This window comes from Hyaena hyaena, unplaced genomic scaffold (genome assembly GCF_003009895.1).
Source record: "Hyaena hyaena isolate Hyena2069 unplaced genomic scaffold, ASM300989v1 scaffold_75, whole genome shotgun sequence".
NCBI classification, from domain to species: Eukaryota; Metazoa; Chordata; class Mammalia; order Carnivora; family Hyaenidae; genus Hyaena; species Hyaena hyaena.
In genome coordinates this window covers 1,914,046-1,986,134 of record NW_024080707.1, presented here as the reverse complement: position 1 = coordinate 1,986,134, position 72,089 = coordinate 1,914,046, and the positions used below count along the sequence as shown (strand labels likewise).

Below are 72,089 nucleotides of genomic sequence, written 5' to 3'. Positions count from 1 at the left end.
CTTCAAAATTCATTGTTGGTGGGAACACAAAAATGGCTGAGCTGCTTTGGAAAACAGCTGGAAGTTCCTCAAGATTAAAATTTTTTTAATGTTTATTTTAAACATAAAATTTTTAATGTGTATTTTTTTTTTTTGAGAGAGAATGCACACAAGGGGAGGGACAGAGAGAGAGGGAGAGAGAGGGAGACACAGTACAGAGCCCGATGCAAGGCTTTAATTCAAGAACTGCAAGCTCACAACGTGAACTGAGGTTGGCTGCTTAACTGACTGAGCTACCAAGGCACCCCCAAAATGTAAACATAGAGTTACCATGTGATTTAGCAACTCCACTACTAGGTATATATACATGACTGAGAGAGATGAAACATATATTCACACAAAAATTTGTATATCAGTGCTCATAGCAGGAAACAACCCAAGTGTCCATCAACTAACGAATGAGTAAACAAAATATGGTATATCCCTACAATAAATATTACCTGGCAATAAAAAGGAATGAAGTAGTGACACAAAACTACAACATAGTTGAACTCTGAAAGCACGCATAGTGAAAGAAGCCATATACAAAAAGTCTTATCGTACAAGTCCATTTACATGAAATATCCAGAGTAGGCAAATCCATACCAACAGAAGGTAGATTAGTTGATGGCCAGGGGGAGGGAGGGGAAAGGGGCAATGACTACTAACGGGTGCACAATTTCTTTATGGGGTAATGAAAATGTTCTCAAATTAGGCAGTGGTGATGTGATGGTTGCAGGATGCTATAAATATACTAAAAACCACTGGAACCACTGGTCTCTATGCTTTATAATGACAAGTGCTATCATATATATTATATAGATTTATGCCAGTCACTCCTCATCCAGTTACATGGAAGCCCCAACTCCTGATCATTCCTCAAAGTCCTATGCCAACCTTTGCAGCCTCCCCTTCTACCATCTCCTCTTTACTCACAGTGCTCCACAAACACTTGCCTCCTCTCCTCCAGGAAAAGCTCACTCCTACTCTAGGGTCTCTCCACATGCCCTTTCCTCTGCCCCCAAATCTTCACACACCCGGTTCCTACCCTTACTCAGAGCTCAGCTTAAACACCATCTAAGAGAAGCCGCCTCCAACCTCACAGTTTAAAGCGGCCTTCCCAGTCACTCTCCATCACTGCACTATCATATTTTGGGGGGAATACTTATATAGCATATAAGGCCTAACGCATAAGGTATACAAGGTTACCGTGATTATTTTTCCCTTGTTTATAGCACATCTCCCCTCCTGCCATAACAGGCTATCAAAACATTTGTTGAACTAAACGGACACTAGTGAATTTGCTATTCAGACGGTTAGACACTATAAGATGTTACAAAATAGATCACCTTACAGGCAGATGATCATGAATGCCATATTAGAGATACAGATGGGTATAAGAGGAATTTCAGAGAAAAATTATATATACCTGCAACAGTTGTAGAGAACGTCACGAAAGCAATGAGACTGAAAATAGACCTTGAGAGATTAAGTGTGAAAGGCGTTCCAGGAGAAAGGCGCACCTGAACAATGCCCTCCCCACCTCGTCCATGACCTCACAACACTTCACCCACACACATCCTACCATGACTCATGGGAACATAATGTGAAACCTAGAACTTGAACCCGAGATGGTGCGTGCCTCAAGGGTACTTCTGCATGCCTCCTCACATCTAACACAAGCATAGAAACATCTGCCAAATGACTAACGAAATAGCAGGCTCAGGTATTATTCCAGAAGTCTTACCATTACAATGGAAGGCAATTTCTACCTCCTCACAGTTGCGTAAAGTTTCTATTTTAGACCTTTTGGGGTTCTTTACTGGGGAGGGAGGAGGAAGTAAGCATTTCCTTAGATTTTTTTTTTAAATGTTTCAGGAACAGAACAATAAAACACATACATCTAGACTACCCTTGAATCTGCTGACCCTCAATGTACTTGTAGAGAGCTGAGCTGCAATGATCCCCTGGCCACCCACTGTTCCAGTGGCCTGTTTATAAGACAAGACATGGCTATTTCACTAGGTGCTGGAGCACTTGGATGGTGGCATGATATGATGGGAAGTCTAACCCTACCTAGGGAGTCCCAAGTTTGACTACTAGCTTCTCTACCTTACCAGCTACTTGACCTAAGGCAAGTAACATGATCTAAGGCCATTTCTTCTTTTGTAAAACGATGTAGTAAAACCGCTGTGTAGATTTGTGTGTAGACTAGAGAATATGACACATACATCAGCCAGTGCAGGGCTTCACACATGCCTGACCCAGTGCAAATGTTAGTCATGATGACCAAGTTGCGAGAATTATAAAGTGCCAAAGTCACAGGTTGCTGATCAACAAGAAAGTGCTGAAGAACAGAAAATAATTGATTTCTAGCTTCTTGGGAATTTGATGACCAGGAGTGACTTTGCATTATTTCAATATCAACAGTCACTCTGGCTAAATAAGGGATGCTTGCTGCCAGATCTGTCGTTTAACTATTACCAAGAATTCTTGGAACTTGGACATGGGACTGTTAAAATATAACATCAGCCATCTAATTGTGTCTCATGAAACTGTATCAATCAGACCTTTTGTACCATGTCTTAAAGGCCAACTTGAGAACTAAACATTAAGATGAGGGAGGTGAGGGAAGGCCAACTTGAGAATTAAACATTAAGATGAGGGAGGTGAGGGAGGCACAGAGTAATTCAAAGCCACTACTACCTGCTCATGCTTTAAATTTCTTTTAACGTTTATTTTTGAGAGAGAGAGAGACAGACAGAGTGTGAGTGACAGAGGGGCAGAGAGAGAGGGAGACACAGAATCTGAAGCAGGCTCCAGGCTCTGAGCTGTCAGCATAGAGCTGAAGGCGGGGCTTGAACCACAAACTGTGAGATCACAACCTTAGCTGAAGTCAGAGGTTTAAATGACTGAGCCACCCAGGTGCCCCATACCTGCTCATGCTTTAAAAAACAATCTAGTTTGCTAAAAGAGCTGAGCTGCCTGACCCACTGTAAAAGAATACTGCCTAAAACTTTACAAGAAAAACAGAATTTCCTAGTCCTTAAATCTTATTACAACATGGATTACACAGATTGCTTAAGAGCAGAGTAGCCTAATTCCATGTAATTTACTTGGTAGATTTTAAAGGAAATAGGCAATTAGATATGTCCTTTATAATGGGTAGATTTGTAGCTAACAGTCTGGTACACAATTTATGAGCTTCACGATCAGGTGCCATCACTTGAATTCTAGGAAGCTTGGAGCAGAAGTGTAGAAGCTTCATAAATTATGATGCTAATATATTTGTGTGTATCTTAAAGATAAGCGCCAAGTAATGAAAACTGGAAAAGGTGATATGCAGCAGGTTTAACAACCCTTTCCTTTAATAATATAATAAGAGATGAATAAAGGCTAAAATGGTAATACACAGGTGTGATCAAGCCATAAGAGCAATGATCTCTTGTGGACCCCAAACGAGCTCTGAAAGGAGTTCCAGTTATGCGGTGGCAACGACCATCCTATCTCCTCACCTGGCAGCTAGACTCATCTGTCAAAACTAAGCCTGAGAATCATCTCTAGAAAGCCTTCTGTAATCTCACCCCCTTCTCAATGCTAGGTCAGCCATACTTCCCCATATCCCAGGGGACCTACACATACATATCTATTACCTTATCCTTGTTTGCCTGCCTCAACCTCCTTCAGGAAATAGACCTCCTGTCACTCCTTTGTATCCCACAGGCCAACACTGCTCAGCACTTACATATTTGCTGAAAGACATAGTTACTAGGACATTCAAGGCAGCATGCTTTGTATACCAAAGGGCAGTAAATAACCTAAATTCCATCAACAGAAGGTTAGTGAGATCAGCAGTTCTCCAAGTGTGGTCCAAGGACCCCAAGGGTCCACGAACATCCTTCCAGGGGTCTGTGAATTCGCCCTTTCTCTAAATACATGTCTGTGTGAAGCCAAATATTCTTTCTGTACTTTAACCAAAACAACATAGCACACAAACTGAATGAAGAACCAGTTAGAAGAATCCAGCTTTCTTTTACAAATCAAGACACTGAAGAGATTTTCAAATAGGTAAAAACAACACTATTCTTCTCAGATTTTGTTTTTGAAACTAGTTATTTTTCATAGAAAAATGTTATGTTAATATGAAATGGATTTATTGTTATGTTTAATGAATTCACAAACATTCAAAAATTTCCTAGTTTTAACTTCTAATAAAATTAGTAGCTAGAAGTATATTCCATCTAAAAGACTCTACTGGGGTGCATGGGTGCCTGACTCGGTTAAGGACCCAACTCTTGATTTCGGCTCAGGTCCTGATCTCACAGTTTGTGAGATCTTAGAATGAGCCCAGTGTTAGGCTGTGCTGACAGCATGGAGCCTGCTTGGAATTCTCTCTCCTCTCCCTCTGAGCAAGGGTGCTCTCTCAAAATAAATACATAAACTTAAAAAAAAAAAAAAAAGCTGTATGGAGTGCTCAGTGAGTTTTGGTTTTGTTTTGTTTTCTGCAGAGAGTGAGGGAGGGGCAGAGAGAGAGAAAGAGAGAGAATCTTCATCCTCTGCTGAACATAGAGCCTGAGGCAGGGCTTGATCTCATGACCCTGGGATCATGACCTGAGCCTAATCAAGAGTCAGATGCTCAATGGACTGAGCCATCCAGACTCCCTTCAAGGAGTTTTACTTTTTTTTTAAGTTTATTTACTTATTTTTGAGAGAGAAAATGTGAGTATGAGTGGGGGAAGATGCAGAGAGAGGGAGAGAAAGAAGACTAGGCTCCACACTGTCAGCACAGTGCCAAACTCGGGGTTCAATCTCAGGAACTATGAGGTCATGACCTAAGCCAAAATCAAGAGTCAGATGCTTGACCAACTGAGCCACCCAGGTCCCCCTCAATGAGTTTTAAATGTGAGACCAAAATGTCTGAGAATGTCTGATTAGAAAAACTATGGTACAGCTGTACAATAAGGGTGTGTGTCTGGGGCACCTGGGAGGCTCAACTGGTTAAGCGTCGGTCTCTTGATTTCTGCTCAGATCATGATCTCATGGTGTGTGAGATCAAGCCCCACATCAGGCTCTGTACTGAGAGTGTAGAGCCTGCTTGGGATCGTGACTCTCTCCCTCTCTCTCTGCCCCTCTCCCACTCCTGTTCTCTCTTAAAGAATAAATAAACTTAAAAAAAAAAAAAAAAGAGTATGTGGCCAGTTTTCAAAAAGAGTAACATAGATTGATATCTGCTAATAGAAACCAATGTCTAAACAATACTAAGTCTAACGAAAGATATGAAAAACAAAATATATATTTGTACTTTTTAAAAAAGAGGCTACTGCTATCTATGTATATGCTATATACATGTATGCATAAATTTTCTGGATGAACACTCAAGAAAAGTAACTAGTAGGCATCCTGGTAGAGTGTAACTGGGGAACCATGAGTCAAGGAGGGGAGAGACACTTTCCACACCATTCCTAGTGTATTTAGTTTGAAAATTTTACCATCTGTACATATTACCTTTTCAAAAAATCAAAAGTGGGATAAAAATTATATTGAAATAGTACAGGGGCATTAAACTCATATTAAAGAACAGGCTATAATGACACTAAAAATTATTAAATTATATGTTGTGCAATAAAGCAAGTAATTTTGAAAATAGTAATACAAAGTTTATTCTTGAAATTCAGTCTGGAAGGATATACCATTTATAAAAAGTATTAACAGGGGCGCCTGGGTGGCTCAGTCGATTAAGCTTCCGATTTCAGCTCAAGTCATGATCTCATGGTTCGTGGGTTCGAGTCCCGCATAGGGCTCTGTGCTGACAGCCAGCTCAGAGCCTGTAGCCTGTTGCAGATTCTGTGTCTCCCTCTCTCTCTGACCCTCCCTTGCTCATGCTGTGTCTCTCTCTCTCTCTCAGAAATAAATAAAACATAAAAAAAATTTTTTTTTAAGTATTAACAGTATTTTCTCTTTCCAGTTAGTGGGATCACAAGTGTTTGTCTTATTTATTTTTCTTGGATTTTTAAACCTTTGATAACTTACACATACTATTTTTATAACCAGGAAAACAAGAAGAGTTTAAATACATATGTATCAATGTATGTGTACCCATGTCTATACTTAAATATTTAGTAAGCCAAAAACTACATGAGTAAATTAGGATCTATTATCTACTTTTCTACCAAAATCTTGATTAGACATTTATAAGCTAAGTTTAATTTTTTTTAAGTACGCTCCACGTCCAATGTGGGACTTGAACTCCTGACCCTGAGATGAAGAGTCACATGCTCTACTGACTGAACTAGCCAAGCACTCCTGCAAGCTAAGTTTAAAATTCTTTTCTTCTACAGTATAAAACCTACAGATTCAGTCATTTTTCTTTTTTTTTTTACAGTTTATTTATTTTTGAGTGAGAGAGTCGGAGCACAAACGGGGGAGGGACAGAGGGAGAGGGAGACACAGAATCTAAAGCAGGTTCCAGACTCTGAGCTGTCAGCACAGAGCCCAATGCGGGGCTCCAACTCACCAGCAGTGAGATCATGACCTGAGCACAAGTCGGACGCTTAACCAACTGAGCCACCCAGGAGCCCCTAGTCATTTGATTTCTAGTAATCTATGCCAAGGAAAATATATTTGCTGAATGATTTACATGCAAAGACGTTCATAAAAGCATATTAAACAGCAAATAACCCAAATGGTCCACACCAGATTGGTTAGGAACACTCCAGTTCAACCTTAAGGTACATTCACCCAAGTGCTAAGTCCAAAATCCTAGGACTGATCTCGGGGCTGCTTTCTCTCCATCACCTCCCACCACCAACTCATTCTGTCCTAAAGGCTTCGCCTTTATTTGCATCCTAAAGCCCTTCATTTCTCTCTGCCTTCACAACTAACTCCCAATCCAAGCCCTGGTCCACTCTCTTCATCCACACTGGTCTTCCTGGTATCACTCTAGCTTAACTGGAAACTTCACACAACATCCCAAAGTTCAACTTTTAGAAAGTAAATCCATTCATGTCATTATCTTATTTAAAACACTTCAATAGCTGTTTAGTGCCCTTTACATAAAACCTAATCCAATTCATATTTTCCAAATTCTCCACAAGGTATAACTGTAAACTAGGCTAGAAAAAGCTCCTTTTAAAAAATTACCACACTGGGGGGAACTTGGGTGGTTCAGTTGTATGAGCATCTGACTTCGGCTCAGGTCACGATCTTGCAGTTCATAAGGTTAGCCCCACATTGGGCTCTATGCTGTCAGAACAGAATAGGCTTCAGATCCTGTCCCCCTCTCTCTGCTCCTCCCCTGTGTATACTCTCTCAAAAATAAATAAAAAATAACTACACTGGGGGCACCTGGGAGGCTCAGTCGGTTGAGTGTCCGACTCAGGTCATGATCTCATGGTTCGCCAGTTTGAGTCCCTGTGGGGCTCTATGGTGACAGCGCAGAGCCTGCTTGGGATTCTCTCTCCCTCTCTCTCTCTGTGCCTTCCCCACCCATGCTAGCTCACTCTCTTTCTCTCACAAAATCAATAAATAAACTTAAAAAAAAAGACCACACTGGAAGACTGCTTAGATTCAGCTGTTCATTTAGTCCTGTTGGGGGACACCTTATTCAAGTCACAAATTGTGCTTTCAACACCCATAAAAACCCTCAAAGAAACCAGGCACTGTAAAGTGGACCTGTGGAATCGAGAGATCCCCTAATCTGGTCAGACCCCTGACCTGGGCTATACCCCAAGTCTTACTGAGCTAGAAAAAAAACTAGAACATAGCATATTCCACAAATCCTATGATATTCTATAGAACAACTATTTAGAGTTGTTTCAGATACCTCGTTGAACTCTGTGAAGTCTCTAGATACAATCTACTCAGAAGCTTTCACTCTTACATAAGATACACATTTATACTTAACAAATGCAAAAAGAAAACCCTGAGCCCTCTGAACTAGGTCACCTTTTCAGAGAAAAGAGGCTCAGGCCATAGTCTAATTTGAAATGCTGGTCCCATCTGCAAACCCCAGCAAAAGCTGCAGTTAATATTAATTAAGAGCAGAAAGACGTTTGTTCTTGAACATCGTTTCACCCAATCAAGTCCAGGATGCTTCCAAATGGAAATCTGCCAATTTTCTTGTACTTGAGATTGCAGATCCAGTACAGAATAATGTGGTTTTTTAAAATGCCACTATCTGTCCAACCCTTAAGATAAGATTCTCACATCCTTTCAGAGGGAGTTTCAATCACCATCACTCAACAAATGGAGACTAGTATCTCCCATAAACTTCCAAAGTTTTAATAGAACTCACTACTAAGTACCAGCAGTGTGTGTGCACACACACTCATACACATACACAGAAAAGCTAATATTCCTTATGACAGAATGTAGGACCCACCTCCTGGCAATCTATGAAAACTCTCCCTTCTATTTACTCATGCAATGCACTAAAGAAAATGAGAACCAAAGATTTGGGTGTGAGTCTTCAAAGTCTCTGATTAAGTCTCAGCCTGCATTGCTTCAGGCAGATCAGACAAAGCCAATGGGTGACAGCTATCATGAGATTAATCTCAGATCCACAGCAGGCACAAACTTTTACCATAAATCAAAGCTAAACAGAATGGACTCAACTGCTTGAGACTATCTGACTCCTGGATAGTAGACAGACTGTAACCCAAAGACCTGTTGAGCTCTTTCTCTGCCCTATCCCCCTCTTCAGTGGGACGTGGAACATGGTGAGGGTTGAAGGGACAACAAGGGGCACATGATTATCTCAAATACTGCTACAGCGCCTGGTACCTAGAACACTGACACATAGCAGGTACTTGGTAAATACCTACTGGATGATTCAGACAGACATTTGCTGTAATGCATTATAACTGTATGTGAGAGCAGCAACAGAATCAACAAAGCCATGTGCAAAGGAAAGAAATGAATTCTGCCAGGGCAGGTGAGGGAAGACTGCCCAGAAGCAATGAGTAGCCCTTCCCTGGAAGAGCATTTTTTCAGTAGGCAGAGGCTGCAGGAAAGCCATGTGGACGGGAGTATGCCGGAATCAAGGCTGGAGCAGATGGCCGGAGCTACTTTCCAACTCAAATTCCTACCAAGGTTTTATTTCCTGGGGTTCTGTCATGCTTCCTCATCTCCTTCAAACTTTCAACTATAAAGGTATACATACAAAGGAGCTGTATGGCTTCTCTATCAGGAGATTAGCTAATGGCAAACAACAGGTAACAGAAAAATACCGTGGAATGTTTTCTTGCTTACAAGGCAATGAGATTGTAAAACTCTTAGAAACTTCTGCTAGAAAAATAATCCAAGAACACCCTCCAGGTCCACTAGAAACAAGCCACTTTCAAAATAAATTGCTGTCCTTCATTTTTCTTCTTTCCTTGATAAGCAGTTTTTAAATTGGTGTATGAAAACACTACTTGGTTCCCAACAGAAAAAGATCTAAACATTTTGTAGTCACAACATTCTATAGAGAGAAACACTGGGAGAAAATGAAGCCACGTGAAAGATAACAGAAACTAAAATCCAAAACGCAAAGAAAGAAAAAAAAAAAAAGTGAGAATAAGGGAAAACAGCAAGTGGAAAGTTTTCAAAACCTCTAAGAAAGTTCTGAAGTAAGCCACTTCCTATCACATTCTCTTTAAAAATGGAAAGGGCACTAATCCAGTCTGGGATGGACAGGGTGAGGTCTCTCATGCCAGAAGGAACCGAGCCCCCAAGTCAGGTAGAGGGAATGCTAAGAAATGGGCTCAGTGCCACAGAATCATTTCCTCCCCTGACCAAGTCTCTGGCTCCCTACCACGGAGAAGCCAGAGCCAATCACAAAACCCTCCGGCTGAGAGCCAGCCTTCCCTCTCACACTGCTCTTCCCCCAAACTGCATTCCAAAACAAAAAGAATAAAATGCATTGAAATGTGGTATTAAAATTAAAATAGACCCAACTGAGGCAAGAGAGAATTCAAGGTGCAGCCTGGTACACAGAACTTTTCCTTCTGAAAGATGGGGGTGAGGGGGTGAGCCTTCTTGGAAAATCAAAATAAAAGCTTGCTTTTGCAATCTTCTCAAGAGATAAAGAATAAAATTGCCTTTGAGATATTTCTTAATTCCTAGGTTTTATGTTGTTTTTCAGCACAGTCCTCTGCCCACCTCTTGACACTAATCTGTGCTTCTGTAATTAAGATCCCTGGATAATTAGCCCACGGATGGGTATTAACCACCCTGGACACCGCTGAGCACAGTACCAAAGCTCCCCGTTTGCAATTATCAAGTTTTCATAAGGGAGTTGCTCATTATGAGATTATGCATCCCAGAAAGGTTATGAACTAGCAGCACAACGGCAACCTCTCGCCCTTCAATGCCAATTCATCAGGAACTGGGGTGGACGTGGGGTGGAAGGAGAGGGGTGAAGGGCCCTGAAAGACTAAGCGATCAGGCGATTTACATCCCCAAATTCACGATGCCAGCCAAAGGAGGCATTCTCAAGAAGCCATTTCCAGGGAAGCTGGATTCAAAATGTAATTTCTCAGATCGAGTCTTCTACTACGTAGTCTCCCTAACGGCCAGGCCCCGGCTTGGGAAGGAGGGGTGTTAGTGGTGAGAGTTTACCTTAGAAGGCGGCAGCGGACAGACAGGCCTTTCAAAGCCACCAGGGCTCTGCCCGGAGGCCCAGGGTGACGCGGAGGGGCAGGAACAGTGCGCGGCTGGCAGCCCCGCGGCGCCACAGGTTCCCCGGAGCGCGGCGGGACCGGACTCCCACAGGTGGGCGGCGAGAGCGGGGGACGCCCCAGCTCCCCGGGGACGCGGGGGGGAGGTGTGGGCTGGGAGGGCTTATCCTTAAGGAAGCAGGGCGAGAGGGAAGCTCGGGGTTTTCAGCTGTCTGCTTCTCACTCCCTCAGCTGGGTGGTTACAGGCTTTTCCCCCAATGCAAGTGGAGCCCAGGCGACGAGAGGAGCAGCGTACGCCTTCCACCCTCCTCCCTGCGAGCCTCGGCACCCTCCTGGGGCGCGGTTAAGCCGCACCACGGCGGGCCACCATTTACATGCTCCCAGGCACGTAGGAGCCTGCACGACCACATGCGGGCGGGGGAAGGGCGCCCGGGGACCGAGGAGACCCGACCCAACCCGATCCCGCTACGGCTCACCCCAACCCCTCGCCCCCGCACCCCTCACCCGTGTTGGCTTTGATGTTCTCCCGCAAGAAGTGGCCACTGGAGAGATGCTGGAGACCAAAGCTCTGAGCGATCCTCTGGCACACGGTGCCCTTGCCCGAGCCGGGCGGCCCAAGGATGACCGCGCGCAGGAGTTTGGAAGCCATTGCCTTCGGCAGGCAGGGAGGGGGCGGCCAAACGGACAACCCGGACAGCGGCCTCGGAGAAGCCCGGGGAACTTTATGGCTTCTGCTTCTGCCTCTGACACTCTCCGCTCGCGCGGGGACTCGCCGGGCGCCCCTGCAGGGGGAAGGAGTGACTTTTGAGACAACCCCTCCCTTCAGCCCCTCGCCGGGGCCGGCTCGAAGGCGGAGAAAGGCGCCACGCTACCCATCCCCGCCCTCCTCACCCCCACGCCGCGATTCAGTACAAGTCCGAGTCCCCGCCCCTGCCGGGGTCGGCCTCGGGGGCTCCGAGGGCGGCCCGGCCAGGCCCACCTCTATTCCTTCCTCTTTCGTTTCCCACGCGGCGTTCGAGGAAGGGGCCGGGCGGCCTGGCATCCCCGCGCCAGTCTACACCGAGGGGGAAGCCGGGAGGGGCGGCGACTCCAAGCGCGCCCCCCGTCGCCGCACGAGCCGGGCGGCCTGGGGACGGAGCCCCTGCCCCGGCCCTCGCACGTGGGCCGCGCTGAGTCTGCGCCGCGGCCCCTCCCCAGCGGCTGTCAATCCCCGGGAGTCGCCACGGCCCCCGCCGCCCGTGCGGACCGCCCAGAGCCCACCTCCGCCGGGGGCGGACCGATGCGCTCCCCGCTGCAACGCGCCCGAGTCCGGCGCCTCTCCACCCCAAGGAGTCAAACACACACCTCGACTGGGACGCGGGGCTCCGAGAGGATTCCAGCCCGGATCCCGCTGGGCGGCGCCGCCTCCGCCCGCCCCCACTCCGAGCCCTAGCCGGCCGCGCGGGACTCGCGCCTTACGTAAGCCGGGGAGACCGGCTCCTAGCTAGCTGCCGGCCGGCGCCCCCTCCCCTTCCCGCCGCGCGGCTCCCACCCCGCCCTCCCAGCCCACGTGCTCCCCACCACCCAGTGGGGGCTGCAGGGGGCGTCGGGTCTCAGACCCACCTCTTGCACTCGCCTGGGGAGCGCATTTACTGTTAAGGGGAAGGAAAAATACAACTTGTTGAGCGCCTACTGTGCGTCAAGTTCAGGGCTAGGTGGTTTCCTTCTGCAACAACCAATTCACGGATGAGGAAAGGAGGCTTGGCGTATCGCCGTTCATTCAACAAATGTTTGTTGACCTCCCACCATGTTCCAGACACTGTTTTAGGCGCCTGGAATATAGCTGTGAATCAAAGAAGTGGAATCTTGCCCAGAGTGCAGCGTGAGTTTTGAACCCTCATCTGCCTGGCTCCAAAGCCCAGGATCCGTGGGAAAGAAGGAAGGAGGGGATGAGCATTCACCTGGGCTCAGGTTTTTAGAGCCTACTAATTTCAGGATTTCAAGGCCCAGGATGTTGGCACTACAATTAACAATTCACCTAGTCCCAAGGGTACTATCTCCTCCCTCCCTTCCCCTGCATATCCCAATCTATAGTCTTTTAAATCTGCTTCTACTCCCGACACGGCCCTCATTTCCCACTGGGACTAGTATGATAACTACCAGCCCAGCCCGTGTAAGCTCCTGGCTTCCGCCAGTCTATCCTCAGTGCAACCGCCAGAGATACTGCTAAAGCACAAATCAATTTCTATTATTTCCTCACCTTGCATAAAAATCATCCCTTCAGGATAAAAAAAAAATCTTCCAAAGGGACGCACAGGTGCCTTCCAAAAACCTTTGCAAATTCCCCTCCCCCCTTCTCTTTCTACAGGCCTCCCGCCTTTCGGGAAATCAGTGCAGGATTTTGAGCACAACTACCCATGGCTCACAGACTGGGAGGGAGAGCGTGGAGAAGAGCCTCCTCTAGAGTTCTGGAGGCACTGTTTGTATTGGGGGGCTGGGTGAGGAGGAGCGTGGCAGAGTATTCCTTTCTGGCCTCTCCCTAGCACCTTCAACCCTTCTCCCTACCGTCTCCATAGACAGACAGCAGCCAGACAATGCCTCGCCTCTGACTTCCTGGGAGCACACCCAGGCCACCAGCGTTTGTTCCATAGGCTCATCCCCTTGTCTAAAATATCTCGGAGTCTGCTATAGACATCAGGAGGTTTTTACACTGGGCCCCTTCAACCCTTCACCTGGGAACAAAGAGAAGAGTTTGTGGGGACGTGGGGGTGACCTAAATCTCTCTTCCCCCCATATGCTGCATAATATATAGCAGATACTTTGCAGTCCTCCTCAGACGTGAGCACACATCAGAATCACTCAGAGGGCTTGTTAGAATATATTGCTGAACTGCTTCCCCAGTTTCTGAATCTGTGGGTCTGAGATGGGCATTTCTGACAAGTTCCCAGATAACGCTGAGGCTGCGGGTCTGGAGATCAGCACTGGAAAAGTGTGATTTCCCCACTCTGAAAACCAATGGTCTACTGCATTGAGCACTGAGACATGGGAGATGTGTGGCCTCTTAATTCCTCTGCCTGCTATGGGACCTTTGGCCCTTAACCTCTTTTTTTTTCTAAAATGAGATTAGATTTAGTACTCCCAAAGATTCCTTTGTATCTGTCAAGCATTGATTGTGTGAGTTCCCACAGGAAATAGTCTTTAGCCCTTACAAACTGGATAAACTTCCCTATCACCAAGTTCTTTTGCCTGATTTTGAAATGTCTTAACCAACATCACCTTATAAATGTCATGGAGCAGTATTAGCTACTCATGCATTTAGTGCTTTAGGCATTTAGGAGATTATATTATGAAACAGAAGGAGTTGTGACATAGGTAAACTCAACAGAGAACCAGCTGAGAATAGAACCTAGCGTTTCACAAAAGAGCCCTCCACAAACTGTCCCCATGCACAGCTGATTCAGGGACCCACAGCTCAGCTGCTGATTAGAAGCAGTAGAACTGGAAGAAATGAGTTTTAGAGTCAAACACCCCTGGGATTAAATTGCAACAGCACCATTCACTAACTCTGCAAGTCTCTTGATCATTGTGAGCCTTGATTTGCTGATCTGTAAAAGGGAGCTAATTCTTACCTCTTACGCCTGTGGGGAGGCTGAAATGAACTAATATAGGATTTAGCACAGTGCTGGGCATATAATAAGTACTCAGTAGTGAACATCATCACTATTATTAACCTTGGGACAAGTATTTAGCTTCTCTGATCTCAGTTCCCAAATTGTGAGGAATAAATGAACTAATGTGACCAAGTATTTAGCAGACTTCCTGGACCTTGGAAGATAATCTATAAATGGCAGCCATTCTTTTCACACATACATTCCTATTGTCAACTTCTTCCTATTTCCTTTGCCTAAGGTTTTAAATCTGTTTGTTATTTACCATAGTGTACAAAAGAATATACTTCTCTATGTCTGTCTCCCCAGAGACAAACTGTAAACTCACTCTGAGAGGAAGTCCAAATTTTATTCATCTTTCTATCCTCGAAAATATACAGCACTTTGCCTGTAATAAACCCTCTGTCAATGCTGGCACACCTCTCTCTCCCTCTTAACACACTCGATCTCAAACCCTGGCACAGAGCTCTCTGCAACTTCACTGGACAGTAATACGAAGTCTACATTTGATCACATTTTACATATTCCTTCCTCAGATTCTCTGATCTAGACTGCAGTGCCCTTGTTTAGTAAACATGAGTCATTTCCATATTACTTTCACAGTTTTGCTATAACCTTGTACCACCTTGGTTCTTATCTGCTCATCATGTTTCTTTATATCGACTCAATTTGTTTAAATAATTTATTTTAAAAAACGGAATATAACTCACTAACTATAAATAAAAGGACACACTAAAATAATATGAGGAAAATAAGGCTACCAAATTCTAGCTGGGATCTACTGTCTTCCTGTTGAGTTTCTGAACTTAGTCCTTATTAAAAAAACAAACAAACAAACAAACAAACAAAGGGGGGGTTGTTTACCAAGTCATAGAGAGGTGTTTAAGACATACAGCATCTAAATGAAACTTTGTTTACATGTAATCACATAGCTCAAAATAGAATTAGAGAATACTAGAAAGAATACTTAATATTCAGTTTAATAGCATCTGAAGCTGGATCTGTGTGCCACCTAGAATCATCTCTAGTCTCATGTCACATTATCTTTTGCATAATCAAGGGTGCATGTCACATACTCTAATGTACTTAGAAGCATACCTTTGAGGGATGCCTGGGTGGCTCAATCAGTTAAGCGTCCAACTTCGGCTCTCAATCTCACCATTCGTAACTTTGAGCCCTATGTCGGACTCTCTGCTGTCAGCACAGAACCTGCACAGAGCCTGCTTCAGATGCCTCTGCCTCTCGCCTGCTCTCTCTCCCTCTCTCAGAAATAAACATTAGGGGCGCCTGGGTGGCTCAGTCGGTTAAGTGTCCAACTTCGGCTCAGATCATGATCTCATGGTTTGTGGGTTTGAGCCCAGCGTCGGGCTCTGTGCTGACAGCTAGCTCAGAGCCTGGAGCCTGTTTCAGATTCTGTATCTCTCTCTCTCTCTGACCCTCCCCTGCTCACACTGTCTCTCTCTGTCTCTCTTAGAAATAAATAAAACATTTTAAAATTAAAAAAAAAGAAAGAAATATTAAAAAATAATTTTTTAAAAGGGTACCTTTGAAATATAACTCACCAGGACTTTTCAAATGATGCAATCACCCCAGCCACAATTCACAGATAAGATACCGAACCCACTTCAAAAAGTAGATTCCCCATTTCCCTGCTGTTCTTCTAGCTATTACTTCTTAATCACTATCTTTCTAAACCATTTCAGGCTTACTTCCGTTGTATTTGTTTGAGACTATAGGCTCCTTGAACACAGTGGCTTCATCCTATTCCTCCACATAGCTAGGTATAGAGACCAGACAGGAAGAGCAAATAGTATTGCACAACTGACTCACTGCTGAATGAATGAGTACATAAAGTAATTTCTCTTTGCCCTCTGTGAGCCTTCTCTGAACAGACAGAAGAAAGGCTAGTTACTTGGACATGTCAAGATTCAGAAAAAAAAAGCTAGAAAATAATGGGAAGAAGGGATAAGATATCAGTCCCTGTATGCTTGCTGCCTTCTCCCTGCAGCCACTCATTAAATACTCAAGAAGCCAAAAGTTTGTATTGAGAGAATATATGGTGAAGAAAAGAATAGCATGGCATTATCTGTGACTATAGTGAATCCTTACAAGTGAAAGAATCATCCCCAAATTTTACTAGCTCACATGCTCATTAACCTATAACATCTGAACAGTTACTGAAGAGAGGCAGCAGCATTTATTCTACAAGCTCGTTCTTTTGGTCACACACACACCCATGCACATGCATGCACACACGTTCCCAAGGCAAGTGGTTAAAAAAGAAACTGGGATGAATGAAATCAACATTCTTCCAATTTACCTGGCATGACCCATTATTCTCCATGGGCAACGGACTATTTACCAGTCATTCCTGGGTTGCCTGGGTGACTCAGTCAGTTAAGTGTCCCATGTTGGCTCAGGTCAGGATCTCGCAGTCCATGAGTTCAAGCCCTGCATCCAGCTCTGTGCTGACAGCTCAGAGCCTATAGCCTGCTTCAGATTCTGTGTATCCCTCTCTCTGCCCCTCCCCTGCTCACACTCTGTCTCTCTGTCTCTCTCTCTCAAAAATAAACATTTAAAAAAAAATCACTCTGAAATAACAGTCCATAACAGAGGTCGTCTCTCAAGAGATGAAGATGTTACCATCTTTGGTCTTTCCACGGTGAAATCCTAGAAAGCAAAGTAACCATCAGTTATACTCTACCCTCCAAATATAATGATACAGTAAATAGTGTCTCACTCAGAACTTTGCTCTGATTTATACATTTGGTAGTGGGCAGGGGCAAGCCTGTGTCAATCCTCTCTTCACTCCACCTTCCTCGCTACTATCAAAGCTTAGTTCCTTCTAGAACCTGCCTTGAGCTTAATAGGCCGAGTCTGGAGATGAAATGCCTTTGGGTGTGTCTTTCCTGTGTGATAAATTAACTGCCAGAGGGAATGCCTGTCCTTCCTGCTCCAACAGAACTGAATACTGAGTTTATCTTGCCAAGGCAGGGTGAGTAAAGGGAATCCCACTTGTGGGAGCCTTTTAACTGTGATCTTCTGATAACGGCAATAAAGACTATATATATTATATGTTATATTAATTCTTACAACAGTCCTATGTCATAGATGTCCTATTATTGGGTGTCCATTTTATAGACCTTAAAACTGAAGCAAGAGATCTGGTAACTTGCCTGAGGTCCTATAGCCATAAGTGGAAGATTAAGGACATAAGTCAAGCATCCTGACTCCAAAGCCCATACTCTTTAATCACTGTGCAATGCTGATTCAGAGATCTCTGGAGTAACAAAGTTATCTTTTTATTTTACAGATAAAGAAATTGAGACACTTTAAGGTTAAGTAATTCATCCTTCAGTGTCATGAGTCAGTAAGTGGCAGAAGTGGGATTTGAACCCAGGTATCAGGGTCAAACCACATAACCACTACACCCTGCTCAGTCTCCCTAGTACTTGAGTGAAGAGAGTCCGAGGAGTCTGTCACCAGGGTTCTGCACAAGATTTGTGGTCTATAGAGAAATACTAACAAAGACAAAGTCACTCATGTCCTGACTGGCTTGGTTTTTGCAAGAGCCAGATTGAACAACCAGATACCTATGAAAGGCTCTTTCCACCAGGACTTCCCTCTCAGGAATCTCCTCAGGTTTTAACGGACACCTTCCCTTCCTGAACCTGCCAATTCATCTGTCAGCATCCTTGCTGCCAACTTGTTGCCAAATCGTTGCTGTGTCCCAGGTTTTGGTCTTGCTGCCAGACCCATTTGACCTGACACTTGGCTCACTGTTGACCTGGTTCTCAAATGGCATTCTCACTTTGTTCTCCACCACGACTGCAGGCCAGCTTGCCAACTCCAGTGTCAAGTTCCAGCTGTCCTCCCCTGCCACTACCACTCCTCTCTAACATACGTACCGGTCAGTCCCGAACATGGCTCCCGGATCCCCAACCCAGATCATAGACCTCACTTGTCTGAGAAGTCACTATGGACAAGTCGTTCTGAGAGATAAACCAAAAAGGTAGAAAGGGAGTATAATTTAAAAGGTGTGTCTTGGGGCACCTGGGTGGCTCAGTCGGTTAAGCATCCGACTTCGGCTCAGGTCATGATCTCACGGCTCATGAGTTTGAGCCCCACATAGAGCTCTGTGCTGACAGCTCAGAGCCTGGAGCCCGTATGGATTCTGTGCCTCCTTCTCTCTCTGCCCCTCTCCCACTCGCACTCTGTCTCTCTCTCAAAATAAGTGAATGTTAAAAAAACAATTTTTAATGTACCTTGATTTTTAAAAAGACTACAAATACTTCAGGGTCATGATTTCATGCTTGTCTCTCTCTCAAAAATAAATACTAAAATAATAATAATAATAAATAAAAAGTGTGTCTTATTGGAGAGTTGCACAGAAGACCCAGAGGTGAAACAAAGGTCAGAAATATGATGACCAGTCGTAAGAGTCTGATCAAATAGATAAGGGTTTCCAAGTGACTTATAAGTATAGAAAGACAATTTAGCACAAGGGTTAAGAGGATGGACTCTAAAGGCAGATTGACAAATTCAGTCTTTGGCTCAACCACTTAATCAGATGTGTGACTGTAGCAGTTCCTTAATCTGTGCTTCATTTTTTTCCACCTGAAAAATGCAAATAGTTGTAGTTTCGATCGGGTAAGGTTGCTGTGTATACATGAGTTAGTATATGCAAAGGCTTGGAGCAACGCTTAGCATGGGGTAAGCATTATATAAGTTTCATTATTATTCTTTCTTCAACTCCGCAAAGCACAATGTGCTTCATGGCACTAAAGCCAGGTTCTTGGAAGAATTAAGCCATGCGAGACAAACTTATTCTACTACCAGGGCTGTCTTCTCAGGACCCTCACATTATTTGTGTGTGTAATTTGTCTTCACCTAGACTTTCATATATTAGAAAACAGCGGTCTTGGGGTACCTGGGTGGCTCAGTCAGTTAAGCATCTGACTTTGGCTCAGGTCAGAATCTCTTGGCTCATGAATTCGATCCCCATATCGGACTCTCTGCTGTCAACACAGAGCCCACCTCTGACCCTCTGTCAGCCCCTCCCCCCTTCTCTCTCTCAAAACTAAATAAAAACATTTTTTAAAAAAAAGAAAGAAAACACCTACCTTGTCCCGTCCAAAGCTTTTCTTCTTTATGCTAAATATTCTGAATTACTCAGCCTTTCCCTAAGTAATATGGTATTCTACTAGTGAGTAACACACCAGTGTGTCTTTTGCTGCTTAAGTAAGGAAAACTAGAAAATCTTCCTATTCATCCTCAAAAGATTTATAGATAGGTAACATATGGAAAGAATTTTTCCTCCTTAATGGAATAGAATAATAACAAGAATAACTAATATATATTGAATATTGCTATGCCTTCTACTAGATCTCATTTTGAACTACACAAATTTCTGGGAGTTCAAATGATTCACAGAGGATCCCCAAACAGGGTGATACGGGACTTTCCTTATAGTTGATTATATTTCTGTCCGTGAAATGTTCTGATTTCCCTTCATGAAATAGCCCTCCCCATCCTGTTATCTCAGGAGTGACCACATGACATACTTTGAAATGAAAGCAGAAACTTTAAAGCCGGGGTTCCTATTGTCCCTTTCTATTTTGTCACAATGGCCAGCAAATGGCTTAGGACCCACAGTAAAGATGACCTCACCTCCCTACAAAAGACTGAACCATCATGGACATGTAACATGAGGAAACAATAAATCTTTATTGTTGTAGGCCACCAAGATTTTTTTTGATGTTTATTTATATATTTTTGAGTGAGAGAGAGAGTGCACTGAGTACAGGGGAGGGGCCTATGGAGAGGGAGAGAGAGGATCCCAAGCAGGCTCCATGCTATCAGGGCAGAGGACAATGCAGGGCTCGATCTCACCACCGCAAGATCATGACATGAGCAGAAATCAAGAATCCTAGACATCAGACTTAGTCCCAGGCACCCCTGAAGGCAGCAAGATTTTTGTGGTCTGTCACATTATAAGCTAGCCTATCTTGACTTTTACATTCTCAGCCTAGTATGCTGAATGTTGTACAGAAGTCTTTACTGATTATACTCCCATAATGTGATTCAGAATCCCTTCATACACTGGGTATTATTTGAATGAACATGTTCCTTCTAAGGTGACATACATAGCAACACATAAGACATTCTTAGGGGCACCTGGGTGGCTCAGTCAGTTAAGCGTCTGACTTCAACTCAGCTCATGATCTCTCAGTTCATGGGTTCAAGCCCCATGTCAGGCTTTGTGCTGACAGCTTGGAGCCTGGAGCCTGCTTCAGATTCTGTGTCTCCCTCTCTCTCTGGCCCTTTCCCACTCATGCTCTGTCTCTCTCTGTCTCTCAAAGAATAAATAAATATTATTTAAATTTTTTAAAAAGACATTCCTGATGTAGTCTGATAAGCAATCTCTTGTTCTGAACGCTATATTTCTTCTGTAGCAGGATACTGTATTTTTATTTTTTCTTTTGGCTTTCTTGAGATATAACAGACATAAAGCACCATGTAAGTTTAAGTACATAGAACAATGACTTGACTTACATATATTGTAAGATGATTACCACAGTAAGTTTAGCTAATATCTGTCATTTCATATAGTAGAAAAAAATGTACTTTTCCCTGTGATGAGAACAGTTAGGATCATTATCTTGGCAATTTTCAAATATACCACATAGCAGTATTAATTATACAGCAGGATGACATTTTTCCATATTTCAACCCATGATCCTTCTCCCTCTTCATGTAACGACTAAGGAATTTTATGCCCATCGCCTTAGAAAGAAATAGTGTAGTAGAAAACAGAAGCCAAAGCCAAGAGTCTTTTCTTAGCCTTGGGTTTTGGGCTAAGCCTCCAGAAGTGGAAAACATGCTTGTGCGTATATAATACAATTGATTTGGGAGTCTGCAAATGGCTGAAGGCTTCCTACCCCCCATAATCTTGGACTAGGAGAAATCTCCCGGGCTGGAGAGAGGGGAGAGTCAGAGGAACATTTAAGTGGAAATGATTCCTTGGGCAAAAAAACAGGACATGCACATCTGTTTACTCCCCAGGACTGAGTCTCAGCATGGAGGATGAAAGCAGACAGGCTGGAAAAATCCAAATTCAGGAAGGGTTTATATCCCCCTTCCCAGGCAGGACCCCTAGAAGGGGCAAGATGCCAAAGTGAAGTGTATCACAGACAAGATGGTCTACAACCAGGTCTTATTTGGCAAGCACAGAATTTTAAAATAGTTTGCTTTTGAGTGACTTTGAGTCGAGCATACCCTCTCTAGGTTCTTCCATCCTTACTCCCTATTATCTTACACCTGGTCTACTTTACTGACTTGCCTCTAAAGGCGTTTGAGTTTAAAATCCCTGACGAGGCAGATAGACATGGAAAATAATCTCACATGTACCTCAGCAGAGTAATTCCATGTACTCAAGGGAGTGGCATGAAAAGGAGAGAAAGAGAGAAAGGTCCCTTTTGATTGAAAACCAGATGTAAACAATGGTGTCTCAGTGAATGTTGATGTGGATGGGTGATAACCAGACCAAGGTGCTTCCTCAAAGTTATGGCACTTCCAAATCTCCACTCTCCACCAAAATTGGGGCAAAGCATAGGGACACTGAATTGACTGAAATGAATTTTTTACCACCTATCAAAACTGATATTTTGAGTTGGACATTGTGGTTGGTTCCCTAGAATCTGTTCCTTCTCTCTCACTGAATACCACCAAAGAAGCTTGAGGAATTGACCTTGACTCCAGTGATGCATCTCATTGGTACAAGAGTATTTCAACTACCCTTTGCTATTAATTAATTCAAGAATGGATAAGTGACCCAAATCTGACCAATTATGCAGAAGCAATTGCATGGAAGTTTCTAGGAAGGTTCACAGTAACCAATGGTTATCACTCACCTTTTTTTCACACAAGATGTCTTTGTAGCCCAATTAATTTTGACAGCAGCCCTACAGTCATGAGGGAGACTAACATTAGTTTGATGTCAACAGCGTGGATGGCAGAACAGAAAGATGAAAAGAACTTGGTCCTTGATGGCATAATTTAGCTTCTGAACTAATCCCGAATTCATTCCTACTTTTGGACTTCCTCTTATATTAGCCAACAAATTCTATATTATTTACACTAACTACTTCCTGTAGTGAAGGCAAGGTAGGCTAACATAAGCTCAAAATAAATATTAATTTTAGTCACAGAAAACTTTTAAAGTTACAATTTATCACATTGTGGTGGAAAGACTATAATTCTTCTTGCTAAAATTTCATATAATCTAAAATTGAAATTGTTGCCTTTTTGGCACACCCAGTAATTATGACTTCATACTGACCTAAAACTCTGAAGATGTTTTTCATAATTGTTCATGGATAACCACTGAAAACTACACAGTTCCTACTCTCTAATTCTACCTCATTCATTAATTTAATATTATTTATTGAAGTGCCTATTGCATTCCAGGCACGAAATCAGCTCTGATAACACAACAGTACTTAAAAGAGTCCCTATTTTTATTGACTTACAGAGTATCAGATACAAGGAATTCAGGTTCAGAAGTTGTTTAATTACTTTGAGACAGAGAGAGAGAGTGCATGCATGCTAGTTGGGGAGGGGCAGAGAGAGGGAGAGAGAGAATCCCAGGCAGGCTTGAACTCATGAACCATGAGATCATGACCTGAGCCTAAGTCAGATGCTTAACTGAGCCACCCAGGTGCCCCAGGTTTAGCAGTTGTTTAGATGTCTCTGTCAGGAACCATTTAAATGAAAGAAAGAGGGGCACCTGGGTGGCTCAGTCAGTTAAGCATCCGATTCTTGATCTCAGCTGAGATTTTGATCTCAGGGTTGTTAGTTCAAGTCCCATGCTAGGCTACACGCTGGGCATGGCTTGTTCTCATAGACAAACAAACCAATAAATGAATCATATTTGCAGATGAACGAGAGTTCAACAGGACATCTCCAAAAACAAACTAGTCAAATGGAGTCCAGGTTGAGTTAGTTGTGGAGTCAAAATCTCAAAGGAATTTTAATTGGGAGCATCCTAAGAATGACTTGTCTCATGCTGTAGTCAAGGCTTTTCTTAAACTGGCTCCAGAAAACATCATTGTCTTTTCTTCCTTAACATAAGTATATACAAATAAGCCAGGTTTCACTTTATTCATTCAACAAACATTACTGAGTTCCTACTATATTCCAGGATACAGATGTGTGAAGTTAAGGATACAGACTTGAACAGGGTTCCAGCCTTTAATAAACTTTAAGTTTAATGAAGGAGTCAGACATATAACAATAAAACAAATCAGAACCAAAAAATTTGAAAGAATGGACTCTAGTGTCAAAGGACCTTAATTGGAAACCACGGTTTACCATTTACAAGCTGGTTGATTTGGATCCATTGGTTAATCTTAATGCCTTCATATCTACAAGAGGAATAATAATAATAATACCTATTTCATAAGGTTTCTTGGTGATTAAATGTTTTCTGTAAAAACATTTATCAAGCATATAGTAAGCACTCAATAAATACTATCACTACTATTCATTCAACACTATGATTTAAGCACTGGTCTAGATGTTTGTGATACATCAATGAATAAAAAACTAAATCTCTGTCCTTGTGCAGCTTACATGACTATTTTCATGGAAAGTAATAAACAAAGGTGTGTATGATGAAAGCTCACCATTGTATTCCTGTAACCTAGTTTTCTTAGCTTGGGATTCTCCCAGATCCTGAGAAAATGAATTGGATACAAGCAGTTTCTTTGAGAGGTCATCCTTGAAATCATGGGGAGGGAGAGGATAAGTGAAAAAGGAAAGGATGGAAAGCAACAGAAGAAAAAGGGAAATCACTTAAGTCTGTCTGAGAGAGACAAGGGAGTCTACCCAGCAAGACTAATAATTCTTGAGGTTAGGTTTGGAGGATGCATCAGCTTAGGGATTAAAAGCACAAAAGTGTATCCCAGGCGGAGAAAATGACATCAAGGACATGGGTTATAGAGGGAGAAAAAGACCCAGAATTATTAGAGTTAAGGGAATAAAGGAGTAAGGATAGAAAAGGCAAGAAAGATGGCTGGAGTCAATCACAGAAGACTTCTATATGGTCCTAATGAGTTAGATTTTATTTTTAGAGAATGGAAAACCACTGAGTTATACAAGTACAAGAGTGACATAATTGATTTTGAATTTTAGGAAGATAAATTTGTCCTGCTTGCAGACACCCCAGCAGAACGGATTGAGTCTAATGTCAGGCAAACTAATTAAGAAGATGTTAACAATATTCTAGGAGACACAGAGGCTGGGGAGATAGAAGCGATGAAGCTAAGAATTACTAAGAAATAGCATAAATTGGTCAGATATAAGGGAAGAGAGAGAAGTAAGGTTGCTGCTCAGGTTTTATGACTTTTATGGCTAAGGGCAAGTGGCATCCCTCACTGAGGCAGGAAACACAGGAGGAGGTGAAACGCGTAAGGGGTGAGGGTTTCTCTTCACATATATTTTATCAAGAGTCTTTGAACCTTCATGCCCCAGTATCTCCCAAAATAATTTTGAAACATGTAACCCCAACACATTTTGACAGCAACTATTAAAATTGTACATCATGAATACAAAAGTGGCAAGAGGTATAATTTCCAGCCATAAGACTGAAATTTAAATTTTTTTTAATGTTTTATTTATTTCTAGGAGAGAGAGAGAGAGAGAGACAGCGTGAGCAGGGGAGGGTCAGAGAGAGAGGGAATCACAGACTCTGAAACAGGCTCCAGGCTCTGAGCTGGCAGTCAGCACAGAGCCCGACGCGGGACTCGAACCCACGAACCGCGAGATCATGACCTAAACGAAAGTCGGACGCTTAACCGACTAAGCCACCCAGGCGCCCCAAGACTGATATTTTAAAATAAAGTTTATATCACTCTCTTAAATGTATTTGAAGGGTAAATACTGTAGTAAATCAATAGCCACCATCATCCTCTTGAAAATTATGTGAACAAGGTCTTCTACTCAATTTTTTACACCAATTCTTTTGCACCTCAAACCAACATGTCCATCCCACTTTCACAATTTTATTGCGAAGTAATAATTTTCATTTTTGGAAGTCTTTTCTCAATTATCTTAAAATATTTGGCAATAGAAATACCTATACAGATGGAAATTAATTTTTATAATTTCCTGTGATCTTAAACTCTATTTTAAAGACCTTGATTGGGGCGCCTGAATTCAGCTCAGATCATGATCTCACAGTTCATGGGTTCAAGCTCTGCATTGACAGCTCAGAGCCTGGAGCCTGCTTCGGATTCTGTGTCTCCCTCTCTCTCTGTCCCTCCCTTGCTTGTATGCTTTCTCTCTCTCTCTCAAAAATAAATACATAAATATTTAAAAAAATAAAGAACTCAATTATAGGAATTAAGCTGTCAAAATTACATACACTACTAATCAGAATGACTAATGCATTACTAATTTTGATCAAAATTATGAAATAAAAACATTTTATTATAAATGTTTCTTTTACTAAAATAAATAATTTTGAAAACAATAGTTCATATAAACGTTATTGCTAGACTGAGACAGTAAGTAGTCAGCATTAATTTTGCCCTATTTTCCATTTTTATAGATATAAGTGTTGGGAAAACTTTTTCACAAAAATCAGAGTATGGGAATTGAAGTTTTGCTGCAGCAATATCATTCACTTATTTGAACTCTTTCTAAGTTATATTCCAAAAACCACAGAGTGATGTCATTAATATGCATTTTTTGGGAGTGTCTGGTGGCTCAGTCAGTTAAGCATCTGACTTAGGCTCAGGTCATGAACTCTGTGAGTATGATCCCTGCAACAGGCTCTGTGCTGACAGCTCAGAGCCTGGAGCCTGCTTCAGATTCTGTATCTCCCTCTCTCTCTGCCCCACTCCCAATTGTGCTCTGTTTGTGTCTCTGTCTCTCAAAAATAAATAAGCACTCAAAACACTTTTTGTCATCCCTATCAAAATAATACCAGCATTCTTCACAGAGCTAAAACAAACAGTCCTAAAATTTGTATGAAACCACAGAAGATCCCAAATAGCCAAAGCAATCTTGAAAAAGAAAACCAAAGCTGGAGGCATCACAATCCCGGACTTCAAGCTGTATTTCAAAGCTGTAATCATCAAGACAGTATGGTACTGACACAAAAACAGATACTCAGATCAACAGAACAGAATAGAGAACCCAGAAATGGACCCACAAACGTATGGCTAACTAATCTTTGAAAAAGCAGGAAAGAATATCCAGTAAAGACAGTCTCTTCAGCAAATGGTGCTGGGAAAACTGGACAGCAACATGCAGAAAAATGAACCTGGACCATACACAAAAATAAACTCAAAATGGATGAAGACCTAGATGTAAGACAAGAAGCCATCACAATCCCAGAGGAGAAAGCAGGCAAAAACCTTTGACGTCAGCTGCAGCAACTTCTTACTCAACACATCTCCAGAGGCAAGGGAAACAAAAGCAAAAATGAACTATTGGTACCTCATCAAAATAAAAAGCTGCACAGCAAAGGAAACTAAAAGGCAAGCTGTGAAATGGGAGAAGGTATCTGCAATGACATACCAGATAAAGGGTTAGTATACAAAATCTACAAAGAACCTATCAAACTCAACATCCAAAAAACTACTCCAGTGAGGAAATGGGCAAAAGACATGAATAGACACTTCTCCAAAGAAGACATCCAGATGACCAACAGACACATGAAACGATGCTCCACATCACTCATCATCAGGGAAATACAAATCAAAATCACAATGAGATACCACCTCACATCCATCAGATATTAACAACTCAGGCAACAACTGATGTTGACGAGGATGTGGAGAAAGAGGAGCCCTTCTGCACTGCTCGTGGGGATGCAAACTGGGGCAGCCATTCTGGAAAACAGTATGGAGGTTCCTCAGGAAATTAAAAATAGAACTACCCTATGACTCAGCAATTGCACTACTAGGTATTTATCCAAGGGATATAGGGTGCTGTTTCAAAGGGGCACATGCACCCTAATGTTTATAGCAGCACTATCGACAATAGCTAAAGTATAGAAAGAGTTCAAATGTCCATGGACGGATGAATGGATAAAGAAGATGGGGTACATGTATACAATGGAGTCTGACTTGTCAGTCAAAAAGAATGAAATCTTGCCATTTGCAACTATGTGGATGGAACTAGAGGGTATTATGCTAAGTGAAATTAGTCAGAGAAAGACACATATGACTTCACTCATATGAGGAATTTAAGGTACAAAACAGATGAACATAAGGGAAGGGAAGCAAAATGAGTATAAAAACAGGGAGGGGACAAAACATAAGAGACTCTTAAATATAGAGAACAAGCAGAGGGTTGCTGGAGGGGTTGTGGGAGGGCGGATGGGCTAAATGGGTAAGGGGGGTTAAGGAATCTACTCCTGAAACCATTGTTGCATTATATGCTAACTAACTTGGATATAAATCAAAAAATAAATTAATTAAAAATACATAAATTTAAAACATTTTAATGAATTTTTTATTCATCTGTTAGCAGAAACTTGATTTCCCCTCAATTCTGTTGCAAGCAAAAAATTAGAAAGCACCCGACTTGCAAAAGTATTTGTCACTCAGTCATAAGACCCATTCACTTTCTGAATTTCTGAAAAGTTTATCAAAAAGCCTTTCTCAAGAATTATCAAATGATGACTAAAATCGTATCTGTTACTTTTCCTTCTAGAGGCATTTTGATTAACCTGACATGTATAGAAAAGATTAGAAAATGAAGATACTATTAATTTCATAATACCTTAACTAATAAAAAATTTGACAAGGAATTCTCTCTTAAATCATGTGATTTAAGTATATTTTTTTCAGAAAGCCTTGGTGCAGTATTTTTAGCTCATTTGATTTATGGAAAACACCCAACTACCACCTAACTAGCAAAGTCACTCTTCACTGTCAAACCAACCGGCCAAATCAGATTTTTTCTGTCACAAAAGATCTGACTACATGTCTTCTATTCAAATAAACATGTTAAGACACATCCCCATGACAACCAGCTCACTTCTGAATTCAAAGAGAGGAGAGAACCTTGCTGAGAATTTGTTCCTGAATGAAATAAAGTACATTAAGTGCCATTCCGTTTAATATATTTTTAAATCAATATGCCCCCCTCTTTTGTTTATTTGTTGTCACAAGATTCTTAGCCAGAAGTATAGAGTTCGTGACAAAAAGAGGAAGGAAAGGCTGAGGTTAAGCAAAAATTGTCATCCTGCCCTACTTGTTCTACAGTGGAACTGGATTCAAAATATCCCGGGGCACCTGGGTGGCTCGGTCAGGTAAGCCTGCAAGTCTTGGTTTTGGCTCAGGTCATGATCTCATGGTTTCATGGGTTGAAGCCCGGGTCAGGCTCTGTGCTCATAACTCGGAGCCTGCTTAGGATTCCCTCTCTCCCTCTTCTCTCTCTCTCTCTCTCCCCTTCCCCGCTCCCCACCCAGGCTGTCTCTGTCTCTCAAGTAAATAAACTTAAAAAAAAAAAATCACAACGTGCCTCCTTTCATTCTTTTACAAGATGTGGATAAGTCAAGAGAAAACACAAGCCCTACTTTGATGGCACACTGTCTGGATTGAAAGAGTTTAGCCCACCCAGTACTTTGAATGGTCTCTGTGGAGCCCTGGGGGGGTTTTACAACCAGTGTAAGGTATAAGATAAGATGGGGCCAAGTAAACCCTTTTATTTTATCAAAGGAGATAAGGGGGATTATGAAAGGGAGTTGAGAAAGGAAAACAAACATAAAGTGTCAACACTCAGCATTTCCTCCGAGAAATCCCTTCTAGCAGAATTCCATAAGGAAATCAAGATCTAGAAACTGGTCTCTCTCTCTCTCTCTCTCTTTTTTTTTTAATTTTTAAAAATGTTTTATTTATTTCAGAGAGAGAGAGAGAGAGATACAGCGTGAGCAGGGGAGGGTCAGAGAGAGAGGGAGACACAGAATCCAAGACAGGCTCCAGGCTCTGTGCTGGCTGTCAGCACAGAGCCAGAGGCCGACGCTGGGCTCAAATCTACAGAACAGCGAGATCATGACCTGAACCTAAGTCGGACGCTTAACTGACTGAGCCACCCAGGCGCCCCACAGAAACTGGTCTCAAAATTATCTGAGCCACCATATCACTTGCAAAGTCTCTGTATCTGTCTTTAAAAATCATTTGATTTCTACCATTTCTACCATTTGATCCTCACAATGGCTCTGTGAGTTTGGTACTTAAAACTGCTATTAATGTGACTCTCATTTAACAATGAGGAATCCAAGGTACAAAGACACCACACCGGTTACCCAAGGTAAAACTTGAACCCAGGTGAATTGACATCCTGGGCTCCTTCAGCAAAGCCCTCTGTTTCTTCTCCAGCCAAGACGAACATACTGCCCCAGGACCATTTCCCTTTCTACCTGGAAGGCCTCTGCTTCCTCATAGAATTCTGGACTAAATATCACTCAGGTTTTTACCAATTTCTCAATGAGACTCAATTAGCATGTTTTATTTGTGGCTTAAGCTAATTTTTTTCAACAACTTATAAAGAAAAATTTGAGCCACCTGGGTGGTTCAGTTGGTTAACTTTGGCTCAGGTCATGATCTTTGGTTCATGGGTTCAAGCCCTGAGTTGGCTCTGTGCTGATAGCTCTGAGCCTGGAGCCTGCTTCAGATCTATGTCTTCCTCTCTCTCTGCCCCTGCCCCCGCTCCCCCCCCAAAGCAAATAAACATTTAAAAAAAATTTTTTTTAAAGAGTGGAGAGTGACAAAGATATCAGCTCCCCTACTTAAAAAAAAAAAAAAGAATGAAAAGGAAAAATTTGAGGGGTACCTGGGTGGCTCAGTCAGTTAAGCATCTGACTCTTGATTTCAGCCAGCATAGTGGGATTGAGCCCCCGGTTAGTTTCCACACTGGAGGCAGAACCTGCTTAGGAATCTCTCCTTCTGCCTCTGCGCCTACATTACTTGCATGCACTCTTTCTCTCCTCAAAAAAATTTAAAAGAGAGAGAGAAGGAAAGAAAGAAAGAGAAAAAAGAAAAAAACCTTTGAAATGTATCTAAATTGAAGAAAATGTTTTATACCCACCTATGTACCCATTGCCTGGATTCTACTATTAATTTCACCATACCTGCCAAGTCTTATCTCTTTTTAATCTTTGGCAGCCTGCATTTCCCCCTTCTGTAAAATAGGAAAGTACCATAGTGCCTTCATCCAAGCTGCTTTCAAAGGGTATACTTTCTGATCCACAGAAAACTATAAATTTCCTCATCTCTACCGGTTCAGGTCATTCATTTAGTCCTGTGGTACCAAACCTGGAAGTACATCAGAATCACCTGGGGAGTTTTTAAAGCAAGCCCATGCACTGGCCCAATCCCTTGTTGGAATCTCTGGAAGTAGACACAGATTTTAGCCTTCAATTAGTCAACAAGTAACTAATGAGTAGCCTTCTGTGTTGGGCACCTTTGCAGGCATCCAAGTGGATAAGGGAAGTCCCTGCCCTCACAGAGCTCCGCTTTCTTGACTCACCACAGAATTCCTTCCTCCACAGGGGTGTTCAGGCCCCTTCCATCTAAGTTTCCTTCCCTCTCAGATTTCCAGAATGCGTTTCAGGCCCCAGAGTTTTCTTCCCACGTGGCCCTTAGAGTCAGTTAATCATTTCCTTCTCAGGAGTCCTACTGCCAGTGTTTCATATCATTATCATAGGCTGTAGCGCTTTGTGCTAGGAGTTCTGGTTTTTTTTTTTAATGTTTTATTTATTTCTAGGAGAGAGAGAGAGAGACAGCATGAACAGGGGAGGGTCAGAGAGAGAGGGAGTCACAGACTGAAACAGGCTCCAGGCTCTGAGCTGGCAGTCAGCACAGAGCCCGACGCGGGGCTCGAACCCACGAACCGCGAGATCATGACCCAAGTGAAAGTCGGACGCTTAACCGACTAAGCCACCCAGGCGCCCCTAGGAGTTCTGGTTTTAGGGGTGGGGCTCTACTAACTGAAGAGTCAGAGACTGTAGCAATTGACCTGGGATCCTCGTCATGCATAAAAGTGCCTGGAACACAGCACTGTTGTAAAATGTAAAACAAATAAATGACCGGCTGAAACTATATTGACTATAAGGCAATCCCAGCCTCTATGCAATGTGCGTTTCCTCAGTCTCATTCTGAGTTCCTTCCAGATGACTTGTTTGATGGATCGCGGGATGCTGTATTTTACCCAAAGGGACAGAAGCTAGACTTTGCAGCCAATGGACCTGAGATGATGAAGAGCTCAGGAGGCTTACACATTGTGTTCTTGGATTTTTCTGAAATCTCCAATTGGAAACTCTAAAATTCCTTCGACCACCAATAGAATCCTGTAGCAGGGAATGTCCCAGGGAAGACATGTCATGAAAGAGTCCACTCTGCTTGACAGATACTGTGAAGGCTTTGAAGTCAAATGGAACAGAGACAAAGTCTCCCCTCCACTGCTGCTATCTGACTTAGGTGGTTTACCTAACCTTTCTGAACCTCAGTTTCTTTACCTGTAAAATACAAATATTCTCTCCCCTTTGTCCACATCAAGACTACAAGCTTTATGAAGAATAACATTAATAGCTAACATCTGCGGAGTGCTTACCATGTGCCAAGCACGTTGCTAACTCTGTTACAATTCAATACGCAGATCTTTCAGGGTACTATTATCCCTGTTTTGCAGAGCATGAAACAGAGACATATTAAGTGAGATGTCAATGATTATACAGCGAGCAAAGAGCAGATTCAAATCCAGACAATCTGGCCCAGGGAGCTCACTCTTATCCATGTCTTAGGGCCCTTGTTTACCTTATTCACCCTGTATCTCTAAGTCCTAGAATAGCAACTGATACGCAGGTGCTAAAAATAACTTTTGAATGAGTCAATCAATACCTTCCTGCAGCACTGATATGAGGAGGAAAGAAGTAACATTTACTGAGTACCTACCTACCATGTTTCAGGCTCTTTTATGTGTGTTATCTGGCCTAATCCTCCGTAGGAAGTATGTGCTATTATGAAATCCATTTTAACATCAGCACACCCAGAGGAGGAAACTGAAATGGGAGAGGAAAAGTCACTAGTCCAAGGACACACCACTGACAGACAGACTTTAAAACTTCTCACTTGGAAAGCCCCTGCTCTTTTCCCTCTACCTGTGGCCTTTCTATGTTTTTGCTCACCTTGTATCTTTTATGTTGACAGCTAGAATTTTTTATTTTTTATTATTAGCTGAAGTAATTGGAAAGGCTATAATTTCCTGGGTATTACAAATATTGACATTTTTTTAAAAATGGCCTCACCTTTAAGGGGTTACTTAAAAATTCCTTAACTTGGGGGCACCTGGGTGGCTTAGTCGGCATCTGACTTCAGCTCAGGTCACGATCACACGGTTCATCGGTTCAAGTCCCGTGTCAAACTCTGTGTTGACAGCTCAAAACCTGGAGTCTGCTTCTGATTCTGTGTCTTCCTCTCTCTCTGCCCCTCCCCTTTTCATGCTCTGTCTCTCTCTCCCTCTGTCAACAATAAATAAATATTTAAGACAATTTTAATTCCTTAATTTTTTATTCCTCTACCATAGGCACAATTTACAAATCAGGGCAATATGCATGATGCAATTTTAAAAACAGGAAAATCTATGACATATAAAAGACCTTAGGAATATACATCTTATTGACCCGCAGTGTGTTAAATCATTAATCGCACTTTTTGCAAACTGTGGCTATGACAGGTCTGATAAAAAGTTTCTTATTTAAGGGGCTATTAAGTTTAAGTTTCCCATCTAAGTAACTTTTCTGGCTATGGCTGGTCATCCTTACTTTTGTGGCAGATTTTTGTAGTTCCTGTAATGCATTTGGGACAATGGACTCAAAGTAACTTGTAACTTTCCTGACAACTCCTTATGCTCTCTCTCCCTAAGAACCATAGCCCCTTTCTGCAAAGTTTTTAGAATCTTCTACTACCATATCCACCACTTCTACCACCATATCCATAACCACCACCCTAGGGACGGCTTGAACTTCTTCACCAAATGTCCCCCTTCACTGGCCCATCATTTAATTGCTGTTGTCCACTATAATTTTCAAAATCATTAGAGTTCCCACCACCACCATGGTTATCACTGCCAAAATTTTCTCCTTCATTGTAACCATTATGTCCTCCGCCACTGCCACCATATCTTTTACCTTGGTTTGCTCATCCTGGTTCATCACCGCCTTAACTACTATAACCAGGACAATATCTATCATAATTGCCGCCATCACCTCCAAATACACTGTATACCTATTATGTCATCATAACTATCTGTGCTGCCACCAGCTCCATCACCATAGCCCCAGCTTCCACCAAAGTTACCGCCATGGGCAAAGTGCCCTCCACCATTGCAGAAGTTCCTCATAATACATAAAGTTTCCAGATCTCCCCCGTGACCTCTTTGTGATCCAGCAGATTGTACTTGCTTTTTGGAAAGAGCCTTTTTCACTTCACAAATAAGTCCATTAATAGTGTAATATTTCTGAACAACAATTTTATCAACTATGTAATCAATTGCAAAAGGAAATCCTCTTTTTTTCTACTCCACTTGTCTTCCATAACTTCTGTGGTTTCAGCCTTACTAAAGTTTTCAAAGTAGTCTCTCAAAATTATATTCTTCTGTATCTTCTTTTTTTTTTTTTTAATTTATGTATTTTGAAGGGGGGTAGAGAGAGAGAGAACCAGCAGTGGAGGGGTGGGAGTGGGGGTCAAAGGATCCAAGACAGGCTCTGAGCTGACAGCAGAGAGCCCAATGTGAGGCTCAAACTCATGAACCATGAGATCATGACCTGGGCCAAAGTTGGACACTTGACCAACTGACCCAGGCACCACTCTTCTGTATCTTCTTTAATACCACCAACAAAAATTTTTCTTCACTGTTAGATGGGCACCAGTCTTTGGGGAATCCTCCCTAGAAACAATCTCTTTGGTTCCACTACACGCCCATCAACCTGGTCTAGACACAGTGCAGCATTCAACTCTCCAGTATAAGAGTAAGTCATAAAACCAAAGTCCACGGTACATTTTGGTTGAAGGTCTCATCAAACAATGTACCCATGTGACTCATTGCTCAAAATGTTCTCATTAACTATTACCTCTGGTTTCAAACCTTCTACCACCAGTAGAGAGTTTTCTCAACTCCTCTGGTTCCTTATCCTCTGGTGGCTGCTGGAATCTGGGTGGGGATAGAGATTTTATCTCCATTTTTATTTTAAATGTTTATTTATTTTTGAGAGAGAGAGAGCATGCAAGAGGGGAAAGGACAGAGAGAGGAGGACAGAGGGTCCAAAGCAGGCTCTGCACTGACAGCAGTGAGCCTGATGCAGGGCTCAAACCCATGAACCACAATACCATGACCTGAGCCAAAGTCGGATGCTCAATTGCCTGAGCCATCGAGCCACCCTGGGTTTACTTCCATTTTGAGACCAGACTGGCATCTTACAACTTGGGTTCAATCTGGGACTGAGAGAAAGAGCTGCATCACTTTTTAAGATATATCCAGTGGAGTTTAAAATTAAAACTAAGTTCATATCCACATTGTCTATTTTAAAGACACGAACAGGTCTATAATGAATGGCAATTTTCCCTTTTCTTTTGGGACTCCTATTTCTCCTTCAGTTCTTTAAAATTGTTTTCTATGGTGATTTACTTTATGTAGGAGAGCTATTTGTTGATCATCTTTGCACATACCTCTTTTAAAAATACATACATTGATCAAAGCTCCTGGGTGGCTCAGTCAGTTCAGCCATCTGACTCTTGATTTTGGTTCAGGTCATGATCTCACGGTTGGTAGGTGTCGGTCTCTCTGCTTGGGATTCTGTCTCCTCACTCTCTGATCTTCCCTCTGCTCACCCTCTCTCTCAAAAAAAAAAAATAAACTTAAAAAAATATGTATATTGAAATTTTGAATATTGAAATGTGTATATTGAAATTTTGAATATTGAAATTAATTAAAAGCAAATCTTATTGGAAATCCATTTCTCAATGAGCTGGTTGTGCTTTGTTTTTGTTTTGGGAGTTTTTGTTTTGTTTTGTTTTGTTTTTTGGCTTTTCAATTCATTGTATTAATATAAACGATTGTCAGGATGAAGAAGGCTGCACTTGAATTCTATTCTTGGTTTTTGTTTTTATGGATGTGCGAACTGAGAAACATGTTTATGTAATTAAGTAGATGGGAAAGGAAGGTGTTTTGATATAGCAATGTCACTCAGCTTTTTGAACTACTTCTGAGCTGCATGTCAAGAAACACAGTTACATGTCATCAAAACTAATTTTAATGATCTGTCAACTATCAGCTTGATTAGGTTTTCCTTCAGTTTTGTTTTAAAAAAAATCAGAAACCATCTGGCTTGAAAAAGGAATTGATACCCAGCCATTAGAGCCTTTCAGGTCCCAATATGTTCACTGATATTTTGAATGGCCTCTTGGATGTTTTTACAAATATCCTGAGAGTAATGTGCCCCCTCCAAATTGACATGAGTGGGATGCACACCATTTTTTTGTTGAACTGGGTAGAGGACTAGTGGTGAAGAGCTGTGTGGGAAAAGAGGTTACTTTCTTAGGCACATTAATTTGGGACCAGCATGTGACAGTTCAGGATCTGAAAATTGATTTCCTTTTATTTTGAGGGGTGGAGGAGAGGGGCAGAGAGAAAGGGAGCAAGAATCTCAGGCAGTCTCCATGCTTAGCATGGAGCCCAGTGTGGGGCTCAATCCCCTGACCTGAGTCTAAATCAAGAGTCAGATTTTCAACTGACTGAGGCACCCAGATGCCCCTGAAAACTTTTCTTTCTTTTTTCTTTCCCTTCCTTCCTTCCTTCCTTCCTTCTTTCCTTCCTTCCTTCCTTCCCTTTTCTTTCCTTCCTTCCTTCCTTCCTTCCTTCCTTCCTTCTTTCTTTCTTTCAAATTGATTTCTTTAAAACTATCCATGCCTATGCCCCCCTTGAAAGTTCTTCTGTCTTGAAAGGTACACATACCCTGCAAATCCATTTTCTCCTTATACCTGGAGTTTCAGAAGTAGAAATAATAGATGTTTAGTGTATAAAGTATAACCTCTTGTTATTATTATTATTTTTAAAATAATCTAATTTATTCAGAGCATTGAGGAATTGGAAGCTGGAGCTAGATCCATGCAGTGGGGAGGACCAGACCCTGGGAGAATGAATGCAAATGCAGATTCAGAAGGAAGACATTAGGTCTGGCCATAAAAATAGTGTCCACAAGAATGAACAAAAGTAGAGACACAGTCAAAACTAGACAGACAAAAAATATCAGGACAAAAAGGCAGATGTCCCAGTGGGTGAGGAGAAAATAAAGAATGAGATTCTGGAGTGATGTTACTCAATTTTGGAACGGTTTACTAAAGACACCGTGAATGTGAAATAAAATCTTAATCAGAAGACTGGAATTTGAGTCACATCTCTGCAACCTACTTACTAACTGCATAAACTAACTTTAACTACCCACCCCCAGTTTTCTGGAAGGCAAAATGGCACATCGTGCATAGTTGTAGTTTGGATTAAATAAAATGGCAGCATAGCTCCTGGCATACAATAAGTGCTCAATAAATGGTAGCCCTCTGAATAGAACTACCCATGTCTCCCACACTCACCTTTATATCGTTCTTCTTTTTCTTGCTGGAGGAGAAGTCCTTCCACCCACACAAAGTGAATTGGTCCACCACTGCTCTGAATCTCATCCTCTCAATTTTCTCCTCTTTTGTATTGTATTTTCCACTTCTCCCTCACTGCTCTTTCCCATTCTGATTATTTATATCAGCTCAAGTCTTTCATATCTTGAGCTCTCTCTCCTCCCCTTCTAGAAAGAATTGTGTTCCCCCCATAATTCCTTTTCTTTATCTGTTATTCATGCCTTAGCCATAGCAGTCTGACTTCTGCCTAACTACCCACTGAAATTCTTATCAAGATGACCATAGAGTCACTTAACTCTCTCAACCATGTATATTGAAGGCCTACTCTGTACCAGACACTGGGAGTGCAGCCATAGACAAATCAAAATCACTGTATTTATAGACTTCCCTTCTAGTAGGGTTGACAATTAATTAAAAATATATAATGACAGGGGCGCCTGGGTGGCTTAGTCAGTTAAGCGTCTGACTTTCGCTTAGGTCATGATCTCATGGTTCGTGGGTTCGAGCCCCGCGTCGGGCTCTGTGCTGACTGCCAGCTCAGAGCCTGGAGCCTGTTTCAGTCTGTGACTCCCTCTCTCTCTGACCCTCCCCTGCTCACTCTCTCTCTCTAGAAATAAATAAAAAAAAAAATATATATATATATATATAATGACAAGTAGAGAGAGGGCCATGATGAGAAATTCTCATGGATAAGGGGCTAGAAAGAGATTGGGGTGCTATTTTACATAAAGTGGTCAAGGAAGTCCTCTTTGAGAAGATGACATTTGAGCAGAGATCCGACCAAAATTAGGGTAGAAGACATACAAATATCTGGGGGATAAGAGGAATTCAGGAAGAGGGAATAGCAAGCATAAAGATCTCAAAACAAATAGCCATTTTGGGGGGGGGGTAGGGAATGGACTACTTAAACCCAATCAAAGGGCATTTATCTATATTAACCTTATGTGACTCTGCAACATTTACTAGCTGTTGACCACCTCCTCCATCTTGACAACTCTCTCTACTGTGTTTTACCATGCCATTCTCCTCTAGTTTTCCTCACTTTTTTTCTGTCCACCCCATCTCACTCTTGTGCTTGAGCCCTTCATCGTCTAATTATTTTTTAACTTTATTGAGGAATAATTGACAAATATAATTGTATATATTTAAAGTATATGACGTGATGACGAAGATCACGATAATTAACACAACCATTGCCTCACATAGTTAACTTTTTTTTGTGTGGTAAGAATGCTTAAAATCTCCAAATGTTGTCAGCAACTTTGGAGTATTATTAACTATAGTTACCATGCTGTACAGTAGATACTCAGAACTTCTCTTTATAACTGAAAATTGTACCTTTTGATCCACATCCTCCCGTTTTCTCCCCCCACTGGCTTCTGGCAACCATCATTCTATTCTTTGTTTCTAGAAGTCTGCTTTTTTTTTTTTTTTTTTTTTTTTTAAGATTCCATATATAAGTGATACCATACATTATTTACCTTTCTCTGTCTGGCTTATCTCAGTTAACATAATGTCCTCCAGTTTCATCCTGTTATAGCAAATGGCAACTAATTCTTAAACAGGGTATTATTTTCCTACAGCTTTGTCTCTGATATGCTTTTCTAATCACTCTGTATTCTCTCATTGAGTGATCTCAGCCATGACTTTGGCTTTAGCTACCACTCACATGATGATGAAGCCAAGGTTCATATTTCTAACCCATGGTTTTTTCTGAACTCCAGATGCCTGTATCTGATCCTTATGCACGCCTCTACTAGGATATATCCTAGGAACTTCAAACTTAATATGTCTATGGATGAGCTCAGCACCTTTTCCCTTAAAGAAGCCTCTTGTGTAGTATTCCCTATTTAAATGGTAGGAAACACCATCTACCTAGTTGCCTAAGCTAGAAACCTAAATGTCTCCAAGATATGTCCTACTTCCTTTCCCTCCATGTTCGAAGAGTCATAGGACCAGTCTATTCTATCTACTACCAGGTTCTCCATGCCCAGTGTCACTGCTAATACCGATCCTTCCCCATTTCTTGCCATTTCTTACCAACTTGCCAGCTTCCCAACTTATCTCCCTGTTTCCAGTCTCTTATCCCCTGACCTTATTTTCTGCAGAGTCTAGAATGATTTTTATGAACCACATATCCAATCTTGTCACTTCTACACTTAAAATTCTCATTTCCGTTAGAATAAAACCCACACTTCTTAGCAAGGAACATATGGGCTTTCAAGATTAGGCCTTACCCACCTCTCCAACCTCATATTCCATTACTCCATGCAGGCAAAATATATGTCTTCCACTCTAAATCGGTCACAAACACAACCTTAACCTGTCACGTTCTCCCCAACCCCCCTGCCTTTGTATGTGCTTCAACTTCTGTACAGTCAATGCTGGCAAGATTCTTTCCAATCTTTTTTTTTTAATGTTTATTTATTTTTGAGAGAGGGGGGAGGGTAAGGGCAGAGAGACAGGGAGAGAGAGGACCTGAAGCAAGCTCTGCACTGACAGTGGCAAGCCCAATGCGGGACTTGAACTTACAAACTGCGAGATCGTGACCTGAGCGGAAGTCAGTTGCTCAATCAACTGAGCCCCCAGGTGCCCCAAGTTCTATCCAACCTTAAAAGTCACAGCTTGCTCTGACTAGCCTCTTCTCACTGCCTGCACTCGCAGCTGTTGCTCTGTTAGGTGCTTCTCCTCTGTGTTCTGTGTTGCCTTAATACTTGCATGCATCTTGGTCATTCCCTTATAATTTTAAGTCTGCTGATTTTTCATCCTGTTCTTTGTAAGGTCTTTAAGGCCAGGGTCTGTGTCTTTCTTTGTCCCCAGAATCTAGCTTAGGATCTTAAAAAAGTGTTCTTCTAATGTTCTTCAAAAAATGTTCTAAAGGCATGGAAGGAAGGGAAAAATAACTGAGTACCAATGTGTTCAGAAAGAATGCAAAAACTAGGAGGAGGAGGAGACCACACACAATGGGGGAGAATAGACTACATGTCGTAGGGCCCCTTCCAACCTGAGCTCTGATGAGTCTCTAGGATGAGAAAACTGAAAATTAATAATGAAAGAGGACTTATGTTGTGATTCATCTCATCCATCTTGTTCCCTCTTTTCTCCATTCTACAAAGAGGAGGAAGATCTATTCAGACCCTATAAGTCGATGGTTTTACAGGCTCCATCATTTAATTATTTGCCTATTAAAGCCCAGCAATGCACAATCCATCATTCATTGCATCCTCTTCCCTATTACCTGCCTTTTCATGAAGGGAGAAAAAGGGAATAAAAGACTTACTGGAGGAATATGCGGTTGTTTAATTTGGGCCTCTCTTCTATCCTCTAATAACCCAGCAAGCTGGTAATTCTTATTCCTTTCTGTATTACAAAGGATATATTATCCCTGCCCGTTCTACTGTAGGAGAATAATGGTGTGGGGAAGGAAGAGAAAGGGACATTATTTTTCCAGGCCTCTTTTCCAACAAAGAGGGAAAAGCTAGCTATCACCAAAGGGCTGTGTGTTTTGCTAGGCACACACTTTCTCTGCAGTAATATCTAAAATCCTCAGGCGAACCCAGAAATTCAACTTTTGGAAATATCTTCTATACGCAAAAATATGAATAAATAACATCAACACACGACACCTTTATGCAACATATTATTTGAAGGGGCAAAAGAAAAAAATACTAGAAACCACTTGGATATGTATTATAGAGGAATATATAACTAAAATGTGGTAAGTACAAACTATGGATATGATGCATAAAAATAATAAGTTAAATCTATATGTATGTACCCAGAGACATGTGAAGGAAACATAGATGAAGAGAAAGCAAGTTATTTTATGAGTTTATAAGTCTCACTTCAAAAAAGTATGAGAAAAATCTCTAAACATATGAATATATATATATGCAGTGTATATGTACATAGATATACTGAAACACATACACATAGACAAGGTTTTGAAAGATACATACAGAAATATTCACATTTATTATAGTGGGGCAGCAGATTAAGCAGAAGAGGATACTATTAACTGTTTTACACAATAGTATTGTTGCCTCAAGCTGGCTTTACATTTGTACTTCAAAGTGAAAACCTGAATTTTAAACACACACACACACACACACACACACACACACACACACAGACTTTGAAGATAAAAGTCTTCAACTGATGCTTTTAGTCTAAAAACCATTCTAAGAAGTAGGATTCCTTTGGCTCCTCTGAAAAGCTCCCCTGGTTAGCTTGTTATAGCAGTATTCCTGGAGAAAAAGGGGAAAACGGAGGCCAACACCCTCAGGCCGGACTGCATAAATCTTTTCTTAAATTGACTGGCCTGCTGAGTAACAGCATGGAGGACTGTGGAAGCCCAGCTCTGGAATGGTCCATCAGAACTCTGTGTTCTAGGGGAGGAGAAAAGTAGAAAAAGGCAGCCTGATTGCCTCTTGGCTCTTAGCCAAAGGAGTTGCTCGCGGTGGGAGTGGAATTTTTCCATGGCAAAGGAAGAGGAAAAATCAGATCACATTTCCTACACGCAGAGCCTTATTTATTCAGGAAGATCTTGGGGCCCTTGCTGTTCATAATAGGAACATGTTCACTGGGTCATGCCTTGATTTACACTATTGGAAATCTTTTTCTTTTCTTTTCTTTTTTCTTTTCTTCCTTTCTTTTCTTTTGATCTTAAGTTTGCAGGTGTTGCTCCCTAAAATACAAAGGTTCTAGAGAAGTGCCACGCATGATCATTCTTAGACTAAGTGCAAAATGTGTTTTGTCATTTCATATAATCCTCATAACAATCCCTAGGAAAGACTTGCTGGCTGTGTAACCTTGAATCAGTCACTTAGCCCCTCTGAGTCTCCATTTTCAGCCTCTGTAAGATGCGGATAACAGCACCTCTTTCACAGAAGGTTTTTGAGGATTACATGAGATAATGGATGCAAGGTATATAGCAAATAGCAAATGTGTGATAAATTGTCAATTTACTCAAAATAAATCTCAATCTTAAGTTCTCACACTATATATGCAGCTTACTCATGCAGGGACATCGCATTCCATCTGAAAAGCAGAGACAAAGAAGAGTCTGTGGGACTTCTAGTGCTTATATGAAGAAAACAAGACCCAGGAACGAAAATAGCCAAAGATATAGAAGATCAAGGCTACTCTGCAGAAGATTGCTCAGCCAGATATCTCCCTGGCATTGTGCCAGGCCCAGAACGAGCAACATGCAGGCTGCAATTATGAAACATTGATGAGACAGACAACCATGGGGCAGGGCAGGTGATGTCTCCAGACCAGGCTTCCACAGCATCAGGACGAGAAATTCAAAGCACCAGGAGTCAGCAAAGAATGAAAGTGGGTTTTGGGGGCATTTAATCCACTCATTTATTCAATAAACACTTAGTATGAGCCAGAGACAGTATTTTGCTGCTGCCAGCACAGGAGGGAGGAAGACATGATTGCCGCCCAGCTGCAGCTCACAGTCTAGTAGGGATGATGAGAACAAATCTCTGAAGGACAATGGGCTAAGTGCACAGATGGTCCGGGCCAAGTTTAGTGGAGGCACATAGGACCAGAGAAGATGTCAAAGAAACAATGCTTTTGTTTCTCAAATCTTACACTTGAGCAAGGGGGCAAGATGTTATGTTTAAAAAGCACTGGGCTGAGTCTCAGGAGACAGGAGTTCTAAACCCTTCCTGCTTCTCTTTGGTTTTTGCACAAATGTTTTCACCTCTTCGAGCTTTAGTGTCTCAAGCGAACTACATGTTTCTTAAGGCTCAGACAGTGACCGAAGGTCTCCGCATGGCCAAGTTCCCTTGACAGTAAAATGGGGATAGTAACAATACTTCCGTCAGAGGATGAAATGGCTTAGTATTTGTAAAAGTACTCAGATCAGTGCCTGGTTCACAGAAGCTTAAATAAAATAAACATAACTGTCCTACTGGTGTGTTACCAGGTCCCCATTATAAACTTCTTAGTGAAAAGAATTAAGAGACACTTCCAGGACCCTGTGGGCCCCAGCAAGGGGTCTTGCATCATCAGTCATGCTGCCCACCACCCACCCAGTTGTCATCATCTACCAACGCTCGGGTCCCCGCTGTAGCTTCTCTTTCTGTAGAACTATTCCCGTCACAAGGCCTGTGGTCTCTTTCCCCGTGAGCCTTCCAGTGTCCTGCCCTCTTCCTTCCTGGATTTGTCATGTTCTCTCTCTTACCTGGGGAGCTCCGAGCACGGATCACACCCTCAGCACTGACATTTTGACTTTCGACAGAATACAGTTTATTTTTACGGTTACTTAGAGAGTTCTCTCTCATTCCTAGTTTGTATAGGGCTCTGTGCAAAACAGAGTTTTAGGAGAGCCTAGGAAGCTCAGCTGGTTAAGTGTCTGCCTCTTGATTTTGGTGCAGGTCATGATCTTATGGTTCATGAGATCAAGCCCCACATAGGGCTCTGGGCTGACAGCATGGAACGTGCTTGGGGTGTGCTCTCTCTCTCTCTCTCTCTCTCTGTCCCTCCCCTGCTCATGCTCCCCCACCCTCCCACCCGTCTCTCTCTCAAAATAAATAAATAAACATTAAAAACACATAGAGTTTTAAGTAGGTCTCCAGTTTTTTCTGATAAAGTGACTAAATGAGTCATAAAATAATGGGCTGGAACAATATTGCTAATTACAAATTAAGTAAATTAATTGCATTCCTAAAACAGACACTTTTATCTTATCATTTCTTAGTTGAAAGTTGTAGTCCTTAGGCACTCCTGGGTAACTTAGTTGGTTAAGCATCCAACTTTGGCTTAGGTCATGTTTTCATGGTTCATGAGTTCAAGCTCTGCATCAGGCCCCGTGCTGACAGTGCAGAGCCTGCTTCGGATTTTCTCTCTCTCTCTCTCTCTCTCTCTCTCTGTCCCTCCCCTGTCCACGCTCTGTCTCATTCTCTCCTTCAAAAACAAATAAACATTAAGAAAAAAGAAAGAAAGTTGTAGTCCTTGGGAATTAAACAGGTAGTCTATAACATTAAATAAATGGATGCAGTTGGGGAGAGCCTTTGTATTGAGTTGTCCAAAAAGAATCTATGTACATATGTCTCAAGAAGGTTGTGATTTTATTATGGCAAGAGATAGGAAATCTGTTAAAATTTAAGTAAGGCCCTTTTTCACTTCTGAAATATTCTAAATAAAGTTCATTCTAATTTTATTCTGAATAAAATATTCCTCTATCCCCTCTTCCTGTCTTGACCAGCCCCCCTTTCTCCTCCTCATGGCTTCTTCAGTGGGCATCACCATGGAGTCCTCTAGCCACCTGGACAGAAGGATCTCCTCTGTCTTCAGCCCTAACTTTACAGAAGTCTGGGAATCTAAGGTTGGGCTCCTCCATGAATCTGCTAGGAGCCTTGGGACCCTGCTTCAGCCCACCCTAAGATGTCAGCCCTCCAGGGTCATCATCTTCCAGCCCAGACTCTGCAACTGCATAAGGACTCCGAATTTCTCATTTATTCTTGAATTATTCACTAAGACTGAGAGCTCTTGTCTGAATCTCTGTCTACCTATTTGGGTCTTCACATCCTGCTTAACACATGATGGAATCCCAACTGTCACTAGTTGTAAGACCTGGGACAAATGACTTTAGCTTTCTGAATCTCCATTTCCTTTTTTTTAAGTTCTGTATATTGTATTCATTTTCAAGTGCTTAAGATCTAGACTTCTCTTTCTCTGTGATCAATGGCATAAACCGAGATGCCAATACCATGTTTTCTGTATGACTTTCAACAGGGGTTGAACCTGTAACCCATGTCACATTGAAAGACTGATACCATAGTGAACTAACCAACCGAAAGAAAGAAAGAAAGAAAGAAAGAAAGAAAGAAAGAAAGAAAGAAAGAAAGAAAGAAAGAAAAGAGGAAGGAAGAGAAAAAAGGAAGGAAGGAAGAAAGGAAGGAAAAAAGGAGGAAAGAAGGGAGGAAGGAGGAAAGAAAGGAAGGAAGGATCTGTATCTTCTGCATCTTCTCAAGGCTATTGAGAGGATATGATGCAGTGCGATGGCTAGGTACAGGTGTGGGTGTAGATTAAGATATGAAGAGAGATACCTAAATATTCAAGAAACATTCGTTGTCTTCTCTGCCTGCTTTTCACTCATTTCAGCTTCGGGTGCCATGTCCATTGCTTCAAGCTTCCTTGAGTCTCCGTGAAAGCCTGGGTTTCTCATATCTTCACAGCTAGTCCTAGGGATCTTCCAGCCCCTCTTCCTTCATCTTCCTTCCCTGCCTGCGCCCTGAGCTCCATAACAAGATCCCCAGGTCTTCATTGTACTGCAGTTTGAAAAGCACTAGATTATTCTTTGGAGTTCAACTCCAAGTCATCACCTCTATAAAAGTACCACTGATCCTCCTATACAAGCTGTCCATGTACTTCCACTTGGGCACTATTATTTACTTTCTCCTGTGTTCCCATCTATCCAACCACTCACCCATCCACCCACCCATGCCTAAACCCATCCTGGAATTTGCAAACACAGTGAGGTCTTATCATGGCAAGGCATTCTCCTTACTGACGAAGTTAAAAAAGTAAATCCTACACTCTCCTTTCCCTTAGAGAGCTCCAGTCTTGTGGAGAAGGTAACCAGTTTATAGAAATTACAGGATATTGATGCATGCTATTTGTTCAGCAGTCATAAATATTTACTTTTTGGTAGCATAAGAGTTTGGACAGGAGGCTAGGGAACACAAAGGGTGGGGGCACCCCACTTAGCCAAGGAGATCAGCACTGACATCCAAACTAAACTAATCCTTTACGATTCAGCCTATGTATTCCTCCTTCATGAAGTCTTCTCTGATGTCCCTCTACTAGGTGCTCTATGCTCTATCCCACAGGAATCAGTCTGCCAAAATGCCAAGGAAACACATCCCCACCCTTGGAATAGCATGTGCAAAAGTCTGCAGGCTAAAAATATCATGGAGTATGTGGCATACATATTAATATATCCCTCACATGGCAGTGATTTCTGTACATATCTGCCTCCCCTACTCATCGTTGAGTTCCATTAAGACAGGAGTGATGACTTGTTGACCTCCATATTTCCAGCACCTACCACAGTGCCTGGCATATAGTAGATGTTCAATAAATATATGGACAGGACAGGAACAAGAAGATGGATTTGGAGAAGAATTTCTTCTGGATTTAGTTCATTGTTCATCACCTTGGACTCCCTTCTAGAACAGTAGGATAAGACCACATAGAGAAAACAGGTTTTGGTTTAAAAGAAAACAGCTATTTTTTTAATTAAAGGAAAAAATTACAGATTATAGCAGGCATATGAGTCTTCTGTAAACTAAAATTATCATAAAAAATATCTATCTTACTCACTGGTAACAAAGAGTGGAGAGGAGAAAGTACAGAGGTAGCCAAATAGTAATACATGAGCAGATGTTTTTGGTTTTATTGTCTCTCCACTTTCAAGTCCAAGGGCGCATATGTCATTCACTAGAGACTCATATGTGTGACTTAGTGACAGCCCCCGTGTTACATTTCTTCTTCGTATAGCACAGAGTAGGGTGCCTCTTCTGCTCAACGCTGAGAAGGGAGCCTGAGGTCAGCTGGTTTGTTCTGGTTACACCAGCTGAAGTTGAGAGAGACTTAATTCCCATGACCCTTAAAAAATTCTACCAAGATTATAAACTTTAGAGTCAAACAGACCTTAAGAATCTACTAGCCCACCAGTTTCCAGCTTACAGTCCTTGGCTCCATTAAAGTTATTGCAAGAGGCCCATGAATTTATATTGGAACCCCATATTGGATGTAGACAGAATTATGGCTACACCTTGCCCAAATAGCTTGTATTTTACAACTCATTGGATAGTGGTTCAGAACATTGACTCTGGAGCGAGACTGCCTACATTTGAATCTCAGCTCTACCATTACAAGCCATGTATCTTTAGGCAAGACACATTTTGTGCCTCAGCTTTTCCATCTGTAAAATGAGTAGATAATTATACCTCTCTCATCAGATTAAATAAGCTAATATTTATATAGGGCTTAGTGTGGCATCTGGAATATAATAAGCAGGAGGTAAATGTAGGTTAAATAAAACAAACAAAAAAACTGGTTGTAACATATTACAGCTCTTATAAATAATTGTTTGTATATATACCTAAAATTGTCTATAAGGGCATAAGAAAGCCATGTTGGCCTTTTTCTTAATGACCTTGACCGCTTTGGGAGAGCCACTCGCCCAGGGTGTTTGATGGATACTAATCTGTGGGGTAGGCTCTCCACTTCTTTCCTCACTGTATCCTTCTGCTCATAAACCTATTATGGCTCCCTATTGCTTAGTGCACCAAATCCAGCTTCTCTGACTCAATTTCAGGGCTTCAGTAACCTGGCCACATTTGGTCTCTCTGTCCCATACATTCTCAACAAGGGCAAGATCGCCCCCAAGGGAGCAAATATTGGTTCTTGGGGATTGAAAATAATCTTCCTCTTTTTATGTCTAGCACACAAACAGATCTACAGTATATAACTGATATGCAATATATCTGTGGTATTAAGATTTCACTGGCGAAGTGTCATTAGGAAAAATGTCTAAAAAGGTTTCGGGGCAATAATGAATAAAACTTTAAGAAACATTGATCTAGCCTTATTTCCCTTAAAAGAAAGAACATTCACAGCATAAGAGTTGAGGAAATCATTTTATCTTTTCTTTGGTTTCCTAAGGAGTAAAGTTAAGGAGATATACCTGTGTCCCCTGAGGCCCTTTTCAACCATGACAGTAGATGCCCTCAAGAATCAGGTGCTCATAAGGTGACACAGGTACTCATCCAAGCCTTGCGGCCTCAGGGCTGAGTTTCATTCCCACCCACTGGCCTTCATTTACTCTTCATTTACTCTTGTCATTCCCCTCCCACACAGACCCAGAACTTCTGTCTTCTCCTCCCCTTTTGAGGCTCCACCCCTTTCACATGCTGCCTCATCCCATAACACTGCCATCCCCCAGGTAGTCTGGCCTGAGTGTATGAGATGGGATTTGAGTGATGGATGGCTTCTATGAGCCCCAGGAAACGAAATTTCTAACTCTGCCTTTCCCCGCCCCCGAGTATGGTGCTTGGCATGAAAGAGACACTTATGGGAACTTTCCAGAACGCTCGGTGGAAAGCGGAGGAGCGGCGGCTGCCCGAGCTGCGCCCAGCAACGCGCTGCTTCCCGCTCCCCCACACCGGCCTCGGCCCGCTCACCGGCTCTAGAAAATGGTGAAAGAAACTACTTACTACGATGTTTTGGGGGTCAAACCCAATGCCACCCAGGAAGAATTGAAAAAGGCTTACAGGAAATTGGCTTTGAAGTACCACCCTGACAAGAATCCAAATGAAGGAGAGAAGTTTAAACAGATTTCTCAAGCTTATGAAGTGCTCTCTGACGCAAAGAAAAGGGAATTATATGACAAAGGAGGAGAACAGGCAATTAAAGAAGGTGGAGCAGGTGGTGGTTTTGGCTCCACCATGGACATCTTTGATATGTTTTTTGGAGGAGGAGGAGGAAGGATGCGAAGAGAAAGGAGAGGTAAAAATGTTGTGCATCAGCTCTCTGTAACCTTAGGAGATTTATATAATGACACAACAAGAAAACTAGCTCTGCAAAAGAATGTGATTTGCGACAAATGTGAAGGCCGAGGTGGAAAGAAGGAGCAGCAGAGTGTGGTCCCAATTGCCGAGGTACTGGAATGCGAATAAGAATTTATCAGATAGGACCTGGAATGGTTCAGCAAATTCAGTCTATGTGCATGGAGTGCCAGGGCCATGGGGAACGGATCAGTCCTAAAGATAGATGTAAAAGCTGCAATGGAAGGAAGATAGTTCGAGAAAAGAAGATTCTGGAAGTTCATATTGACAAAGGCATGAAAGATGGCCAGAAGATAACATTCCATGGTGAAGGAGACCAAGAACCTGGACTGGAACCAGGAGATATTATCATTGTTTTAGATCAGAAGGACCATGCTGTTTTTACTCGGCGAGGAGAGGGTCTTTTCATGTTGTATGGACATACAGCTGGTTGAAGCACTGTGCGGCTTCCAAAAGCCAATATCTACTCTTGACAACAGAACCATTGTCATCACCTCTCACCCAGGTCAGATTGTCAAGCATGGAGATATCAAGTGTGTGCTGAATGAAGGCATGCCAATTTATCGTAGACCATATGAAAAGGGACGCCTAATCATTGAATTTAAGGTAAACTTTCCTGAGAAGGGCTTTCTCTCTCCTGATAAACTCTCTTTGCTGGAAAAACTCCTACCTGAGAGGAAAGAAGTAGAAGAGACTGATGAAATGGACCAGGTAGAACTGGTGGACTTTGATCCAAATCAGGAAAGACGGCGCCATTACAATGGAGAAGCGTATGAGGATGATGAACATCACCCTAGGGGAGGTGTTCAGTGTCATACCTCTTAATGGGGCCAGTGAACAACACTGCTGGCATTCTATATGCAGTAGTGAACAAGTGAAGGACTATAATCATAGCTCACTACTTGCTATTGTTTTTGTTTTAATATTCAGTATAGTAGTGTTTTAAAAGTTAAATGAAGAATAAAATATATAAAAGCTCAAAAAAAAAAAGAAATAGACACTTGATAAGTATTTACTGAGTGAAAAATGTATGAATGCATGAATGGATGAATTATATTTCTGTATTTTTCCCTTTTCGTCTCCCCATCCCCATTCATAATGTTCAAAGCAGGGAAAGCAAAACAAAACAAAACCCCCAAAACCACTGGACAGGTAAGGCCATTCTCGTTTGGGTTTCTCCAGAGGCAAACCACAAAACAGGGATATGAGTGTGAGTTGTCTATTTGGGAGGTGACCCCAGGAAACACTGGCAGAGGAGTGGAGAAGTGAGGTGGAGAAGGAACAGATACCAAAAAAAGTTGTGATATTAAATAAGTCACCAGTATAGACAACCAGAGTTTAATTTGACTGGAGAACTCTGGGAATCAGTATAGTTACCCTGGTAAAAGGAGGAGGAACTGGGGTACTTATCCACCAAGTTCCATTAGACAATGGTTGAGAGCTATTCCCAGGGGGCACTAACCCTATGGTGGTCCCAGCCTGTAGCAGTTGAGGGCATAGTGGTCGCATAGTGGTCACTGACATCTAGAGAATGTTCTCTAGCAAAGAGACTTGGGCACCAGCAGTTCTATTCAGACCAGGGACTATGGAAGCATTTAAGGCCAAAGGGGATGGGGGCACCTATAGCATCTTCTATAGGGATACAGTACAGAGTGAAGGAGAAGGCCTGCTTGAAACCTTTCCTTTCTCCCCTACCCCAGGTCCTAAGCACAATCCAACCCAAATTGATAAAAGGACTCTTACTTATATGACACACCTTGCATTTTTAAATTCTTCTTTCACCTTTCTAAGAAGATACCCCAGCGATGTTGTGCAGTTCCAGAGGGGGCCCCAGTGTCCATCTCTGGCTGGGGTTCCTGGAGTTAGGAGGTGTCCTTCATGAGAGGCAGGGAGGGCCCCAGTGCTGGTTGTGGGTGTGCATTACTGTGTCTCCATTTGACAGATAACGAGACCTTAAACACCCTTTAATTAAGGACAGAATGAATGAGAAGATAAGCACTTCTCCAGAGGCCAGACTCTTCTCCAGGAGGTATTGGGTTTGGGATGTGGTGGTCTGTGGGGCTCTACTCAGCCGGGTCCTTCCTGTCCAGTAGGACCCACCAAACCTAAGCCACTCCTGTCCCCACACTGCCCTGTATGCAGCTCTGAGCAAGGTCAGAGGCAAGGAAACACAGCGTCTGACACTCCATTCCACACAGATTTGGGAAGAAAAGGCCCTGAGCTTTAGACACTAACTTCCTGGAAGGCTGAGGCCAAACCATTTAGCCTCTTGACCCTCATTTGCCTTATGTGTGAAATGGCTCGGCTCTTTTGTTGACACGGACAGATAAGGCATGTGGAGTGTTTTGTCAGACTGTAAAGTACTATAAAAAATATTAGCACTGTTGTCATTAATAACCTCTCCTTCCTGTAGGTCCCCATGTGCTTGGGTCAGAATCACACAACAGCACTTCCACTTTCTCCATCGCTGCATTTCAGCTGACTCACCCGTCTCTCAGGTGCCGTGTTCTTTCCTGTCCCCATGCCTCTGTGCCAGCCAGTCCCTCTGCCTCTGCTCGCGTGCTTCCTCCTAGCTCTCCCTCCTCCTCTCCCGGGACTTTGCTCCCCAGGACACTTCTTCCAGACATTCCTTCCTAACACCACCCTCTTCAGTCAGACTGGGATGTCCCAGCTTCCTGTGCCCGTGGTTCCCTGATGTCCCTTCTGTTGTTTTTTGCCTTCTTTGTCTCATCCATTGAAATGGACACTCCCGCAAAGCAACAGGACTCTGTCAGTTTGCTAGGCCGCCATAACAAAATACCACAGACTGGGTGGATTAACCAACAGAAATGTATTTTCTCACAGCTCTGGTGGCTGGAAGCCCAAGATTAAAGTGTGAGCAGGGTTGGTTTCTCCTGAGGTCTCTCTCCTTGGCTTGTAGATGGCTGCCCTCTGGCTGGGTCCTCACAGGGCCCTCTCTTTGTGCATGCCCTTGCTGTCTCTGTGTGTCCAGATTTCTTGTTCTTATGAAGACACAAGTCAGATTGGACTATGGCTCACCCTATTGGCCTATTTTAACTTAACCTCTTTTAAGACCCTATTTCCAATGACGGTCACATTCTGAGATACTGGGGGTTGGGGTTTTAATGAATTTGGGAAGATATAATCTGGCCCATAACAATATGTGTGCATTGGATATGTTTTCTTTTTCTTTTTTCTTTTTTTTTTTTTTAATATTTTTTATTTATTTCTAGGAGAGAGAGAGAGAGAGAGAGAGAGTGTGAGAAGGGGAGGAGCAGGAGAGGGAGTCACAGACTCTGAAACAGGCTCCAGGCTCTGAGCTGGCAGTCAGCACAGAGCCCGACGCGGGGCTCGAACCCACGAACCGCGAGATCATGACCTAAGCGAAAGTCGGACGCTTAACCGACTAAGCCACCCAGGTGCCCCTTTTCTTTTTTCTTTTTAAGGTTTACTTATTTATTTTGAAAGAGGGAGAGAGAGAGAGACAAAATCCCAAAGAGGCTCTACACTTTCAGCACAGAGCCTGACATAGGGCTTGAACTCACAAAACGTGAGTTCATAACCTAAACCGAGGTCAAGAGTCAGGTGCTTAACCACCTGAGCCACCCAGATACCCCATGCATTGCATATGTTTTAAAACTACATGTTCTAGGGGTGCCTGGGGGGCTTAGTTGGTTAAGTGTCCAACTTTGGCTCAGGTCAAGATCACACGGTTCATGGGTTCGAGGCCCGCATCAGGTTCTGTGCTGACAGCTAGCTCAGAGCCTGGAGTCTGCTTCAGATCCTGTATCTCCCTCTCTCTCTGACCCTCCCCTGCTCATGCTGTTTTTCTCTCTCTCTCAGAAATAAATAAAACATTAAAAAAAATAAAACTACATGTTCTAGAAACAGAGAGGTATTATCAATTAAATTATTTGGCTAATTTTTATTTCAGAGGTAAATTCTCTTTGATGGGAAGACCAAGAATTTGGTATTACTAAACATGTAACTGGCTTGAGAAGGACTTAGAGAGCTGCCCCAGTGGGACTCCCAGAGGTGTTGATGCTACTAGGTCTCAGTCAACATTTCCAGGTTCATTTGCAACAAGACTGCTACCCAAAGTTCTGTTATTTCACTTTGTATTCCCAGCCCAGCACCTAATTAGCATTCAGTCATTGCTTTCTTTTTAATCCAATGAAATCAATCGCTGCAAAGCCCTGCCCCTCCCTCACCCCAGTTTTCAGTCTCACTAAGTATCATTATCTTCCCCATGCGTATCTCTCTCTTTTGTGTCTCTACACGTGGCATTGTCTCAGCCTTGATAGTCCCTTCTCATGAAAGTCAATATAGCCATGAAATCTAGACATATATGATACAGATAAACACTCCCTCCTTTATTCTCTTATTGCCCATGTACATCCTACTACTTAGTAGATATCCGAACATATTTTATTTATTTATTTTTTAATGTTTTATTTATTTCTGAGAGAGAGAGAGAGAGAGACAGCATGAACAGGGGAGGGTCGGAGACACAGAATCTGAAACAGCCTCCAGGTTCTGAGCTAGCTGTCAGCACAGAGCCCGATGCAGGGCCCGAACCCACAAAACATGAGATCATGACCTGAGCCAAAGTCGGAGGCTTAAGTGACTGAGCCACCCAGGTGCCCGTCAGAACATATATTAAAGGTCAGTTTTCCTGTGGTGGCTGGCTGGCTCAGTCAGTAAAGCATGCAACCCTTGGTCTCAGAGGGTCATGAGTTCAAGCCTCATGTTGGGCATAGACTCACTTTTAAAAAGCTAAGGGGTACCTGGGTGGCTTAGTCAGTTAAGTGTGTGACTTTGGCTCAGGTCATGATCTTGCAGTTCATGAGTTCAAGCCCCGCGTTGGGCTCTGCGCTGACAGCTCGGTGCCTGGAACCTGCTTCAGATTCCGTGTCTCCCTCTCTCTCTGCCCTTCCCCTGCTTGTGCCCTTTCTCTCTCTCTTCCTCCAAAATAAAAATACAAACATTAAAGAAAACATCAAGTTCAGTTTTCCTGTCTCCCTCACTATGCTTTACACTCCTTGAAGGCAAGAAAAATGTTCTATCACATAGTAGGCACTTAGTAAATGTTAGCTAGGTAAAGTGGTCTGCAATTGTGTAGGGTGGCTTGGGTGGTGGTCATACATATGGATGAACCCAAGGAATAACTTTGCTTTAGTCCTGTGTGTTTCCCAGACCCCAAAATGCCCATAAGCCCAGCCTGACTCCTAGCCAAATAGGAAAGCGTGATCCTTTCATAATGAGGCTTCAGGACCCTTAGCTCTACTGGTCAGAGAGTGCCCAAAGCAAAAAGCAGCTATAGAAGTTGACTACTCCGTCTCCCCCAGCCCATTCTTCCTCTTACAAGTGCTCTGCCATCTGAGAAGCACAAGGAACTTCTCAGGCCAGGTCTCAGTATGCACTAAAGAACCAACAAGGATCATCTGTCTTTGAGAAATGTACATGACATGTGACAAATCGAGGAAAAGGAGGGATATTTTGTTATGTACGTGACTGGAAGAGAAAGCACAGAATTGCTAACAATTGTCTCTAGAAGGCGATATTACAAATGGTTTTACTTTATTCTGCTGAATAAGTTGCATTGTTTACATTTTCTACAAAGAGCATGCTAGAGTTGTATAATTAAAAATAAAGATACACATCATGATTAGAATAAAGCCCCATCATAACGTCATTGGTAGGGATCCATAAAATTACACTTCGTTAAATGTGGTGTGGTGCCTTGGTGCTGTGAGGTTACTAAAATGACCAGGGCAAACCAGAGCAGTCAGCCAGGGGACATTTGGTTGATGCCATCCAAACCTGTCCCTGCCCTGGCTGTGCTTCAGCACTTGCAACTGGTGGTGGATAACAGCAGCAATCTGCAGACTTTTCCAATTGGCTGACCCAATACTGGGGACATCGGGCACCCTTTGCAAAACAGAGCCCTCTGCCTTCCTATACATACTTTCTCAGAGGAGAGGTGGGAAGACGATTGGGGAAGTGGTAAGGTCAATTGCCTCATATCTGACTTGTGTTATGAGGGACAGTTACTACCGTGGGAGTTGGGACAACTACAAAGGCACTCCGATATCTCTTCAAGAAAGAAGGTGCTGTTTGCCTACAAGGAGTACAGTTAGCTGACAGCTTTCTGGTTGTTGACCTCTTCAGGATCTGTCTCAGCTACTGAGCTGAGGACAGGCTCTTTTTTCAGCAGCCCCAGCCCACAACTAAGTATAGTGGCGATACTAGGGCCTGGCTGATTTTGCTCAACATGGGACTCTTCTAATGGGCCATCTTTATTCCAGAGATTTCCTGTGGGTTGTCCAAGACTTTTTCAGATCTATATCATGGCCTGAGGCTCTTCTAGCACAACTATGCTTTTTGCCCCTTATGTCTTCTACAAGCATTATCCCCAACAAAACTCTTACACCAGAAACTCTAGTTCAGTAGACTCTCCTGATAAAATTTACACACACACACACACACACACACAGACAGGTAAAGAAGCCAGGGATATGACTAACACTTAAGCCATCCATGCATCATGGAAAGACCTACTCATTTAGTTAACATAGTCTAAGTGCCTACTCTGTGCACAAACGTTGTTCCTATCCCTCAACAAAGCCCTGTCTAATGAGGAAAACAGAGAGAAAAATAAACCAGCAAAATACAGTGTGGTATCTCTGTGTGTGCGTGCATGCTTCCAATTGTTTAAGTAAATGGAAACTTCTAATGAGTTCCCAATGTTCTCATCCTACGATTTTCTTTAGTTGGGTGAACATCCTCCTGCAATCTTGTTCTTATTTATTATTTTGCTTTGCAGATTCTTTTGCTACTGACACAACAAAGTTAAATGCGAATGCACATCCAACTAGGGAATTCTAATAACTTCTAAGTTGGGGATTTGAATTACTGAGTTCCTCAATAACAGAGCTGATCATATTGTCTTTGGAATTCCAGTTGCCGATGTTCTGTTGGTTTTGGCCCTGGAATGATTGATGATCAATATATCTAATGATGACAGTAATGACTGAAGTCCAGAAATAATAAGACTTAGGCCATAGTCACATTAAAGCCAATAATAATAAGCCTCTACACATACATTAAAGCCTTAGCTCACTAATTGTGCCTGTAACCTAAGAAACCACAGCAAAAGACTGCTGAGAGGAGAACCGAGAACACAACAGAGGGGCCAATATTCTATAGCATTACAGTTGGATTTTCCCTGTTCTAGGAAACTCTAAAAGGACTTGTTGCCACACTTGGGGAGTTCACAGCAAGGTAGAAGCTGAGCCACATATTAGTTTTCTGAATTGCTTATGAAAGGGCCTGAATCGTATCTTTGGCAGAGAAGTATTTAAATATGCCTGCCTTCTGACATTTTACATATTTTTACTTACATATTGTATTATATATTATAGTTGTTTATTTTCTATATTACAGTTTATATTATATATTACATATTGTGTATATATCCCTACATATTGCATATGTGTGTATATATAAAATAGAAATATCTTCATGTATCTCTATATATTATCTCCATAGATATATATACAGGTATCTGCAGATATATAGATATACAGATATATAATTATATAGATAGAGATATCTATAGATAGGGATATCTATAGATATCTGTATATCTATCTATAATATATATATAATATCTATAGATCTCTATCTCTATATATCTATAGAAAGCCAGATACATCTATATAGATATCTCCATTTTTCTTATATATAGATATATAGAGTATATACAGATATCTCCATTTTTTAAAAATCTGGACCCTTGTTCTCAGGGTTGTGTAGAGGTTCCAGCACCTCTCCACCAAGATCTCTGAGGTCTTCCTCCTCCTAAGAGTGTGGCTGGAAGTCTCCTATTGCTCACCTGGCCCCCTTGTCACCAGTTTGATTCCTCTTGACCACTCTGCACACCATCAAGCCTCTGAGGCTGCTCTCCTTTCTGACTCTTTGTACCCCTGCACACCCATATTCTGTCTTCCCTTCATTCTTCACAGCAGTGGCAACACTAGGCTGTGTGAGGTACAAGCTCTTCCTGACTGTTTAAGAATAACAGAAGCAGGTACAAGGCAGCACAAACAGGAGTCAGCTAAAGAATTCCTCTAAATCAATAACAGAAGACAACCAGATTTTTGTTTTGTTTTGTTTTGTTTTTTAATGGAGAAAAGAACCAGCCTGGAGCTGAGAGTGAAGGCTTCACTTACCAAATCTCTCCAGAAGAAATGGAAGAAGGCTCAAAGCGAAATGATTTACCCAAGGACCACAGAAAGGGTTGATGACAGAGGAAGAAGTACTCAAGCTCCTACCTGAGCCCTTTACCCCATCCCCCACCCCACCACCAAATAAATACCTGCCCAAGTCAAGCTGCTTCAAGACCACTGAACCTTCTAGAATTTCCATACTGATTGGTCAACAGTGGAAAATCTGAAGAGATGCAAGTAAGAATAAGAAACTAAACACATGATGGGGGTTAAGCCTTCCTATTCTGTCTGCATATCCTGTGACAGGCCAGGCCAGGCCTTTGGAACTCAGTCCTGACATCCAGGGGGACTCTGAGGCTGTGAGGGTGAGGAACTGGCAGAAGCCATGGGTGAGTTGGCACTCAAGGGGGCAGAAGGACAGGCAGAGGCAGGCACCCCAGATGGAGAAGCTAGCAACCAGCCTGAGAGCAACGATGGGACTACCTTGTCTTAAGTCTGACATGCCCATGGAGGGTGGAAGAGAGACCTGCTGTCCCAGCCAGGTCAGGGAGCGCCAAAACTGGCCCAGCTGCCTCTTCTCTGTGCCCTTGTCCCAGGCAGGCCAGGCCGGAGTGAAAAGGCACCCCCAGAAGCCGCCAAGGCCCCTACCCCAGGAAAGCTCTCCACCGGCACCCTCAGGCTCCACTCACCCACCACCTCCTCACCTTGCACTGGTACACTTTCAAGACCCCATGGCTGCGGGACGTGATTTATTCAGTGGGCACCTGGGTGAGCACCTCCTCCCCTCCAGGAATGTGCCTCCACAGGTGGCCTGGGCAGCCACCACATCCCAGCCCTGTCTCCGCTTCTCCAAGCCCAGACTTCTGGTCATTACCTTCATACCCCTTTAAAAACAAAACAAAACAAAACAAAACAAAACACTTTTAGACTTTTTAAAAACTTTAAACCTTTTTTCACCAGAGAGAGAGGGAGCTGGCTTTTTTTTTCTTTTTCTTTTTCTTTTTTATAGAAGGCATTGTAAGCTAAACCAGCCATCTATGCAGCTCTGATGTTCCCTCATTGAGTTCTACAGATCCATTTCTAGGGAAGAGCTGTTGTGCTCAAAACTATCTAATCAACTCTCTGTCCTTCCAACCAAGGTAAGTGATACCTAGGACCCAGGAAATAAATGCTGATGATTTCTGGGGGAAAAAATAAATAAAAATGGAGAAAAGACATGATTTCAACACAGACATTTCAAAAAAGATATATGAATCACTAGAAAACACATGAAGCAGTGATCATAGGTGTTCATGTAAATACTGCATAAATTCCACTGGATACCTCATCATTCATCAGGGAAACACAAATTAAAATCATGGGGCGGGGGGAACACCTGGCTGGCTCAGTCTGGAGCATAGGACTCTTGATCTCGGGGTTGTGAGTTCAAACCCCATGTTGGGTATAGAAATTGCTTAAAATAAAGAAATTAAATTAACAAAAACAACACCGACCATGGGGTACCATTTCATACCAACCAGAATGGCTAACTTTTAAGGGATGACACAATCCCAAGTGTTAGCAATGATGTAGAACACCTGGAACTTGCATACATTGCTAGTGGGATGTATGATGGTACAGCCACTTTGATAAACTGTTTGGCAGTTTACTAGAAAGAATATACCCACCCTAAAACTCAGGAATTCCACCTCTAAGCATACCCAAGAGGAATAAAATGTATGTTCACAAAAGATTTATCCAAGAATATTAATAGCATCTTTATTCATAACAGTGTAACCTGTAAACAAACCAAATGTCAGCCAAGAGGAGAATGGATAAGCAAATTGTGGTATTTTGTTTATAATAAGGAGAAGAAGAATGACTGATATACATATCAACATTGATGAATCTCAAACATATTCCACTGAGCACAAATGAGTACATACTGTTTGGTTCTATTTGTAAATTTCATATGAAATTCAAAAGACAGTCAGAAGTAATCTCTGCTGATAGAAACCAGAGCCTCTGTTACCTAGAGTGGAAGTGGGACACTTTCTGGGTAATGGGAAAGTTCTCTATTTCAATAAGGGTGGTAGTTATAAGAGAATAACCAACTGTCAAAACTGACTGAACTGTACACCTAAGATCTGTGCAATTTATTTGCATTAAATTATACTGAACAAAATCCTAATGGCTAGGCTATGCTTAGTCCAAGTAATCAGTGTCTCTGGGGATAGAATGTAACCACCAGGATTTTTTAAAAGCTCCTCAAGAGCCTCACCTTCCACAAGTGAAAACTCCACCATGGTGTTTCCATTAAAAAACAAAACTAAACAAAATAAAGCACTCTCTTTGTATCTTTTAAAGGAGCTAAATCAAACCTGAGCCAAGTTAAAAAAAGAAAAACTTTCTCCCACTCCATTCATATTTTTTGGATCACCATTGACAACAAAAAAGAAAGGCAAGGCACTAACATTTATTACCTCTCTGCCATGTGCCAGACACTATATTCTACACTTTATACTCATTATCTAATCTTTGGAATAATCCTTTTGGTAATTATTATCTACATTTTGGAAAAGAAATCCTGAGAGTTTAAAAAAGTAGGTAATGTGCCCCCAAATTAAAAAAAAAAAAAAGCATGATGAAGAATAAAATCCAAGGGCACTTGATTTGCAAGTTTTTATATTGTGCTGGCATAGACACTTTTTAGAAAATCTGACACATCATAATTTGTAAAAACTGCATTAAAAAATCAAGCAGTTTGATTCTTAGTTGCTATAAGCCATTAGCTTTTGAATTGTTTATTTTGTGGAAATCATACCTTTAAGATTTGGGACTTCTTTTCCTACCACACGAAAGGAGTGTTGTGATTTGGAAAGCAGTATCTGCCTTTTACCATGGAGAGTCCTAGATTCCACATTACAGCTGACCATTGTGGGGCAGACTATCTTCTCATAGAAACAGCATTATCATTGGTGGCTGCATTCCTGAGCTGTTCTCGGCATCAAATAAATCAAAGAGCAAATCACTAATAAAACCAAATATATACCTTCATAGTCATTTTGAATAATCAAACTATGCTTCCCAGCCTATAAAATGATCACAATCTTGGGGCACCTGGTGGCTCCGTAGGTTAAGTGTCTGAATTCAGCTCAGGTCATGATCTCAGGTCCATGAGTTTGAGCCGTGCCTCCTGCTTTGTACTGACAGCTCAGAGCCTGGAGCCTGCTTCTGATGCTGTGTCCCCCCAATCCCCCCTCAATAAACAAATACACATTAAAAAAATTTTTTTAATGATCATCTAACCAAGGGTCCCCAGGGTACTCTTATAAACTGTAATACAGCATATATAACATACAAGTCTAGGGTATGATGAAGTCAGTCCTAGATTAATAATCTAATTAAACATTTAAATAATTATTTTGTGGGTTGCTCAGTTGGTTAAGTGTCCGACTTTGGCTCAGGTCATGATCTTGTGGTTAGTGGGCTCAGGTCCTGCATCAGGCTCTGTGCTGACAGCTTGGAGCCGGGAACCTGCTTCAGATTCTGTGTCTTCCTCCCTCTCTGCCTCTCCCCCACTCATGGTCTCTCCCTCTCTCTCTCTCTCTCAAAAATAAACATTAAAAAATAAATTTAAATAATTATTTTCTTGTATTTTTTTTAGAAGTTTAGGGGTTTTTAAAATATGAGTTAAATGAATCATAACTCTGTAAGCTCGTTATTTAATTTCTAAATGGTTTGATCAGGGGAATGCTATAGACATAATGTATCTGAATATCACCAACCTTTCGGAGATATCTTGGTAAGAGGATAGAGGGAGACTGCCCAAGATAAATGTCAATAAGAATCACTGCAGCAAATATTTATTGAAGGACATGCACTGCATTAAACACTCTATGTTACTTTATTTAATCCTACGACTTTATAAAGAAGGCACTGTTCTCACAGCTATTTTACGATGAAGAAATTGAGGCTCAGAGAAGTTAAATAACTTGTCTAAGGATGCAAAGCTATGAAATGAAAAGATGAAGATAAAGTCCAAGCTTTTGACTATAAAACTTTGTCCTCTGTAATAATAATGACTCACCCTCTTGAACATATATGCTGTGGTGGTCACTGCTCTAAGTAATTGCAAGTGTTTAATCATTTAATCCTTACAACAGTTTGAGGACATGGGTACTAAACTTATCCTAATGTGACAGCAGAGGAAAAGGAAGCACAGATACATCAATGTGTAACTAGCAGAGCAACCATTCCTCAAGAGTGCCAATTGTTTATCACAGGACCTAGAAGGAAGGTCTCCAAGGCCCCAGTAAATTGTCCCCTCTGACCTTTTCATCAGAATTTATTTGGATAAATACTGTGATTTACTGCCCAAGTATGGGAAAGCATGAATTTGGTGGGGTAAATTATATCAGATGGTAGAAAATGAGGACGCACAAATATCTCAGTGGTCTGGAATAATGAGCTGAATCTCACAAGATGTTAAATGTGAGAGAATTAAACATCACATCCTGAACAGGTCCAAAAAATAGATCAGTTGGAGGCAAAATGATTTAATAGTGATACATGTAAAAGAATTATACAGAGTTTAGATGACTGAAAGTGTGACTTGAGTAATGGATGACAACCAAGTGCTACCACTAGGATTCGGTTCCCACCCTTTTGCGTGCACTCACACACATGCACACACACAGCATTTGGAAATTAAAAATAAGAATGCCCTTTCCAAGTTGCTACAAAATAATAGGGGCTCCTGGGTGGCTCAGTCGGTTAAGCATCGACTCTTGGTTTAGGATCAGGACATGATCTCACAGTTCATGAGTTCGAGCTCTGTGTTGGGCTCTGCACTGATAGGCAGAAACTGCTTGGGATTCTCTCTCTCTCTCCTTCTCTCTCTGGCCCTCCCTCACTTTCTCTCTCTCTCTTTCTCTCTCAAAATAAATAAATAAGGTTTTAAGAAAAGTAATAGGCCAGGACAGACAAAAACAGCATCACTAGAGATAGAAGACTTCCTGGCAAGGGTTTTACTTTACTCAGGTTAAATGTATTATCATACCTCAAAAGAAGAGTAGGGACACCCATGGGATTCTTGGTCAACAGTTACAACAAAGATATAGGAATGTCATGGGAGCAAAGCAGAAAAGAGTCCTAGATTCATGAACACAAGCACTTAGTTCTTATGACAAGTTTATCTTTCTACAAAGGATGAATGTGGAAGATAACCACAGATGAATGTCAACACAACTGTTAATGAAACATTCCAGACTTTAGGAAGAATTTAAGGATACTCTACTCTACCCTCATAGTGTTTGACATTATCAAGAATAAGGCTAGTTTAGGGCTATGGAATTGGGTGTTAGAGAGAGTGAGAGGATTAACTGAGATGCAGTGAGCAAAGAGTTTAAAAGCTATTGTGATTCTCAGACAACATGATTACGTACATAAAAAAATTACAGAGAGAACCGTTGAACAGTGTTGGTGGGGATGTAAACTGGGATAGCTACTATGGGAAATAGTAGGGAGTTTCCTCAAGAAATTAAAAATAGAACCACCGTATCAAAAGTAAACACCACCACTATTTCAATGAACGATTTCTAATCCCATGTTCATTGCAGCAGTACTCACAATAGCCAAGACATAGACACAACATGTTTGTCAATGATGACTGGGTAAAGAAAATGTCACACACACACACACACACACACAGGAATATTATTTATCCTTAAAAAGGAAGGAAGTCCTGCCTTGTGATAACATGGATGAACCTGGAGGGCATTAAGGTACGTGAAAGAAACCCCAAGGGAAAGACAAATACTGCATGGTATCATTTATATCTGGAATTAAAAAAACATTTAAACAGGAAGTAGACCAATAGTTCCAGGGGCTAGATGTTGGGGGAAATTAGGGAGATGCTGGTAAAATGATGCAAACTTTCAGTCATAAGATGAATAAGGTCTGAGAATTTAATTTATAGAATGGTAACTATTGTTGAAAATACTATATTGTATAATAATTGAAATATGCAGGGGTGCCTGGGTGGCCCAGTCGGCTAAGCATCTGACTCTAGATTTGGGCTCAGGTCCTGATCTCACATTTGTGAGATGGAGGCCTGTGTCCAGCTTGCTGATAGTGCGGAATTGACTTAGGATTCTCTCTCTCCTTGCTCTCTGCCCCTCCCCCTGCTCTCTCTCTTTAAATTAATTAAAAAAAAGAAATTGCTAAGACAGTAAAATTTAAGTATTCTTACCAAAATAGAAAGAATGGTATATTAATGAAAAGTGAGGAGTGTGTTAGTTAATTCATTGGTGGGAATTCTTCCATAATGTATATCAAATCATCACATTGTACATTTTAAGAATGAAAGTTCATTTTAATTAATTAATTAATATCATCTAGTTAATATTAAGTAATAGAACAAATTACAATTTTGTCTATTATAATTCAAATTGGCTAAAAAATATTTTCATTGCAAAGAAGCCAAAAAATGTGTTTAACAAGATTATAGAATACAAGATCAATATACAAAGACCAATTATATTTCTATAAACTATCAATAAGCAATTTTAAAATTAATTCCACTCATAGTAGCATTAATGGAATACAGTGCCCAGAAATAAATTTACTTTTTATTAAAAAATTTTTTAACATGTATTCATTTTTAGAGACAGAGTACAAGCAGTGGGTGAGGCAGAGAGAGAGAGGGAGACAGAATCCGAAGCAGGCTCGAGGCTCTGAGCTGTCAGCACAGGGCCCTACATGGGACTCAAACTCACCAGCCTTAAGATCATGAACTGAGCCAAAGCCTGACGCTTAACTGACTGAGCCACCCAGGCACCTCTAGAAATAAATTTAATAAGAGAAGCACAAATCTCTACACTGAAAACTACACAATACTGCTGAGTGAAATTAAAGAGGACTTAGAGGGGCACCTGGGTGGCTCAGGTGATTGACTCTTTTTAAAAGCAAAAACTTTTTTTTTTAATGTTTACTTATTTTTGAAAGAGTACAAGCAGGGGAGGGGCAGAGAGAAGGAAACACAGAACCCAACGCAGACTCCAATCTATCAGTACAGAGCCCAATGCAGGGGTTGAACTCACAAATCATAAGATCATGACCTGAAGCCAAAGTCAGATACTTAACCAATTGAGCCACCCAGGTGCCCCTGTATCTGTCTCTTGATTTCAGCTCAAGTCATGATCTCTCTGCTAGCAAGTCTGAGTCCTGGGTGGGGCTTTAGGCTGACAGAGTGGAGCCTACTTGGGATACTTTCTCTCTCTCTTTCTCTGCTCTTTCCCTACTCGCACGTGCACTGGCTTTTTCTCTCTCTCAGAGTAAATAAACATTAAAAAAAATAAAGAGAATTTACAAAAATGGAGAGAGATAAAACATCCATGGGTTAGAAAATTCGGGATTGGTAAGATGGCAATTTTCCCAAACTGATGTATAAATTTAATGTAACACTCATCAATATCTCAGGCATTTTTCTTCTTCTTCTTCTTTTTTTTTTTTTTTTTGGTGGAAGCTGAAAAGCTGTTTCTAGAATTTATATGGAAGTGCAAAGAACCTGGAATAGTAAGACAATTTTGAAAAAGAAAGAAAAAGTCAGAGGACATTACTTGGTTTTGAAACTTACCACAAAGCTATGATAATCAAGAAACAGTAGACATTTAGACAGATGGAAGGGAACGGAGTCCAGGAACAGACCTTCACTTATAGGGTCAATTGATTTTTGAGAAAGATGCCAAGTAATTAAATGGGGGAAAGGATAGTTCTTTCAAAACAGGTGTTGGAGCAATTGAATAAGTATCTGCTAAAAAAATGAAACTCAATCCTTTACCGTACATCATACATAACAACTTAAAAGAAAACACAGTATAAAATCTTTGCAGCCTTGAATTAGGCAGAGTTCTTTATAAATATAACACAAAAGGTAAGAACAATCAAAGACAAAGTCGACACATTGGACTTTATCTAAAGTTTTGCTCTTCAAAAGACGCAATTAAGAGAATGAAAATATTTGCAAAATAAAGGTCTGAAAAAGGACTTGAATCGAGAATATATAAAGAACTTTTACAATTCAGCAACAAGAAGACAAGCAATCTAATAACAAAAGAGCTAAATATTTGAATAATCACTCACCAAAGAAATGGCAGGTAAGCACATGAAAAGACGTTTAATATCATTAGTCATCAGAGAAATGAAAGATAAAAACACAATGAGATGTCACTACGCACCTACTAGAATGGCTGAAACAAAAAAGACTGATCAAGCATTTGTGAGGCTATAGAGAAACACATCCATTGCTAGTGGGAATATAAATGCCACTTTGAGAACTTTGGCACTTTTTAAAAAGCTAAACATAGACTTATCGATTGACTTAGCAACTCAGCTCCTAGGTATCTACCGAAAAGAAATGGAAATGTATGTCCACACATAGACTCATACAAATATTCACTGCAGTATTATTCATCATAGCCTCCAAACTGGAAACCGTGTTTATCAACTGGCAAATTGAGAGATGAAATATTGTATATCTAAAGAATGGAATATTATTCACAACAAAAGCATTACACTAAATGGAAGGGGGCAGACACAAAAGACAACATACTGTATGATTCCATTTACATGAAAATTTTAGAAAAGGCAGATGGATTGCAAACTAGCTCAAGGTGACTTATTGTGGTGACGAAAGTGCTCTAAAAGTGAATTGTGCTGATGGCTGTATAATTGTATAAACACTAAAATTCAATGAAGTTTACACTTCAAATGGGTGAATTTTATGGTATCTAAAGTTAACCTCTATATAGAGGTTTTAAACAAAACAAAACAAAGTTATTATGATTTCATAGCACCCTTTTTGGCTCACTTTTGAGATAGTTGGTGCCTGTATAACTGGTAAAACTGTCCTTGAACTTTCCTTTCTTCACCCTCTGAAGACCACGTGGAAATCTTGAAATGGGTAATTTTGCAAACAGCTCTAATGCTGGTGGAGGGCTTTTCTTTCTCTTGGAGGAAGGTTGGAAGGTGAAAACTGACAAAAAGGAGCACATGTAGAATGGTACGATCAGGATGGTGGACATCTTAAAATCATACCCCAGTCCTTCATCTTTCCTCTATCAAATACCTTTTGGGTTTTCCTGTTCAAATTAAGTGCTGTGTCTATAAAATGGTGAACAATATGGACAAGGTCCTTGCTCTCTGGGACTTATGTTCTAGTAGTCTGAAATAAAGGAGGGGAGGGGGAGAGGAGAGAGGGAGACGGGAAAGTAAAAAGAAAACACCTTAAGTACTCAGAAGAGTGAAAAGGTGATATTAGGGGCACCTGGGTGGCTCAGTTGGTTAAGTATCCAACTTTGTCTCAGGTCATGATCTCATAGTTTGGGGGTTTGAGCTCCGCATCGGGCTCTGTGCTGACTGCTCAGAGCCTGGAACCTGCTTCAGATTCTGTGTCCCATTCTCTCTCTGCTCCCCTGCTTGTGCTCTGCCTCTCTCTGTCCCTCAAAAATAAATAAATGGAAAAAAAGTTTTAAAAAAGGATGATATTAGAACATGATTGAACCACAAGAGGGAGCCAGTCTTGCAAAGACCAGGAGGTGCATCTTAGGCACCTTGTGGTTTTTGTTTTGTTTTGTTTCATTTTGTTGGTTTTTACAGGGTATTTGCCCCTTGAGGCCTTCTATTCTCTCTTTGCTCAGCTTAAAATTCAGAGTTGGTAAATATAATCATTCCCTCGACTTCCTTGATCATATGAACCTCTCATACTGGTTAGCAAAATCACAACACTGTTCAAGTCCAACTGTCCGCCTCTACTGGTCTCACTTTAAACTTGTCACCAGGAACTTAAGAAGGCCCTTGCTCTTCGCCAGCTAACATCCCACTTCCCCCTCATCCATTTACTTTCCTACATTCTCCATGGCTACCTTCGCTTTCCGTTAAAGGACCGTTGTTTTCTCTCTTCTCCTCCATGCTGACTCTCAGCTGTTGACTGTGCTTCTTTCCTTACTGAGAAAACTGAAGAATCAGAAGACAACTTCCACTTGTTCTTACCACAGCCGCATGTCTTAGGCCCTGCCTTACTTCCTGTGGGTCTTATGTACAGGCATCCGCGGGTGCACTAGATTCCACCCTCTCGTAGATCAGGAACAGCCAGCCAGCCAATCCTCTCATTCTACCCTGCATCATGAACTTTTCCTCTACTGCATCATCTCCACTGGTATACAAGAGAATCATTTCAGTCACATTAAAGACAAGCAAAGAAAAGTCTCCCCTTGATTATGTTTACATCATTTGGTTACCATCTTATTTCTTTGTAAGCTCTCATAGCCAAACAATTGCCTATACTGTACTAGCTGCCTCTAATTCCTCCTCTCCTGTTCCGTCTTAAATTCTCCCCATTCCAGCTTTTGCGCCATCGTTGATCTGAAACTGATTTTTTCAAGACCAACAAAACAAACTAAACTAAAATGCTACCGTAAAGAAAAATGAATGAAGCAGCTCTGAGTAAAAGAAGAAGGTAAGGTGTAGAGGGAGAAATTCCTGAATTCTAGCAGCTGGGTTGAATTCCTTAGATAATTAGTCTCCTAATTAGTCTTTCCATTCCATTTGAGCCATACTTTCTTTCTATATATTTTCCCAATTTTCTTTGGAATCTACTGTTGCCCAGTTTCTTAAATCAGTCTAAATATCAGATTAACCTGCTCACCATTTTGTGAGAGGAGGGAGAAGCAAAATCATAGCAGTGAGCGAGTGAGTTTGCATTTCTGTTTTAGATCTGAAATTAATGTGAAACCTCAGAAACCTAAAAGTCTCTTTAAATCAACCAGAAATAACCTTAAAAACCTGAGGAAGAATTGCCCCCAGACAATACCTCTCTGTTCTAAGATAAATGTAGTTGCCATTTGTGACGATTTTGCAGCTACCCCTCTCTATAAATGGCCTCGCCGGAGTTATAGATACTGACCTCAGGCAGTTGAGAAAGTCTGGCTGCATTACTCTGCTTGCTGATCTTATCAGCAGGAGCAGCTGTGACTTATTCCAGTGAGGTGGCCTCAACTCCTTTTGTGGACAAGGTGGTTCCTACCAGAGATAGCACCAAATGAGGTAGACTTTTTGACAATTGTCCCAGCCAGTAGGTTAATACAGGAAATCTCAATGGATAGTGCAGATCAGTATTTAGCAAAATGCAAGTTGCAATCCATTCGTGGGTTATGAAATTAATTTGGTGGGTTGACCAATTTAAAAAAAAATTTGTAATGTTCATTTTTGAGACAGAGAGAAAGAGAGGGACAGAGCATGAGTGGCAGAGGAGGCGTGAGTGAAGCAGGCTGCAGGCTCCAAGCTGTCAGCACAGAGCCCAACTCAGGGCTCGAATTCACAAACCATGAGGTCATGACCTGAGCTGAAGTCAGCGCTTAACTGACTGAGCCACTCAGGTGCCCCTGGGTTGACCAATTTTTAAAAGGTGACATGGAATAGAAAATATCAGAGCTCATTACACATAGGGTATGACATGGTTTGTGACACTCTGGTTGAAGTTCCAAAGAGGTGTGTCTTGGATCATAAAATTAAAATTTTAAAAATTAAAGCCACTAGTCTAGATCCATTCATAATGAAATAGCCAGTGTGGTTGAATGCTGGCTATAGATAGAGGACATTTAGAAGATGTTCACATCATTTTCAGCATCATATATCACTAGGCATGAGCAGAAACAAGGGAAATCCAGAGCATCTTAAGGAGGAGCTTTTATACACAGGACCAGGTGCAGAGCTTGAAATAGTTTCTGAAAACTATATTACCACCATAGAGCCTTTATACTCTGCAAACCCCACTCACAAACTTAATCTCATATGAATTATTCTGTCATCCTTTGTAGTAGGTAATACAGGAAGGTGGCAGCATCAGAAGTAATTTTCAATAATCCATCCAGTTGAGGTCAGGAGCCCAGCCAGCAGCTGGGAGAAAGGATCTAGCCCCACAAGCCTCAGGGAGAAAGCTGGCAAGGGTGAAAAACTGTGTGGGTCCCAGCCAAGTTAACTCGGGTTCAGGGCAGAACTCCAGTTCCAGGAGGGAGAAGGGGAGGGATGAACATGAACTGGGGCAGAAGCCCAGATATTAAACAAAGCACACAGATAGCCAGGCCCACCCCCAGCACACTGGATTTCATGCTCACACATGCAGGGTTCCAGAACTCCATGCCTGGCTTTAGAAGAGAAATGGAAACATACCAAGTGGATAAGGGGCTGAATGGAGTGGTTATCAGGCACTTACAAAGGCATGATGAGACTAGTGTGGAATGGCAAGTTAATCAATCAGACTGGCAAGAGTAGAGTTGCCAGATAAAATACAGGATGCTTATTTAAATTTGGATTTCAGATAAACAATGAAAGCATTTTAGTGTATGTCCCATGTAATATTTGGGACACATTTATATCCCAAAATTGTTGTTTATTTGAAATTTAAATTTAACTGGGCATCCTGTTTTATTTACTAAATCTGGCAACAATCACAGGTGGGTGTTATGGAGGATGAGGTGAGAAGGTTTGGTAAAGCGAGATCACAAAGGGTCTTGTGTCCCATGCTTGGCAGATAATGGAGAGCCATGAAAGTTTTCAAGCAGGGGAGAAATAAAATCAGATTTGCATCTTAGAATCAACCTTTGGATAACACAACAGAGATCAGAAATTCAGGAACTGAGAGACCAGAAAGCTATTTAAATAGCCTCGACTCCAGGAGAATTGAATTTAACCATACTTCGCAATTCTGCTGGTGAAATTCCAAGGTTCACTCAGTCTGTACAGACCAAACTTTTCTTGTTCAAGAGTTACTAGTTGTTTCAAGGAACAAAGACTATTCTGGGGGTGGGGGATATATATTTTTTGCCTTGGCCAAACCCTGTGTGAAACAAATACTTCTTAAGAGAGCCATAAAGATAACATATATGTATCAATCTCATGCTAGGAAGCTCAATGTCTTTTTCACCATTGCATCCCCAGTAGGTAATCCATAAACATTTGTGAATGAGTTCATTAAGGGCAAAGTCTATATCTTCATCATCTTTGTTTCTTTAGCACCTGACCCAAGGCTGGGAATAAATTTCTCAGAAAATAGTTCCTGATTAAAGTGGTCTAATTAATTAATAACCAGAAGTGCTTTCTATTAACTACACGTCTCCAACGTTATTTCAAACGTACAATCTGGCATAGTTTTCACACAAATGAGAAGAATCCTGCCTCTTATAGTGGACAAGAACACCATTTCAAAAGCTGTAGAATCCTCTGATTTGAGAAAGTCTGGCTGCAGTACTCTGCTTGCTGATCTTATCAGCAGGAGCAGCTGTGACTTATTCCAGTGAGGTGGCCTCAACTCCTTTTGTGGACAAGGTGGTTCCTACCTTCCTCATGTATGTGAAAATGTGAGGGTTTGGGGCTTTTTTTGCTGTTGTTTGTGTGTGTGTGTGTTTTAGTGTTTTCCTGTTTTTATAAGCTTTATCATTGTTTGGGTATTTGTGAAGCCAGATCTTATGTACATGCTTCTCAGTTAGACCATCATAAAGTACTACAAAATCAAGCGGTTTGTCGTTGGTCTATCAGTATCATCACACTTAACTTCTGTATGTATTTTTCTTTCTTTTTTTTTTTTATTTATTTCTAGGAGAGAGAGAGAGACAGCGTGAGCAGGGGAGGGTCGGAGAGAGAGGGAGACACAGACTCTGAAATTGGCTCCAGGCTCTGAGCTGGCAGTCAGCACAGAGCCCGACGCGGGGCCCGAACCCACGAACCGCGGGGCCCGAACCCACGAACCGCGAGATCATGACCTAAGCGAAAGTCGGATGCTTAACCGACTAAGCCACCCAGGCGCCCCTGTATGTATTTTTCAAAGGCTGAAGGGCGAACTTCTTGAGGGCAGGACATATTTATCTTTACAGTCAAAGAACTTTCATTAATATGAAGTTTGGATAGAATTTTTTTAAGGGAAGAGGGGCAGAAAGAGAATGAAAGAGAATCTCAAGCAGGCTCTACTCCCAGCACAGAGCCCGATGAGGGCTCTATCTCACAAGCCTGAGATTATGACCTGAGATGAAGTCAAGAATACGACACTTAACCAACTGAGCCACCCAGGTGCCCCTGGTTTGTTGAATTTTCAAGAGCAGGAAGCCAAAAGGAAAAGAGTAATTCTATGTAGTACATGGGCTAAATAAAAATACAATTTAAAAAATTATTACAGCTACCTGTTATTGAAGATTATGTTTTAAGCATCAGGCCAGAGTGGGGACTTTACATATATTTTATTAAATTCTGATTAAATTTCAACCCTACAAGCTTCTCTTTGAGCTAGGTGACATTATGATCATTTTATGAGTAAAGAAACAGAAACAGATGAGAAATTTGCTCAGGATGACACAGCTAATAATAGGCAGAGCTGAGATCAGAACTCTTGAGTCCAAAATCCAGGAATAGTCTGCATGCCAGGAATTGTCATTTTATTTATTTATTTATTTAGTTAGTTAGTTAGTTATTTTTGAGAGAAAGACAGAGAGAGAGAGAGAGAGAGAGGGAGACACAGAATCTGAAGCAGGCTCCAGGCTCTGAGCTGTTAGCACAGAGCCTGACGACATGGGGCTTGAATTCACTCATGACCTGAGCTGAAGTTGGATGCTTAACTGACTGAGCCACCCAGGAATTGTCATCTTTTAAAGAGTATATTGGAGAGATGAAGAATATATTGTTAGAGTGCCTATAAAACCTCTACTTTAATCAGCAACCAAATAGTTCCCCAGAGGACTAAAGTTTGATCTTTGTAATGACGTGTGAATATACATGTCTGGAAGAAATATGGAGGTATTTCTTATATTTTTGATCTATGTTCTTTTTTCTCTGTTCAGCTTTGTACTAAGGGAGCATGTGACTTTACATATAATTAGAGTCCATCTCCACCTTGCTGGAAGGTAATATTGTTACACTTAAAATGATTATCACACTGTTATTATCAGGGATGAAACATATGGGCTTTAGATGTTACCATCAGTAATACCAACTTCATTTGCCCCATCAAAAGGAATACTTGTAGTGTACGTTCAGTCATGGGATGGAACCTCATTGGTCTGCACGTGTATGAACTCATCTGTGACAATCAAGATTCTCCTCTGAGCTTTCAATGATTGCATATATCCATTATTCTCCAGTCATTTAAAGCTACAAATGTGCATTCTTTGTCTATGCTGAGATCTTTTCAGCCGCCCTCTTCATATTGCTCAACTGCCAG

General features: G+C 41.7%; 1 protein-coding gene and 2 pseudogenes across 5 annotated transcripts in view; 2 read left to right on the top strand and 1 right to left on the bottom strand.

Moving 5' to 3' along the window:
- AK4 (adenylate kinase 4) overlaps positions 1–16,666 on the bottom strand; it is a 74,653-nt gene extending 57,987 nt beyond the window's left edge. The window contains exons 1-2 of one of the 5 annotated variants that reach the window (XM_039233451.1): positions 16,644–16,666; positions 11,181–11,458 (exon numbers count right to left, since the gene is read on the bottom strand). In XM_039233451.1, the coding sequence (XP_039089382.1) occupies positions 11,181–11,458; positions 16,644–16,657 (292 nt within the window). In that variant the 5' untranslated portion in view covers positions 16,658–16,666. Of the gene's footprint in view, positions 1–10,617; positions 10,735–11,180; positions 11,459–11,655; positions 11,713–12,020; positions 12,084–16,643 lie in introns of those variants that run through there. The other 4 variants (XM_039233452.1, XM_039233453.1, XM_039233454.1 and 1 more) reach the window with 4 other exon arrangements.
- A 31,459-nt stretch (positions 16,667–48,125) lies between these two features.
- On the top strand, positions 48,126–49,562 carry LOC120232620 (annotated as a pseudogene).
- Positions 49,563–57,101: 7,539 nt separating this feature from the next.
- On the top strand, positions 57,102–57,335 carry LOC120232604 (annotated as a pseudogene).
- The last annotated feature ends 14,754 nt before the right edge of the window (positions 57,336–72,089 follow it).